At 43.8% G+C, this 72,089-nt stretch overlaps 2 non-coding genes and 1 pseudogene across 2 annotated transcripts; 1 reads left to right on the top strand and 2 right to left on the bottom strand.

Moving 5' to 3' along the window:
* Nucleotides 1–40,080: 40,080 nt before the first annotated feature.
* LOC132383657 (ubiquitin-like) lies at nucleotides 40,081–40,414 on the bottom strand (annotated as a pseudogene).
* Nucleotides 40,415–49,064: 8,650 nt separating this feature from the next.
* On the top strand, nucleotides 49,065–49,136 carry trnag-ucc (transfer RNA glycine (anticodon UCC)). Its single transcript has one exon. It is a non-coding gene; the product is annotated as a tRNA-Gly (tRNA).
* Nucleotides 49,137–51,590: 2,454 nt separating this feature from the next.
* Nucleotides 51,591–51,664, bottom strand: trnan-guu (transfer RNA asparagine (anticodon GUU)). Its single transcript has one exon. It is a non-coding gene; the product is annotated as a tRNA-Asn (tRNA).
* Nucleotides 51,665–72,089: the final 20,425 nt, after the last annotated feature.

Raw genomic sequence — 72,089 nt, 5'->3', positions numbered from 1 at the left:
CGCCCTGTTTAGTTGAGGCAAACATGTTACCCCTGCTTACTGTTTCTCACAATCCTCCCTGATCAGCGAGTATATTTTCGGCTGTATCATCCACTCCAGCTCTCCTTATAATCCGTCCATTCATTCACTTTCTTTTTCTCCTCTTTCTCTAGGCGCTCATTTTCTCTGCTACATTGAACAGTCGTTCTGTAACAAAATTTTAACTGGTTTATAAATGACGACAAAGTACCAATTCCTTTACTTGTAGCTCAGCGTGTATCTGAGAGATAAGATGGACAGAGAGTGCAAGGGAGAGAGCGAGACGGATACGGTCCAATTCTGTCAGTATCAACGTGATATTCGGCTGTACCAACACGGAGCCGAACCTGGACCAAGAACCTGGATTAATAATGGATGAGTTTCGAAAGGAGTCTTCAAGAAGGCAGAGGCACAAACTGGCACCTGATGACTAAAGGAGCAATGTCTCAGTTAACTTTGAGGTCACGGAAGCGGGAAGTTGGAAGGTCTAAACAAATTCGATCGGGAAGATTCTTGTTTATATAATTAGAAAGATGAAGAGATAAAATGCAGTTTCACAGTAGGTTCTAGGATACTACAGCACAGTACAAGCCCTTCAGCCCCCGATGTTGTGCCGACCAATATTTTCCTTAAAAAGTGCTAAATCCTCACTACCCTGTAAACTTCTGCTTTCTTCCTTTATATCATTTTTATTTTTAATCCAGAAAAACAAGGTTCCACTGATCTTTCTGTATGAGTCTCTCGTGGAGAGCTTGGCAAAGTCCTTGCTAACATTCATGTGACCACATCTACCGCCTACCCTCATCAATTTCCTTTGATACCTCTTCTTCCTTTTTTTCATTTTTTTTTATTAATTTTCACATTGTTGAATACAGTACATGAGGAGATATGCTAAGAACCAATTAAAAAGATAGATTAGTAACGAATTAATTATATTTAAATCACAATTGCAATCGCAGTACCATATATTCATAATCAAACAAGTACATAAATTAAATTGTAATTAGATTTGTAACAATTTTTTTATGTAAAAAAAAATCTAACCCACTACCAAGATCGAAACTGTTTGGTAAAGAAAGAAAGTCGGGAAGAAATCCTTATCACATAGTGATTTATGATATAAACCGACATCTGTACTTTATCACCAAATGAATGATCTTGAAAGTAGTTCAAAAATGGTCCGCACAATGTTTGAAAGTTTTGTGTAGAATCAGAAATCGAACAACGAATCTTCCCTAAATTTAAGCATGACATAATATCACGTATCCTTTGAGTATGAGTACCCGGAGCAACATCCTTCAATTGAAGCAACACCGCCCTCCTCGGTGTCAGAGAAATAAAAGCCACTATATGCAAATCAGAAGTCCCTAATGATATGCTTTTTACACCAGCAATACCAAGTAAGGCAGTCAAAGGATTATGCTTAAAATTTACTTTAACAAATACAGAAAAAGTTTGGAATGCTTCCTTCCAGTATGTTTCAATACTTGGTCATTTCCAAAAAGTATGGATTATTAAAGCCTCTCCATTGTTACATCTATCACAATAGGAGATAAATATAGTTAAAAATAGGATAGCTTGTCTTTGGACGTGCGGACTCCGTTGACCATTTTAAATTGTAGGAAGGAGTGGCGAGCACATAGTGATGAAGATTTAAGGATTTTACAATTTCGTTCCAGGCCTCCTCAGAAATTAAAATTGGTAAATCTTGTTCCCAGGCATTTTCAATTCTGTCTAAATTTACCAACAACATACCATATATATTGGATACTGAGCCATAATGAAAAAGGTTTCAAATTAGAAATCTAATCACATCTAATAATGTTCTTAACAGAACTTGTGAAATGTATGTAATTGAGATCGCGGGAGGTCTCTAATTTGTAGATATCGAAAACAATCGGGTATTTGGCAAGTGATATTTCGCTGACAGTTGCTCAAGTGAAAAGAGACTTCCTCCATCAAACAGAACCTGGAAGCATTTAATACCAAATACACCCCATTCTTTAAAAAAAAACTGCTTTTGTCATAGAATATTAAAAATAAGCAATTAGGAAAAAGGGACTAGAAAGAGAAAATCTCAATAAAGCAAAGTATTTTTAAACTTGCAACCAGTTCCTCAAAGTACATTTAACTACGAAACTGAAAGTGAGTTTATTTAAGGATAAAAGATGCGAGGATCCAACAAGAGAAATAATAGAATTTTATTTTGTTTTAAACAGAGTTAGCTTCTAAATAGATCCATACTGGGCAGTGCTCTCGTTTAATGTAATACGATCAAAGCAGAAGATTTCGTATATTGACTGCCCAGTAATAAAACCTAAATTATGATAAAGCTAAACCTCCATACTTTTTAACTTTTTGAGAGTGATCTTTATTTAATCGAGAATGGTTTTTCCATTTATACGAAGATAAAATTGAATCAAGGGGATCAATAAAAAAGGACTGAGGAATAAAAACGGGTAAGGCCTGAAAAAGATACATACATTTAGGCAGAACATTCATTTTAATAGATTTAATTCGTCCAATCAACGATAGAGAGAGGAACAAACAGTGTGAAAGTGCCTTTTCACATAATTCGAATAGGGTAAGAAAATTTTCTTCAAGTAGGTGTTCATAATTCATAGAAATTGTTAAATCCAAATCGGTAAATTATTTTCACACAACTTTAAAAACAAGTTTAATATTAACTAATACCAGAGTATTCTAGGGGAAAAGTTCATCGATATGTAAAATCTATTTAAATTCTGAAAACAGGCTGAAACAGGCGATTTAAACAGAGTAGGAGGTAACGAGGTCTCAACATTTAAAATAAAAAAAAGCAATACATCATCAGCTAGAGCGAAGCATTATGGGTAGAACCGCCGTTAAAATACCAGTGATATTACTGCACTCTCGAAAAGCAAAGCTAAGGGTTCTAAAGGCAGATCAAAGAGCAAGGGGCTCAAAAGACATCTTTGTCTGATTCCTCGTTGGAGTTTAATATATTTAGTATTCTGGAAAATGTAGTGAGAACCCGAGAGAGGGAGAAAACTAAAGTAATTTAAACCATTGAATGAAATCGGACCCAAAGTTAAAATTTTCTAAGGATGTAAATAAATTATTCCATTCAACTCGATCAAAAGCCTTCTCAGCGTCTAGAGTTAACATGCATTCCGATACCTCCTTAGAAGGAGAATACATAACATTCAGTACACGACGCATATTAAAATGTGAAATGCTATTTTAAGAAATCCAGTTTGATCATCAGATATGATAGATGATAAAATATTTTTTGTCAACGAGGCAAAACATTGGATTGAATTTTAGTATCAACATTAAGTAAAGAAATTTGTCCCTATGAAGCGCATTTAGTTGGGTCCTTCTTGTAGCATTCCACTAGTCACCGAGACAATCAGTTAAAAAACACAATTAAGCTCGTGAGGCACTACCTTCCCTTCACAAAGTCATGTTGACTATCCTTGAGTAGAGTGTGCGTGTCCAAATGCTCGTAGATCATATCCTTAAGAATCCTTTCCAATGGTTTGCAGACCACCAACATACGATTCATGAATCAATTGTTTCCAGGATTCTGCCATTACTTTTTTTTTAAACAACGGAACTATATTTGCCATTATCCAATCCTCTAGCACCTCCTCTGCAACCAAAGAGGATTCAAAGGTCATAGCTACTGCTCCAGCGATCACTTCTCTCACTTCTAGCAGCAAGCTGGGGTATATCTCCTCCGACCCAGGGGCTTATCACTCTTGATATTTTAAGTAGATCCACCACATCTTTATCCTTAATCTCCACATTGCCCAGCATACAGGCCTCTTCAATTTCGATCTCACCCTGTTCAATGTCCCAATCACTTGTGAATACTGAAGCAACATATTAATTTCTGTCCACCTGCCTCAAGGCACATTGTTGCCTTCATGATCCATTATCGGTCCCACCTTCATTCTTGTCATCTTGCTGTTCTTCACATACGCATCGAACGCCTTGGGTTTCCTTCTTGCTCTTAACGAATCGCCTTATGTCTTTGGTCAGCCACGGTTGCCTTTTCCTACAGTTTTTCTTTGTCTCAGTGGTAAGAACCTATCCTGAACCCAGCTCAACTGGACCTTAAACATCCTCCACGTTACAACTGTGCTTTCACCCTTGAATATCTATTTCCAGTTTACTCTCGATGGTTCCCGCCTCATCCCTAGCTAGTTAGGGATGCAATTCCCAGTTAAGCAATTCCCATTTTATCTGTCATTATCCTTTTCCATAGCTTTGCTGAAATTAAGGGAGTTGTGGTCACTCTCACCAAAATGCTCGCCCATCAAGAGGTCTGCCACCTGCCCAGGTTCATTACCAAGAAATAGATCCAATACGGACTCTTCTCTCGTCTGCCGGACCACATACTGTGTCAGGCATCCTTCATGGTCACACCTGACAAATTCAGGCCCATCTATCTCCCTTGCACTCAGGAAGTGGCAGTCAATATAAGGGAAGCTGAAATCACCCATAACTACAACCATGTATTTCCTACACCCTTCTAAAGTCTGCCAACTTATCTGCTCTTCGGCGTCCGCAGTGTTACTTGGGGGCCTATAGACTACTTCCAGCACAGTGATTGATCTTTCCTATTTCTGACTTCCACTCACACAGACTCAGTGGACACTCCCTCTGCAGAGTCTTTCCTTTCTATAGCCGTGATACTATCCCTGACCAGTAATACTACCTCACCCTTCCCCATTCTTTTTTTAAAAGCACCTAAACCCCGATAACTGCACCAGCCAATCCTGCCCTTTCACCAACCGAGTTTCAGCAACGGCCACGACATCAAGGTTCCACTTACTCAGCCATGCTCTGAGGTCATCGCCTTTATTCCTAATACTCCTAGCGTTTAAATAGACACCTGCCAACCCCTCTAACTGGCTGCATTTATGTTTGTCCCCTGTCTGTTCTTCCTCACCATCTGAGAGCACATAGCATCATGTCCTTTTCTACCCTAATCTCTGCACTCTCATTCTGAATCCTACCCCCTGCCAAACTTGCCTAAACCACTCCAAACAGTTCTAGCAAACCTGCCCGCTAGGATATTGGTCCCTTTCCACTTTCCCCAGTAGAGATCTCAGTGATCCAGAAATCTGAACACCTGCCCCCTGCACCGACTACTCAGCCACGCATTCATTTGCCATAAATTCCTACTCCTACGCTCTCTGTCTCGTGGCAAAGGCAGCAATCCCTAGATTATCACACTTGAGCTGCTGCTATTCAACTTCATTCCTAACTCCCTATAATCCTTCTTACTCCTAATTCCCTACTCCTAATTATGTCATTGGCCCTCACGTGGACCAGGACATCTGGCTGTCCACCCTCTCTCCTGAGAATACCGAGAACTCGATCCGAGATATCGTGGACCCTGGCACCAAGGAGGCAACAGACCGCCCAAGAATCTCGATTTATCTCACAGAACCTCTTATGTGTCCTACTAGCTATCGAATCCACTATCCATAATGCTCTCCACATTTCCTTCCTTCCTTTCTGAGCTGAGTGTCCAGTCTCGGGTCCAGAGATGCGACCACCACAACTTGTCTCTGGTATGTCGACCCCAATAATTGTATCCAAAACTGTAAACTTATTGTTGATGTGAACGGCCACAGAGATACTCTGTTCTTTCTGCCCATTCCATTTACCTCTCCTGAGATTCTCACAGTTACCTGCCTCCTGACCTTTAAGGGTTTTGTCTCCCTGAAACTCCAATCTGTTACTGCCTCTGCCTCCTGAATGATCCGAAATTCACTTAGCTCTGTCTCCATTCCCCTAATTCGTTTGGCAGGACCTGCAGCTGGATGCATCTCTTGCAGCTATAGTCATCAGAAACAATTGTGCTGTCCCTGTCTTCCCACATCCTGCAATTGGAGCACTGGACTGCCCGATGAACTGCCTCCATGATAAGTTAATTTAATAAACTTACCCGGCCTTACCTCACTGAGTGTCAGCTCGTCTTCTGCCTCTTCTCGTCGAAGCCTGTCGAAACAAAGTCTTAAAGCTACACTCTTTCACTGGCCCACTCACTCACTGGCCGCTCTGTTTGAGCTCACCCTCATTTTATTTGTTTGAGCTATTCAATTTTCGATCGCTCAATCAGCTGCTTTCTACTATGTCTCGTCTATCCAAATCTTGATTGACTTGATTGTACAATACAACTGCCGAAACTGCCAAAACCTCTCGAGCCAACTCCTTCACTATCCCAGAGTTAGCTGCTCGATATGAGGATGAATTGACGAAACCTTCCTTCTCTGAGTCAGGAGCTTGATCTTCACTGGTTGGTCAGAAGAGTAAATTTAAATTCACCTAGAGCGTGTATTATCAAAAAATGAAGTTTACATATCAGCTGTATTAAATAAGTGGCATGAGAGGAGACTTGATTGAGGTATACAAGAAATTAAAGGAAAAGAATAGACGGCGTGCACACCGAGTGCCTTTTCATCAGTGCACCAATGGCTAACAAGAGAGGACATTCCTTTCAGTTAGCTGGAGAAAATTATACGGGGCAGGGCGCTAGAGGCATTGTTATTTTACACACAGATTGTGTTGAGTTCATGGATCGCCCTTCCAGGATGGTACTGTAAGGACAGAGCTAACTGTGATTCCTCCTTGGCTTATGCTGAAATGAAATGGAACTCTGTTTGATAAAACAGTGTTAACTTGGAGTGAGATTGTTTTGAGGAACTACAAGACAACCAGTAGACATCAATGCTTTCATAGAATCAAGTGCAGCCATAATTGTTGAGGTGGGAAAAATATGTTTGACTGGGCTGAAGCATCGGTGGTCGGGACTGTGCCGCTGTAAGGGGTTTATAACAGTATAAACACGCTCCTTGCTGCAACGGAAACACGAGTTTTTTTCTTCGGCTATACAACAGCTGGAGCTGCAATAGGGAACATATTGTTGAGACAGAAAGAAAAAGAACGCAAGAGAGAGAAAGATAGACAAAGTGACTGATACAAGCAGAGGCAGGGAAAGAGAGAGAGCGAGAGAGAAAGCAAGACAGGAAGAGCAAGAAAAGAGAAAAAAGAGACGACAAGAGAGACAGAGAGAGAGAGAGAGAGAGAGACAGCGGGAGACTGAGCCACGGAAAGAAAGAGAAAGAGGGATGACAGTCGGATAGATAATAGGGAGAGAGAGAAACACGCTGCCTGGCATGGTACGATATATGACTCTTCCAAAATTTTAGGTATCGGCTTTTTTACGGGATGATCAATATTATTGTTATTAGTGCACTGCTACAATTGTTGACATTTGCTTGTCTGTCGGTATTAAAATCGAGGAGTTATCATGTAGTGCTTTGTTTTAACACGTGAGCAGCAGCTCCTTTGATTCGAAGTGCATATGTAAATACTCTGCGCAGAGTTCAATAAGAAAAGTGAATGATTGTTAAAACAATTTTCATTACAAAGAGGCTATTAGATAACCACATGAATATATACAGGAATGGAAGGATATGAATAAAATGCATAAAACACTTTAGCGAGAGAGGGGATGGTTTTTCACAGACGATGGCTTCTGTGGACATCAGTGAGATTGCTGTATGGTATATTACCTCGGGCATTTTCGGACTGGTCACTGGGCTCTCTTCCAGGGGAGATGGTGCTCGTGTAAGGAGGTGTCGTGGACGGTGAGGAAGGTTTTCAAAGCTTGCAGAGAGATTTGAGCTAGGTAGAAAAATGTGCTGAAAAATTACAGATGGAAATTCATACAGAAAAATGTGAGGTATTGCACTTTGCAAGGACAAACCAAGGTAGAATGTCTAAGGTAAATAGCCGGGCACTGAGGAGTGCAGTAGAACAGAGGAATCTGGGAGTACAGATACAAAGATCCCTAAAAGTAGTGTCACAGTTAGATAGGGTAGTGAATAGAACTTTTGGTACATTGGCCTTGTTAAATCAAAGTATTGAGTATAAGAGTCGGAATGTTATGTTAAGGTTGCATAATACATTGGTTAGGCCGACTTTGGAGCATTGTGTGCAGTTTTGGTCACCGACTTACAGGAAGAATATTAATAAGGTTGAAACAGCGCAGCGATGGTTTACAAGGCTGTTGCCGGGACTTGAGAAACTGAGTTACAGAGAAAGGTTGAATAAGTTAGGACTTTATTCCCTGGAGCGTAGAACAATGAGGGGAGATTTGATAACGGTATATAAAATTCTGATGGGTATAGATAGAGTGAATGCAAGCAAACCTTTTCCACTAAGGTTTGGAGAGAAATATAAAACAAAGGACTGGGGTTAAGTATGAAGGGGGGAAAATTGAAAGGGAACAAAAGTGGCGAAATTTCTTTACACAGAGTGTGGTGGGAGTGTGGCATGAGCTGCCAAATGACGTAATAAATGCGGGCTCACTTTAAGCATTGAACAAACTTGGACAGGTACTTAGATGAGAGGTGTATGGAGTGATATGGTCCAGTGCAGGTCGTTGGGACTAGGTATAATAATGGATCGGCACAACCAAGAAGGGCTAAAAGGCCTGTTTCAGTGCTGTAATGTTCTATGGTTCTATGGTTCTATGGACAGAGTGGGGTTCATTCTGTACCTGTCAATTCTGGTACAGTGTGAGAGCGTGGTTTCATTCTGTACCTTCCAGTATCTGGTACAGTGTGAGAGTGGGGGTTCGTTCTGTACCTGTCAGTCTCTGATAAAGTGTGACAGGATGGGGTTCATTCTGTACCTGTCAATTCTGGTACAGTGAGAGAGTGTGGGGCTCATTCTGCATCTGCTAGTCTCTGGCAGTGTGAGAGTATGGGGTTCATTTTGTACGTGTCAGTCTCTGGTACAGCGTGAGAATTTGGTGTTCATTCTGTACCTGTAAGTCTCTGGTACAGTGTGAGAGTGTGGGGATCATTCTGTTCCTGACAAATCATTCTTCAAAGAAATGCTTCCTGATGTTAGTCTGAAATCTCCCTTAACCAGTCTCTATATCTGGCCCTGTTTCCTGGTTGACAGATTAATTCCGAAGTAGCAGCTGGCATCAAGCTTACGTCTACAGTTAATGATTTTGAACATATCTATCATATTTCATCTCATTCTATGTCAACGTAGGACATATAGATTCAGATCTTCAATCTATCTGCAGAGCTCACATCCTGCAGTCCTGCAATGAGTCCCTTTGCCTTTCTGTGAACTCTTTCCAGCGTCATCACATCCCACACGAAATGTGTAGATCAGAATTGTACAAAGTACACAAGGTGTGGCCTCTCAAGTGCTTTTGCAGCTTATGGAGAACATCTCCAGGCATGCAATCCTCAAAGCGCATTATAGAAACAAACATTTTATTAAATATCCTGTCTGCTTGAATACAATGACCCTAACCAGCAATTACCATGTCACTACCTCCGTCCCTCCAGTTACCCATTTTGAACTGTCCTACAGTCCTTCACCGACTTACTGGTGACACTCACATTCATGCACACAGACGAGCACGCGCACACACACACAAACACACAGAAACAATTGCACAAGTGTATTTCTATGTTATAGTGACTGCCCAGTTGTACATACTATTTATTATAAATTACTATGACTTGCATTTTGCTCGTTTAGACAGAGACATCACGCAAAGATTTTTACTTACTATGTATACGAAGGATGTAAGCAATGAAGTCAATGTAATTCGAAATACACAAACACAGATTCGAGCAAAGGCGCAATAGAGAGACTATCAGTTTGGAAATGGTAAAATAAGCACATTGCTGATGTACAAACACAAGAAAATCAGAAGGTGTTGGCAATCCACGGCAGCACAAGAACTCTGCTGAGTTCCTCCAATATCTTGTGTGTCATGTCGCTGATATAACAGTCTGATTGATGCTGATGGATGAGCATGATAAATCTGTTAAAGCTCAAAATAAATTGAAAATAAATGTTTCAATCTGCAAAGGAAAGAGCAAACTGTTGGATAATGCAAACAATACTGGAAATTGGCAGTGTGGCTAGGAATAAACGAGGGAAAGACAAGCGTGAGATAAACTGTTAGAAGAACGACAGAAAGACAGAGACGGAGAGACAGAGTCTGAAACAGAGAGAGAGAGAGAGAGAGAGAGAGAGAGAGAGAGAGAGAGAGAGAGAGAGAGAGAGAGAGAGAGAGAGAGAGAGAGAGAGAGAGAGAGAGAGAGAGAGAGAGAGAGAGAGAAAAAGAGAGACAGAGGGAAGGAGAGCGTTTCCCTCTTAACAGTATTCTTAATTTTTTTCTGTTGTTGTTAAGTGATCCATCGGATTATGTCCCCTTACACCCAGTGTAGGCTTTCTTTATTTTTTTACAGAGCTTATGTGTCTCTACTTCACCAAGGTTCACTAAACTTGCCAGGTTACTCATCCTCGTAAAAGGAACATGCTTGTTCCGGACATTTGCAATCGCACTCAGAAAAACTGCCTCTGGCCATTGGTTCCTTTTCCTTTGTGCACACTCTCTTACACCAACTCTGCTGGATCCAGTCAAATTTCCGAAAATTGACCTTTTCTCTATAATAGTTCACTGAACTGTAGACCTCACCATACATTCCCATCACTAGCTTCAAACTATTAGAATGAATGAAGAGGGTATTAACAATTACAAGGGATTATTGATCGTCTTGGTGAGTAGGCTGAGGAAGAGTAAATGGTGTTCAGTCCAGATGAGTGAGGAGCTGGAATTTCTGAACTAATATCAGAGGTACGTCTTTGTTTACCACAATAACATACCCGCTCATTGACTCTGTCTGCATTTCCTGCTGCCCCAGGAAAGCAGGTAACATCATCAAAGACCCGGACCACACCTGCCATTCCTTCTTCTCACACATGCCATTTGGCAGCAGACAAAATGGAGTAAGCAGACAAAGCAAAAGGATTAAGGATAATTTCTGTCCCACTGTTATAAGATTCAGGAAAGAATCTCTTGTACGTTAAAGATAAAGTCTTGGTCTCTTAGTCCATCTCAACATGGTCCTTGCATTTTATTTGTTTGTGTAGAACATAATAGAGCAGAGAACAGGCCCTTCTGCCCATAATGCTGTACTCAACTAATTAAAAAAAATCCACCAGGGCATAAGGGTAAAATGTCTTGAGTTTATCCTTGAGCTTGTTCATCATGGACATTTGATGTCTATTTTTGTCTTTTTAATCACTTGTAAGAACAAAGTTCAGCTACCTGTGTATTCAGCGAGATTCCAGTTCGATTTTATGCTTCTGAACCCTTGTAATTGCTCTTTAGATGGCTGGAGAATCATAGATCTTTTTGTGTATCCGGCTCCTTCCTGAGACCGTATTTTCATTTTCTTTTCACTACCCCGTACAACTGTTTTACAGAGACACCAGCTGTACCCTTGCTCAGCAGCTGATATGTGCGAGGAGGGCGCGCTGAACGGTTCTTGGTCCCGGGGAAGCACATACTTCACTTTCACCCAAGTCCTCCAGTGTTTACTTGCAGAATGGAAAGTTAGTTATTCTAATTCTGGAACATAGCGAGGGTCAGTAAAATGAGAAAATCACTCAAACTGGTGTGTGAGAGAGTTGTTGTTTTTTTTTTTGGAATCCAGAGATTCAGTTCTATTGTGTATATCCTTCTACGTTCCAAAGGGAAATTCCGAGCTCTGCTAACCTTGCCTCATAAGAATCCTTTTCCAATCCAGGCAACATCCTTGTTAATCTCCTCTGCACCCTCTCCATAGCTTCCACATATTTCCTATAATGAGGTGAACAGAACTGAACAATACAGTAAGTCTGGTCTCACCAGAGATGTGTAGAGTTACAACTTGACCTCACTATGCTCGATCTCAGTCCTCCTATTAATGAAGACCAGCGTCCTATAGGCCTGCTTAACCATCCTATCAATTTGTGCGGCGACTTTGAGGGATGTATGGATTTGAACCCCAAGGTCCCTTTGTTCATCCACACTCTTAAGTAACCGACCATTAACTGGTCTACTGGTTTGTCCTTCCAAAATGCATCAACTCATACTTGTCCAGATTGGAATCCATCTGACTCTTTGTTTCCCAAATCTGCATCCCGCCTATATCCTTTTGTAACCTTCAACATCCTGCAGCTCTGTCCACAACTCCTCAAACCTTCGTGTCATCCACAAACTTACTCACTTATTCTTCCGCCTCTACGTCCAGGTCATTTATAAAATTCAGGAAGAGCAAAGAGCAGGGGTCCCAGGACAGATCCTTGCGGCACTTCACTAGTCACCAACATTCATGCAGAATACTTTACATCCACTATTGCTTTCATGCTGTAAGCCAAATTCTTATTCAAACAGCCAAGATTCCATTGATCCCATGGCTCGTGACGTTCTGGATGAGTCGCACGTGGGGACCTTGTCAAATGCCTTGCTAAAATCCATGTAGACCACATCTACCGCCGTACCCTCAACAAAGTATTTTGTTACATCTTCAAAAAACTCAATTAGGCTCTTGAGGCACGACCTTCCCTTCACAAAGCCATGCTGACTATCCTTGTGTAGTCTGTACTTCTCCAACTGCTCGTAGATCCTATCTTTAAGATTTTTTTCCAATAGTTTGCAGACCATCGACGTAAGACTCACCGCTCTATAGTTACCAGGATTTTCCCTATTATCTTTCTTGAACACGGAAACTACATTTGCCATTCGCCAATCCTCCGGCACCTCCCCTGAAGCCAAGGAAGTTTCAGAGATTATAGGTACTGCTCCAGTGATCTCTTCTCTCATTTCTCATAGCAGTCGGGGGTATATCACGTCCGGCCCTGTGTACTTCTCCGTCTTGAAGTTTTTAAGAGGATCCAACACGTTTTCTTCCCTGTCCAGCACCTTTTCTGTCCAGCACACAGGCCTGTTCTATTTCAACCTCACCCTAATCAAGGTCCTTTTCACTTGTGAGTACTGAAGCAGATTATTCATTTAGGACAACCCCAACCTACTCCGCCCCTGTACACATGTTTCATTCTTTATCCTTTAGCGGCCCCATCTTAAGTCTTGCGATCCTTCTGTTCTTCTCATACGCATAGACAGTCTTGGTGTTCTCCTTAATCCTACATGCCAAGGCCTTCTCATGCGCCCTTCGTGCTCTACTAAGTCCTTTCTTAAGCTCCTTCCTGGCTATCCTATATTTCTCATGAGCTCATCCTGCTTCCTGCTTCTTGTATCTAGCTTATGCTTCCTTCTTCCTCTTGACGAGTTGCCTGACGTGTTTCTTCAGACACGGTTCCCTTTTCCTACCGGTTTTTCTTCGTCTCAGTGGGACAATCCTATACTGAATCCGGCACAAGTGGTCCCTAAGCTTACGGCACATTACTTTGTGCTTTCCCCGTTGAACACCTGATTCCTCTTTACTCTCACTAGTTCCTACCTCATTCCTTCATAGTTAGCCCTTCCCCAGTTAAGTACATTCCCATTTTGTCTGTTATTATCCTTTTCCATCGATACGCTGAGGCTAAGAGTATTGTGCTTACTCTCACCAAACACTCACCCACCAAGTGGTCTGCAACCTGACCATGTTCATTATAGAAACTAGGTCCAGTATGGTCTCTTTTCTCAGCGGCCGATCCACATCCAGTGTCAGGAATCCTCCTTGAACACACCAGACAAATTCAGACCCATCTATCCCCCTGGTAGTCAAGAGATGCAGTCAATATGTGGGAAGTTGAGACCACCTATAACTGCAACTCTGTATTTCCTGCACCGTTCTAAAATCTGACTGCGTATCTGCTCCTCGATGTCTCGAGGGCCACTTGGGGTCTTAAAGTCTACTCGCAGCACACTGATTGATCTCGTCCTATTTCTGACCCACAACGAATTAGTGGACACTCCCCTACAGTGTCCTCCCATTTTATAGCCGTGACACTATCCCTAGCCAGCATAGCTACTTCCCAGTACGCACCCCTACTTTTTATCTCCCATCCTATTCCTTTTAAAACAGCTAAACTCCAGTACATGCATCAGCCAATCCTGCCCTGCTTCCAGCCAAGTTTCAGTAACGGCCACAACATCGTAGTGCCACATACTGATCCATTCTCTAAGTTCATCCCCTTTATCCCTAATACTCCTAGCGTTGAAATAGACACATTTCAACCCCTCTAACTGGCTATGTTTTTCCCTTGCCTGTCCTTCCTCCCCAACTCAGATCACATTGCATCATGCCCTTGTCCTTCTACCCATATCTCTGCACTCTCATTCTGAATCCTACCCCCCGGCAAACTTTCTTAAACCATTACCAACAGCTCTAGCAAACCTTCCCGCCAGGATATTGGTCCCTTTCCAGTTCAGGTGCAGCTCTTCATTTTTGTACAGGTCAGATCTTTCCCAGAAGAGATCCCAATGATCCAGAAATCTGAGCCCTGCCCCCTGCACCAAATCTTCAGCCATAACTTCCTGTTCCTACCCTCTCTGTCTCGTGACGCAGGCAGCAATCCCGAGATTACCACTCTTGAGGTCCTGCTTTATAACTTCTTTCCTAACTCCCTGTATTCCTTCTTCAGGACCTCATCCATTGGATCTCACGTGGGCTACGACATCTGTCTGCTGCGAAAATGGATAATTCGATCCCAGATACCGCGGACCCGGTGTCCAGGGAGGGACAGACCATCCTGGATTATCGATCTCTCTCAGAGAACCTCTTATATACTCACACCACCACACCCCTCCCCCCCACTATCGAATCCCCTAACACTACTGCGGTCCACTTTTCTCTAATTCGTTTCTGGGCTGAGGGTCCTGTCTCGGTGCTAGATACGCGATCACTACAACTTTTCCCTGGTAGGTCAAACCCTCCAGGTGTATCCAGAACAGAATGCTTATTGTAGATGTGAACGGATACAGGGCAGCTCTGCTCTTTCTGTCTATTCCTATTCCTTCTCCTGACAGTCATCCCGTTTCCTGTCTCCTGAATCTTAGGGGCGACTGCCTCCCTTAAACACTGATCTATTACAGTTCTCTGCATCCTGAATGATCCTAAGGTCACCCAGTTCCAGCTCCAGTTCCCTAACTCGGTTTGACAAGAGCTGCTGCTGGATGCCAAGCTCGTCCTCCGCCTCTACTCACCAAAGCCTCTTGAGCCAAAGCCTCAAAGCTCCACTCCTTCACTGGCCCACATAGTCACTGGCTGCTCTGCTTATATCTTATCGCCATCGGCCTCCCCCCCCCCCCGCCGTCTTTCACTGACTGTATCTCTCGCTGTCTCGCTTTCACTAACATTTTCTCGCTTTCTTGCTTCTGCTGTCTTGCTTTCTACCTTTCGCTCTCTCCCTCTCCTCATTCACTCACTCTGTGTATCTCTGGCTCAGTTGCTGTCCTTTGCTTTCCCTCTCACCATTCTGCTCATTTTTCTAGCTCCAGCTGTGGTCTGCCCTTGAACGAAACTCCCTTTCCACATTGCAGCAAAGAACATTGCTCATTTTTATAACATTCAAAACCACTTACACTGGTATATTTCCATCTTGGCAGGACCAGCTCACCCTCCTGTACTTTAATGACCTTCAGCCCAGTCAAACATGTTTGTCACCACCTCAACTATTATGGCTGCACTTGACTCTTTGAAAATATTGCTGTAGACTAGTTGTCTTGTACTTCTTCAAAACAATCCCACTCCAAGGTAACTCTGTTTTGTGTTACAGACTTACATTTCATTTCAGCATAAGCCAAGGAGGAAGCACTGTTTACTCATTCCTTACAGTACCACCATGTTAGGGAGATCGAAACACTCAACATTCTCTGTGTGTGAAATAAAGCTGCCTCTGGTACCCATCGCCCTATAATTTCCTCCAGCTACCTGCAAAGTATGTTCTCTCATGTTAGCTATTGCTAGCCTTGTAAAAACGTACAAAGTGACGCTGAAGACGAATACATCAGAAGCCTTCATGCCATAATCCTGCCATTTGTATTCTGTAAACCAGTTTTATTATGCATTGTGTATCACTGAATAATTTTCCAGTTGGAAATTCATCTGCCACATCTCAGCCCAGCTCAGCAACGTGTTGATGTTCACTTGTAACATTAAGACCATAAGACATACGAGTAGAAACAGGCCATTCAGTCCATTAAGTCTGATCCGCCTTTCCATTTGACTGATCCCGCAACCCAATCAATCTCATACACCTGCATTTTGACCATACGGTTTGATGCCTTGACCGATCATTAACCTCCACCTTAAATATACAAAGATCTTGGTCTCCACCCAGACTGACACAATGCTTTCGATAGTCTCACTACTCTGCCTAATATAAATCCTCCTTACCACTGTTCTAAAAGGACACCCGCACCACATTTGTGAAGCTGTTCCCTCTAGTTCTGGTTACCCCTACCACGGTAAACATCCTCTCCATATCCGCCCCTATTTATTCCTTTCAACATTTGGTAGGTTTCAATTAAATCAGAAGTATTCTACTCAATTCCGGTGAATACAGGCACAAAGCTGCCAAACGTTCCGCATGTGTGAAAGCCTTTATTCCCGGAATCATTCTTGTGAAAGTCTTCTGGACTGTCCCGAATGACAACACATCTTTTCTGTGGTATGGGGCCCAAAATTGTTGATAATCTTCCAAGTGCGGCCTGACGTTTCAAGAAAGATGTAGAATTATCTATTTGCTTTTATATCATATCCCCTTGAAATAAGTTCCAACATTGCATTTCCCTTCTTTACTGCAGATTCAGCTTATAAAATAATCTTCTAGGTGTCTTGAATAGGGACTGCTATGTCCCTCTGCACCTGTAAAGTTTGAACGTTCTCCCCATTTAGATAATACACTGCACTATTGTCCTTTCAGCAAAATGCATTATCATTCATTTCCCAGATCTGTATTCCTTCTGCCACTTTTTGCCTGTTCTTCCTTCTCTGAGCCCTGCTGCAAACGCATTGCTTCCACAGCACTACCTGCCATTGTACCTATCTTCATATTAACCGCAAATTTTGCCATAAACACTTCATTCCATTCTCTAAACCATTAATAAACATTGTGAAAATTAGTGGTCCCAATATAGACCCTGATGAACACCACCAGTCACTGGCAGCCATCCAGCAAAACCCCTTTAATTCTCACACGCTGCCTCCTAGAAGTCAGCCAATCCGCTATCCATGCCAGAATCTTTCCTGTAACACTACAGGATTTTATCTTGTTAAGCAGCCTAATTTGTGGCACCTTATCAGACGCCTTCGGAAAATCCAAGCAAATGGCATCCACTGCCTCTCTTTTCTCCACACTACTTGTTACTTGCTCAAAGAAATCTAATAGTTTTATCAAGGAAGATTTCCCTTCAGAGAAATCATGCTGATTTTGGCTTATCTTATCATTAGTCTCCAAGTACCTCGAAACCTAATCCGTAACAATTGACTCCAAATCTTTTCCAACCACTAAGCTTAGGCTAACTGGCATCTAATGTCCTGTCTTTGCAATTCTCCCTTCTTAAAGAGTGAAACATAGAAAGCCTACTAAAGACCATCACTGTTCTAACTGTATGTTTTTCATAAAAAACCCTTCAGCCCACAATGCTGTCCCTTATATTTACTTACTTTAGAAATTTCCTGGGGATAGCCATGTACCTCTATATTTCTAAGCTCCATGTACATATCCAGGAGCCTCTTACAAGACCCTATTGTAACCACCTCCACCACAGTCGGCAGCAGCCGATTCCATGCACTCACCACTCTGCGGAAAAAAAAACGACCACTGATATCTTCTCTGTACCTACTTCCAAACAGCTTTAACGGTAAACACTCACAGCAAACTACTCGTGAATTAGTGTGAGTCGTCTTCTTAGCCCCTCGAATTCTGAGCAGATGAGGTTCTGTAAAAGGTTATTTCAAGATTGAGGATTTATTTATTATTAATAAAGGTATAAATTATACAACATATGAGATTTTCTTCCTCGCGGGTCGCCACAAAAAAGAAACCCGAAAGAATGGAATTAAAATTGGAAAAGTAATTAATTAAAAAAAAAGACCAACTCTCGATGCAAATAAGAGAGAAAAAAAGATAAAAATGCAAATCATGGAAACAGCTGAAGTAAACAACATGCTGGAGTATGTCCAAAGCCTCCATTATCAGTTCATCATATGAGCGGGCACGGTGCACAGCAGCCGGGGGCAGTCTTCACAGGCTCTGATGACCATCACAGCCTGATGGTTCTGGCTCTGATGACCAGGTGACCATCGCGGAGATCAAGAGAAACCGGCTTTCCTCGCGACCAATAAAAAGTCTTTTCAGTCTATCCGGGCCGGCGCTTAAATTGACTCAATGATAGAACTGCACCATGGAGAGAGGAGTAAAAATCGCGGAGAGCGAAGGAAGTCAGTTTATGCTCCGATCTGGCCGAAGTTTATGTATTCGAAACAGTGTATGATACCTCACATTAGGACCCGGACACCGGGCCTCGACCAGAGTTGGCTATCTGGACCCAGATTCCGTCACCGAGCGCGAAGCCGTTTTCAAGCACCACAGAAACAAGAGAGCATCTGACGCTGCTGGAATTCCAAGCCCCGAAGGTTCATTCTACGTTTCGGACCGAGACAGCTCGCCAGCTGGAGAAAAAAACCAAAGATGAGGAGTGGATTTAAATGGTGGGGGAGGAGACAGGGTGCGATACGGCGTTGGGGAATGGGGAGTTTGATTTGTAGGGATAGAAGGCCTTGGATGAAAGAAAAAGGTGAAGAGGGTGCGATGGACAGGCAAAGTGATAAGGTGAGTGAGGGAAAAGTGGAAAGAGTCTGGTGAAGGAGAGCGCGGGTGGGGAGGGTGGCATTAATGAATGTTAGAGAAATCAATGTGCATGCCATCAGGTTGGAAACTGCCCAGACGTAATATGAAGTATTTTTCCTCCATCCTGAGTGTGGCCACATCCTGACAGCAGGAGGCCATGGATTGACATATCGAATTGGAATGGGAAGTGGAAATACAATGTGTGGCCATTGGGAAAGTAGATGCTCAGCGAAATGGGCTCCCAATGGCCATAATGTCTGACCTACATTCAGGAGGTCACACTGGGAGCAGCAGACACAGTATATGACCCAAAATCCCTGGTAAAGTGACGGGAGGATGGTGTATGAGCGGAAATGCGTGAAACGGAAGAGATGCGGTTAAGGGCTGCGTTGACGGTTGAGGAAGGGAAGCACCTTAAAAAAAAACGAGGGAATCTCCTTTGTTCTGGAATGAAAACAGATTCTGAGAGTAGATGCAGCTGAGACGCAGAAGCCGAGAGAAGGAGATGTTCTGCAATGAAAAACGTCATCCTCAGCTCCCAGGCAATATCCCGGTAAACCTTCTCCGCTCGCATCCCGGTATAATCATGTCCTCTCCATAATGTGGCCATGAGGAGCCGGTGCTATCCCAGTGAATCCAGTTGCTGAAAGAGACGAAAATCAGATTCAAGGAATAAATAAAACCGACAACCACCACCTCCCCCCTCCGCCACACCGAGGCTTGATGCCCAGTCCCAGCACATACAAGTCAACAAGCACATCCAGAATATCAGTAAAATACAACGACTCGGAATGTGGATGTTTATAGGCCAGACCTACGAGCCCACAGAGATCATCTCTCAACAGGCTCCCAACGACCACCCTGGCGCATGACAAAGCCGCGGGTACATGCCCAGTCCTCAAACATGCAGACGAATATCTAACTGTTATTTATTTTTTCCTGCTATTTATCTATATATTTATGTATGTATGTATGTATGTATTTATTTATTTGTTTGTTTGTTTGTTTGTTTGTTTATTATTAATTTGCTTATTTTCACATTGGTTGTTTGCCATTCTGCTTGTGTGTAGTTTTTCGTTCATTGATGTCGTCGTATTTCTCAGATCCACTGTGTAGGCCAGCAAGTAAATATACCCCAGAGTGGTATATTGTGACATATACGGACTTTGATAATGATGTTACGTTGGAGTTTGAATGTGCTCTCAGAGTTCCTATTCCTCACTATTTATTCTTTACTCTCTTTTTTTGCTCAGATTATTGACGCTGGGAGCACACAACCCACCGTCCTTACACAATTTCCACTGCCTGTGAGTCGAGTCCACGACAATGGTGTTACCTGGTACCCGCCATATGAAGCGGTCCGGTCAGCTTGTTGGATTGCTCATAAAGGAGGAGGAGTGAAACAAGTCCAGGCGCCGGTCCAGTTACACTGCAATTTTGTCATCTCCAGCAGTGCTTGGGTCCTGGAGCCCTGTCACTGAGAGCCCGGAGGGAGTTCGCTCAGTGCACGTAGAACAGGGGTTCAGGAATTAGACCCGACCTCGCCTTGTCCAGAACAACTGGGAAACAGCTTGCTCCTGAGGCCCACAAGGGGATTTTGGGAATTGATGTAACGTTGCGAATGAATGCTGCGCCGTTAATTCAGTTTCCCTCCGCTTAAATGATCGCATGAAGGTCAAGGTGAAAAGACACTGAGCAAAATATGGACACATTTTCCCTTCACTGATGCTGTTGTGTCCGCTGAGCGAATACAAATTCTGATGCTGATACAGAATCTGCTTTGAGGTCAGGATCAACTTGTCAGGAGCGCGGACAGGAATGGACAAGTGCAGGATGCAGGCACAGAAGATCTAGGGGTAGGACAGGAGGGGGATGCCATGGCATGCAAGGGGTAATGCGGGGGTTCAGGCAGACAGAGAGCCTTAGTCGGGCAGGCAGAGCAGGATTCCAGATTTCTGGCGAGGCAGAGCAGGATTCCAGAGTTCAGACAGGCAGAGCAGGATCCCAGAGTTCCGGCGAGGCAGAGCAGGATTCCAGAGTTCAGACAGACAGAGCAGGATCCCAGAGTCAGGCGAGGCAGGTGGAGCAGGCAGGCACAGCAGGATTCCGGAGTTCAGACAGGCAGAGCAGGATTCCAGAGTTCAGACAGGCAGAACAGGATTCCAGAGTCAGGCGAGGCAGAGCAGGATTTCAGAGTTCAGACTGGCAGAGCAGGATCCCAGAGTTCAGACAGGCAGAGCAGGATTCCGGAGTTCAGACAGGCAGAGCAGGATTCCAGAGTTCAGACAGGCAGAACAGGATTCCAGAGTCAGGCGACGCAGAGCAGGATTTCAGAGTTCAGACAGGCAGAGCAGGATCCCAGAGTTCAGACAGGCAGAGCAGGATCCCAGAGTTCCGGCGAGGCAGGTGGAGCAGGCAGGAACAGCAGGATTCCGGAGTTCAGTTCAGTTTTACTTTTGCAAGTATTTAGGATGTAAATGTGATGCCAAGAAGGAAACAAATGCTGTATATATTTTGCATTGTTTTATCAACTGTTTTCACCATACGTTAAAGTGGAGTGAACAGTAAACGGTTAATCTTACTGGGATAGCGCCTAATTGACTTGGTTAATATACGTGTTTAGTTCAGAGTATTTTTACACCTGTGCGAGAACACTACAGTGAAAAGGCGGCATTACCAAGTGTTTCAAGTGCTACGATGGCATCATGATCCAGCATCAAGTCGTTGCCACCCAGGACCAAGAGCAGCAGGGCATCAACAAATAAGTCTACCCACGCAAGAGCTAAAGCAGAAACCGCTAAGGTCCGAGCGTCATATGCTGAACAGGAAGCAAAATTTAAAATGGAAAAGGCTGCCAGAGAAGCCGAAAACCAAAAAGAAGCGGCTGCAGTAGAAGCCAAAAAAAACAGTTGGAAAAGCTAAGGATAAGGATAGAGTCAGAGTGAGTCCTGCTGACGCTACACCCAGAAGCAGAAGCTGCCAGGGTGGAAGCAGAGATATAAGAACATGCTGAAGAAATGCATGTTCTGGATGACGTAAAATCTACTTCAGAAAAGACCAGATTGGAACGCACAAGCAACTACGTCCGATCTCAAATGGATTTGAAGATTCGTTCATTCACTCCATACTTATATGTTAATATCCCATTTCATGAGGAGTCAAAGAGAGGCCCGATTGCATCACAGCCATCCGAGGAGGACAGTTTACCCTTGCAACTCCGCAACGAATTCGGGAATGAAAGGCTCTGATGACAAATACTTCTCGACACCAAATTTACCAGATTTGGCGAGAGAAGAAACAAAGACTGAATTCAGAACAGCAAATTCCATAACAAATGTACACCCTCAGTCATATACCCGCCGACATATTCCCCCAGCCAGCATGCCACTTGTAGTGAAACAATGGCACAGTATTTAGCACGACGAGATCTCGTCACTTCAGGACTATTCCAGTTCGACGATAAGCCTGAAATTTACCGTGCCTGGTACTCCTCATTCGCCAATGCTATCGGCGGAGTCCAGCTCGGAGCAACCCAAGAGTTGGATCTTTTGATAAAATGGCTGGGAAAGGAATCATGCGAGCAAATGAGACTCATACGTTCCGTGTACATCAACTACCCAAATCTAGCCTTACGCAAGGCATGGGGGAGACTGCGGGAGTGCTATGCTGCCCCCGAAATTATTGAAACGGCACTATTTCGACGTCTGGAAAATTTTCCTAAGGCGTCGGCCAAGGACCACACTAAGCTATGAGAGCTCAGAGATCTACTGATGGAGATTGAAGGCGCTAAAGAAGATGGCTATTTAAATGGCCTGTCATACCCGGATACTTCATACGGGAATAGACCCATCGTGGACAAACTTCCATTTGTGCTGCAGGAAAGGCGGGTGTCTGTTCCCTCAGAGTATAAGGAAGAGAACGATGGTTGATTTCCTCCCTTTGAGTATTTCACTAGGTTTGTGTGCAAGGAGGCGAAGAATCGAAACGACCATAGCTTCATGAGTCAAGGCAGCAGTACAATTCACACCCAGCCAGTCAAATCCACTTCGAATAGTTTTAACATCAATAAACCCGTCTCCGTGCGTAAAACTGAAGTCTCCACAACTAACAATGTACCTAGCAAGAAATCTCCATTGCACAACAAACCCCACAACATCAAAAAATGCAGAACGTTTAGGGATAAAACACTTTGACAAGAGGATGGCCCTTCTCAAGGAGAAAAAAAAATGTTTTAACAGCTGTTCCTCTGCCTCTCACCTTGCTAGAGAGTGTACGATTGCCGTGAAGTGCTCGGAATGTAATAGCACTAATCACGATTCGGCCATGAATCCCGGCCCGTTACCGCAAACCGACAAAGCTCCTTCACCTTCAGAACAGGACGGACGGGAGGAAGAGGCTCACTCCAAGACAACTGTTTTCAGCTGGAGCTGCACAGAAGTGTGCGGTCAAGGTCAGTCAAGCCTTTCTTGTGCAAAGATCTGCCTCCCTAAGGGACCCAAAGACAAGACCATCAAAGCCTATTTAATTCTGTACGACCAGAGGAATCGCTCACTAGTCAGACCAAAATTCTTTGACTTGTTCAACATTGAGAGTAATCAGTTCACATACTACCTTAGAACTTGCTCAGGCAGCATGGAAACTTATGGAAGGAAGACAGAAGGCTTCCAGCTCTTGTCCCTGGGTGGTAAAGTTGTCATCTGTCCCCCTCCACTCGTAAAGTGCAATTAAATTCTGAATAACCACACAGAGATCCCGACGCCAAGTGCAGTGCTACACCAGCCGCATCTCCACCACATCACCAAGCACATCCCAGAACTGGAGCCAAAAGCAGAAATACTCCTGCTACTAGGAAGAGACGTTCTCCAGGTGCACAAGGTCAGGCAGCTGGTCAATGGACCACACAACGCCCACTTTGCCCAATGCCTGGATCTTGCCTGGGTGGTGATAGCAAAGGTGCGCCATGGCAATCTACATATACCGAGAGTTAACACACTCAAGACCAATGTGCTAGAGAGTGGCCGCCATTCAATTTTTCAATCCTGCACAAGTTTCATGTCTATCAAGGAAGCACGACAAGGCTTTATCAAATGTAAAGTAACCGACAAGACGCTGGGACAGTCAGTCTTCGCCCAAACTGAGCATGATAATAAACTTGCTCCATCAGCCCAAGACGCCATCTTCTTAAAAATAATGGACACCAAGGTCTTCGGAGACGAAGCAAATAACTGGGTTGCCCCACTACTTTTCGGAGAACCACGCCAGCGCTTGCCGAACAACAAAGAGCAGACAGTCAAGCGTTCACGTCCTTTCAAAAAACCCTGAAAAGGAAACCTGAGATGCAGCAACAATACGTCGCATTCATGGAGAAGATATTCGCTAATGGACATGCTGAAGAAGCACCGCCACTGAGAGAAAGTGAGGAGTGCTGGTACCTCCCAACGTTTGGGGATTACCACCCACAAAAGCCCAATCAGATCAGGGAGATCTTTGACTCCAATGCTCAGTGCGCTGGTATCTCCCTTACTGACGTGCTCCTCACAGGCCCAGACCTCAACTATACCCTTCTCGGGGTCCTGCTGTGCTTCCGGAAAGAGAAAGTTACAATCATAGCGGACATCCATCAGATGTTCCATTGCTTCTTAGTACAGGAGGACCATCACAATTTCCTCCTTTTCTTATGGGGCAAGGACAATACCATCAACAAGGAAGTCATTGAGTACCGGATAAAAGTCCATGTTTTTGGCAATAGTCCATCACCAGCTGTGGCCATCTATGGGCTGCGAAGAGCCATGAGAGAGGGCGCACAGTAGCAGGGCGATGATACCGTTAAGATTGCAGAAAGACACTTCTATGTCGAAGATGGCTTGATGTCGCTATAGAAAGAAGACGAAGCAATCGATCTGCTCCGATGTACACAAGCCTCACTCGCTGAGTCAAACTTCCGTTTGCACAAGTTCTCGTCAAACCGTCAGGCGGTAATGGAGGCCTTTCCACACGATGACTGTGCTCCAGCAATTAAAGACCAAGATCTAGATGGAGAGACCATTCCCACACAGAGGAATTTGGGCATCCTTTGGGAGACTACGCCTGACACATTCACGTTCTCCGTGCTGACCGTGATCAAGCCATTCAACCGCCGTGGAGTTCTCCCCACTGTCAACAGTGTTTTCGATCCCTTGGGTCTACTGGCGCCAGTTACGATCCAGGGAAGAGTCCTTCTCAGAGAACGTACATCTGAGCTCTCCGACTGGGATTGTCCCCTACCAGAAGACAAGTTAAGCAAATGGGAGGTATGGTGAGATTCACTTCAAGACCTAAAACAGCTTTATTTATAATGAATCAAAACGTTTCTACGTGTGCGTTCATAATAGAGTTCAACGTATCCGCCTGTCATCAAAGCCTGAACAATGGCATTACGTACGTACCGAGGATAACCCTGCAGACCATGAATCAAGATGGTTACCTGCATCCCGTCTGGCGCAGACTTCCTGATTTACCGGACCCTCCTTTCTGTATCAGCCATGAAAAAAAAACTCAAATGAGCAAGACATTTGAGCTGATCGAACCCGAAAGAGACTCGGAAATTCGGCCGCAAATACAAACAGGAGTTACTTACCTCGAAGATTCAATACGTATTAAAGAACGCTTTCAGCGGTTCTGAACTTTGAATTCTTTAGTGACATGACTTGCGGTCCTCATTCACATGGCCAGAATCACTGCCACATTCCCGAGTAGGGATGGACATGTCAGGAAGGTTGAGTTGAAAACTTCTGACCAGGGTGATGTCAAAACTTACCAAAAGCCAGTTGCAGAAGTCGCTCTACTTCTACTTAAGGACTGATTTAGAGTCTGAAGTTTTGTATTATGTTCATAGTGACCTTACGAAGTTCAGGCGTGGAGTGTGTTGACTTCAAGGCATTGTTTAGCTTTATTATATTTTCGCTTTTGTAATTCGATTGTAATTTTTTTTAGTTAAAGTTAATGCTGTTGAAAGTAAAGTCATTGTCTGTGATATATCGCGGCATGTGATGACGTCACACCCGGTGGCGCTGCGTCCTGCGGGAAAAATGCCGGTTTGGAGAAACAGGAAGCAGGGATTTGTGTGTGTCGGATCAGCCCGAAAATGTTTTTTTCTTTCTACGCACTAGAAACAGCAGAAAAGCAATTCCGTCAGTTCATGAGATAATCCATATGTTGAATTAGAAATGTTAGCGCTGATTCTATTAAAAGTAATGACGATCGATAAACTTTATGTTCTTTGGTATTTAAAGTGTTCTGGATAGTTTGATTTGAAGTGTATTTAAAGCAGTTGATGGTGTAGGTAGATTCTGACTGTACGTTGCACTTTAAAGGAATATTGATGTTGTAGTTTTACTTCTGCAAGTATTTATGATGTAAATGTGATGCCAAGAAGGAAACAAATACGGTACATATTTTGTATTGTGTTATCAACAGTTTTCACCATGCGTTGATGTCGACGAGTGAACAGTAAACGGTTAACCTTACTGGTACCGCGCCTCCTTGACTCGATTTATATTGCGTGTTTAGTTCAGAGTTTTTTTTTACACCTCTACGAGAACACTACAAACATACACTTTCCAACATGAATCCCATTGTCCATATCGTTGACATTCATTGTAAGAAGCAGCTGTTCCAACACCAATCCCTGTGGAACTCCAACAGTAACCGGCAGCCAGCCAGAATTGTACGCATTTATTCCACTCTCTGTTTTCTGCCGATCAAACAGTGTTCCACCCATGCTAGTAACCTGCCTGTATTCCAGGGCTCCTATCTCCCTAAGCTGCCTCCTATGCAGCACCTGGTCAACTGCGTTCTGAGAATTCAAGGGCACCACATCCATTGCATCCCCTTTGTTACCCTGCTTGTAATTTCCGCAAAGAATTGCTGTAAGTACGTCAGGCAGTATTTTCCTTTCATGAAGCCATGCTGGCTTTGGCCTATCTTGTCATTTTTCTCCAGCTACACCGGAATATCATACATTACTATCTACTCCAACAAATTTCCAACCACTGATGTCAGGCAAATCGGTCTCTAGTGTCCTTTCTGCTGCCTCGTGCCCTTCGTAAATAGTAGAGTAACATTTGCAAATTTCCAATCATCCATTACAATGCCAGAATTTATCGATTCTTGGAAGATCATTGTTAATACCTCCCCAAACTCTCAAGCTACTTCCTTCTGAACTCAAGGTCATCAGGTCATTCATTCCATCAGGTCGAGGGATTGATCCATCTTCAAACCATTATGCATACTGAACAGCTGCTTAGTCGTAATTTTTACTGCACGCAGTTCACTTCCCTGACACTCTAAAGTGGCCGGTATGCTGCAGCTGACTTCCACTGTGAAGACTGATGCAAAATGCGCATTCAGTTCCTCTGCCATCTCTGTGTCTCCCATATCTCCAGCGTCATTTTATATTGGTCCGGTATCTACCCTCAACTCGGTTTTATCCTTTATATACTTTTAAAAAAAGCGTTCAGCGTATTCTTTGGTATTAGTCACCAGACTACTGTCATAATTGTTACGGATTCAAGCAAAAATAAATATATGAGTGAGGCATGGGTTTTTATAACAAATAGCACGTTTATTAAACACTGAAAACAACCTTCCCCCCCAAAAAAAACAAAGTGAACAAATCACTAACGTAACCGGAAATTAGCTGCTGTGCGGCAGCTTAAACAGTTCTTAAAGAAAGGAAGCTTAAACAATTTTTAAAGCGATGTTGCAAAAACAGTTCTTCAAAGTAAAATTGCAAAAGTTCAAATTGCTTACAGTCCATTTAAGGGAGAGACTTTTTAAGATGATTTAAGTTCTCTTTCACGTCGTCTTCTTGCAGTTCCCAGTCGAACTACTTCTCCCACGAAGTATTTTACGAAGGAGAAATGAAACGGCTTAAAGGCACAGACCTTTCCTTTACAACACTGTATTCAATCCTTTCTGCTATTGACAGAGATTAACACGAGTACAGTCAACGAATTCCTTCCGAATGAGGATCAAACAAGGTCGACCCTGTTTCACCTTCGAAGTCGATTTTCCTTGATCTTTTAACTCCTGAACTCCAATCTTCACTCTCCACCGATTTTCAACTAGCAGTATTATACAGAAACTGCTGGCAATGACCTTTTAAACTTTAGGCATTAGATAAAACTTCACCTTCCAACTAAACTGCGTCATAACATTAACTCACGCAGTGGCATGAAGTCAACATGGCAAATCCAGCCATGAATTCCCATCCTCACAGGGAGGGATCCTCCTTTTATACCCTATTAAAAAAGTCACAAAACCTCTACTGGCGGGAAAATGACGTCACTCCACCATCAGTAGATCATTACTTCAAGTCCAGTATAGCTTCAACACCTGTCATGTGACAAGGGTACCACTGTCACGTGCAAGGGTGTGTAACATAATTCATCTTTAGTTTGCTTTCCTATTCGGCTGTAACACTTCAGAATTGGCTCCGACTCCAGATTTTCTGGCTTAGATAGTATGTAAAGGAATGAGATTATACCATTGAGTATCGGCAGATATTGATTAAGCTCTCCTGACTGGACACATTTTATGAACTTTGCCACAGCCTCTTGTTTGAAAAAGTTATCCTTCCTCAGACCGGCAGGAGAGTCGGGTTGTTTGGATCTACATTTCGCAGGAGGCGATAGAGGCAAAATCTATTCAGGAGAGAGGTTTCAAACAATTAAGGTACATTTCTTATTTCTTATGATGCAACTTGAGATTTGTCTGCTTATAGGCTGTCACAAAGCAAGGAACTGCCAGAACTTATTTAAAAAAAACAAAAGCGACTGAACAGAGAAAGAGAGAGAAAGATAAAAAACACATCGCACAAAGTATAGAATCGAGCCAACAGCATCAGTTTTCAGACTGAGTGGCAGATACGTTCCCGGAGCACCCGGAGCAGGCCCAAAGCCTCTGTCGACAGTTTCCACACCAGCAGAGAAAAAAAGCACAGCAGACGTTATGTTATGTATTAAATGACATTAACGGGGACGAGAAGTTCACTAGACTTCGGGATGGAATAAATTATCACAACTAGGTGAGTGTGAAGTTATCGTAAGGTGCAAAGAACGCCATAGGAGGAAATAATATCATTCAGGTCATCTCGCCTCCAGATCAGCCGCTGTCCTTTGTTCGACTTGTTAATGTTTATTTGGAAGAACAGCCCGGTGGTATAAGAGAATGCACAAGAGAGACGGTGGAAGATAAACAATATGTGACAGCAGGGTCACTGAATATGGGTGATTAAAATAATGTAAAACACATTCATTTCTAACGTGTCGCGGCAGAGGCCTCTGAATGGGTCGGACCACGGAAATAATAACAAGATGTGGCAGGAGATTGCAGTACGGAAAGAAAAGCAGAGAGACACGGGCAGCAAGAAAGTTGTGAAATAAATCAAAAAAGAACGGTTAGTAAGGGAAACGAAGTGATGTCAGCAAGGAGTCAACAGATAAAAAAATGAAAGAAAAGAATGAGCAAAATCTACAGCGAAGCAGCGAAACACCACGTTCAGCCAAGCGCAGAGTGGCACAGCGGGAGCGGGCTGGGCCCATGGTCACACGTTCGGTCGCTGGATTAACGATAGTTCGCAATGAGAGTTCTGGGAGTGTCAGAGGTTAAATTAAATTAACGTAACCTATTAGGACAGAAGAAAGCTGTCCTGACGTGTGTAAACTTAGGGAGTATCGGATGAAGAACTTCATGCGGATGGTGTTTGGAAACTGGAACCCATGCGTTGTGGCTGGTGGAGGCAGGTGCACTCACAATATTAGAGAATTGTCCGGACGAGCACTGGAATCCTCAAGACACTGGAGGCAATAGCTGGTAAGCGAACTCTTTTCCAGTGTGGTCCGTAGTTGATAGTCAGCACGGATATTGTGGGCAGAAAGGCCTGTGTCAGGGTTGCTTGATACTCTGATTCTATATCAGGGGTCGGCAAACGTTTTGACTTGTGGGCCACAAAGGGTTGTAAAATTTGACAGGGGGGCCGGAACAGGAGCAGATGGACGGCGTGTTTTGGTAATACACCTAATAAGAGAAAATAAAATATCATGGGATATGTAGAAAACATGTGCTTTAATTTCAATTGAAAATGAACAAATGCATTACAACAAAATATCTGTATTTGAAGTCCCATGTTATTTAGCTATTTATTGAAATGACTTTTAAAACACTGAAAATTAAATGAATAAAATACACTTTTTTAAAAATTAACAGTTATTATTTTAAAGCACTGAAAATTATGTAATCATTCAAGATATTATCATCATCACTCTCCTCCTGACTGTCTTTATTTCAAAAACGGTAGGAGATGCAGGTCTACTTGTCCTGCTCCTTCTTATTGATTTGCCCTCTGTGCCAAAACTCAACAACGATCTCCACAAGGACAGAAGAGTGAGAGCGCGCCAGTATGCGGAGCGCGTTATTTGATCTGGAGCGCATTTTTTTTATTTTCAGAACGTACGTGCACCTGCGCACTACTCATGTCCATCACTTAACAGAAATGACTTGTGACATGTAAGGCTTATTGAAAAAATATTTTCAAATGCATTTTTTACATAACACAACGAAAAACTTATTTTTAATTTCAGTGGGAACAGTGTTGTTGGTCTCCCTGTTTAGCCAGCGCATCATAGTCAGGATTTAGTTTTGTTGTGGCGATTTTCAGGATGGATCTGAGGTGTTGGTCAGTTAACTTGGATCTGTGGCTGGCTTTGTTGATGTTCATGAATCTGAAAGCCTGTTCACACAAATAGGTCGAGCCGAACAAAGAGTAAAGAGCAAATGTGGAGTAATACGCTGCACCTCAACAAAGGTCAATGTATATAGAATGCGTCATCTATTCGGAGAACGCCAGCGTTGCGGGGAAAAACGTTAACAAGGTTTATTAATATAATTTCATCAAGTTCTGCGGGCCGGATTAAAAGGCTTAAAGGGCCGCATAAGGCCCCCGGGCCGTAGTTTATACTTGTTAATCACAATAAAACGTTTAATTTATTGTCGTATTGAGGGGACCGGGGAATGAGGAGAGAGATCCCACAGGGTATAATTACACAGAGTGGGTGGTGGGTAGACTGACACACTCAGTGTGAACACATCATCCGACATGTTTTGATGTGTCCTGGTTTGTTGTGGGAATCTGGATTAGAGTGAGAGCAGGGAGCTGTACTGATCGGTTCACCGGGGAAAATGTGAGGGACAGCAAATCCATCCGTGATCCACCGGCCAGCCTAGGGTGAATAGTAATTTTACACCCACTCTATTTAAATAATTTCGGGAGTTCGTACGCGAGTTGGCAGGGTTAGAGCACCCGGACGCTAGCAGACTACACGAATGGTATTCTCTGACTGGTTTACATCTGATCGTTTCGATGGCAGAAGATCAAAAGTCTACTAACTACGATCGTCGGAAATCGAACCTGCGTCAGTTACCTGGAAGACTACAATGTTCGGCATTATATCACTATCGTTCGATCATTCTGCAAGGGACTCGAATCCTGAACCGTCTCCAGTGGTGTTTGACAATGGCTGGGACGGCTTTCAAACTCTGGTGACTCTGAAGCCTCACACTGCTGCAGTTCCTGATATTTGCATTTGAGGTCGCCATTCTCCGACATATATATATGTATATATATACATATATACTGTGATTAAAAATGATCTTTCCAACAACACGGAATTGGGCTCGAATGAGAACGCTTGGTTTCACTAAGCCTTGAGCACAAAAAGTGACTATATCGCTGGAGAAAAAGCGATAATATCGAGATAGTGAGAAATCTGAGACAGTGTTGTGGGAAGGACACGAGTGAAAGGCTCCTATATGTCAATAAACATCAGGACAAATCTATTTACCTTCTTCTACTCTTTCATATGCATGCCTGGGTATTTCCCTTGCGGTTCCTCGTTAGTATGGTGGTTCGTATCCCCGCCAGTCACGCGGGACACCGGGGTTCAATTCTCCGACGGGGAGATGCAAAACTTTTGCTGCATTCTTCAAGAATATTGACTTAAAACGACAAATAAAAGCAGACAAAGAACATGTTTACGCAATCAATTCATTGGTTATTATCAAGGTCGAATAGCTCGGGCTGCTGTGAGCCAGGGACGGTAGAGCTTTCCGAGAGGAAAGGAGCGTTCACTTTCTTTCCTCATATGTCCCCAGAGAATCTATATCTCATCACCATTCGTTGTTAAACTCAGTGAAAGATCCCGTCACTCCGAGTACATTAAAACGGGGCTTTGTTATCAGCTATTAACTCCCGCAAAGAGCCAGCGAGGAGTAAGTTAGCGGACCAATATCAGTCCTGCTCAAGGGTGCCGGTCAGAAAAGTCGACTGTTTACTCATTTACATCGATGTTTCCTGGTCTGCTAAGTTCCTTCAGCATTTTGTGGGTGTTGCTCGGATTTCCAGCATCTGCTCATTTCTTTTGCTTGTAACCAAGATTAACTGTCACCCTGGAACTCTTCGTGTGCCTCCTCATCTTGTTTTGGTGCACAAAATGGCTCCAGTCCCCTGCTGTGCACAGGGACACTAAGCTTTCAAAGACAATTCTGGTCTTGGTTGTCTGACAATCTCTGGAAACATTCCTTGCAAAATTCTACATGCACTTGACTTGCAGTAACTTCCACACTCCCAGCATCCCATTTGTCTTGCAAAGGAAAATATGGATTGTTGCTGCTGCTGAATTGCATAGAAAATTCGGCTCTCCATAGAGATCCTGTCATCATCTATCTGAAGAGGAGGACTGCTGAACGGTAGAAGGCAGCTGTTCTTTGGGACATCACTCCACAGAGTGCTCCCAGTAAAAAATTTAAACAAGTTGCAGCACCAGCAGAAGTATAAATCCCCTTGTCTACTGTACACTGGAGTGAAACAAACATCCCTGCAGGGAATGAGGCTAATCAAGTAATGGCCGCGCCGCAGTGTTCGGCTGCTTGTCGGCGTCTATTGCCGATCCTGTTTCAGTCAACATTCCTGAAAATCCCCCGACACCACACACCATACCGATTAAATTTATAATGCTCGCTCTGCCGCCAATCACGTGATTTATCGACACGTTACGCAACGCACAGACGTCTCATCGTCACCGCCGTCGCCTCCCTGGAAACAGTCCAGGGCGGGGACGGGGCGAAATGTCCGAGATTTTGGAGTCGGTCTCTATTTGTTGGGGTTTCGCCTCCACTGTGGAAATCGGGCTCTTCTCTTCCTGCCCACGGAACAGTGAGTGTCTGTCAGCGCCTCACTGCACCGGATCTCTACCTCAGGGACAATATTTAAACCATATTTGCAGAGTTATATGGATAGGAAAGGTTGACAGGGACACGGGCCCAATGCAGGCGGATGGGACGAGTTCAGGTCGACAACCTGGTCGGCGTGGATGAGTTTTACCGAAGGGACGGTTTCAGTTCTGTATAAATCACTGACTCTATTTTGGGAGTAAATTCCGGATTCCAGCTGTTCCCTGTGTGAAATAAGTACCCTTCAGATCCCCTTTAAATCTGTCTTTAAACAATTTTGTACAATTCCAATGAGAGGCAGTTCTTTGTCTGATAAGGTAAGTAGAACACACAACCCTGTCTACCTGTGATGCCACATACAGGGAACTGTGTAACATCATCAAAGACACACGCACAGGTACTTCAGTGAGCAAGGCCCGGAGGGATATGAAATTAATGCAGAGAAGTGGGATTAGTATAGCGGTGCGTGATGAGGAGCATAAATGTGATGGGCAAGAGCGTTTGTTTCTGTCCTGTACAACCCTGACCCTAGCACCGCTCCACTGCAGTGGGTTTGTCACCTTCAATCTCAGCTGTGAGCCTGTTCCAGTGAACCTCTTATCCTCTGAGAAGATATCTGTAGTGTCCCACTGTGACGAAGCTGTTGGCCATCTCTCCTAATATTAAACCAATTTCCCATATAAAGCACTGTTACTAGTGCACAGGGAATGGGAGCATTTTGGTCACCTTTTGAGTGGTTTGGTTTCCTGTGTGACCATTAATACTTTTGTTCAGTAATACAAGTATTGTCCCTCGTCCTGGGTTCTGAGTGTTTTAGGTAAGTCCATTCTGAAGTTCTGTGTTCCAGGTTCCCACTGAACTTTCACAATCGGTGGTTTCTGCACCTCTACACTGACCATCGAGAATCAGTCTCCACTAACTCAGTTCTGGGTTTGTCTTCTACCCTGCCTTGGTGATTCAAATGCTCAGTCAGATGGTCCTTAAATCAGTGGGTATATTGAATGATGAGGTTCTTCATTGTGGAGGCGGGGTAAGAGTGTTCGGGTCGGTTAACAGACCTGTCATGATCTCCTTTCCTGGCAGAATGGGGCAGCAGATGTACTGGGCCAAATGGCCTAATTCTGCACCTGCGTCTTATGGTCCAACGGTCTCGGAGCAGCTGCAGGACATTTCAAAGGGAAGGTTGAGCAGCCGGACAGTGTGGTGGACGGTGCCTTTTGGTAATAGCTACGTAGGGAGGAGGAGTGATGTGGTCCTGCGCAGTGAATTTAGAGAAATAAGACAGAAACTAAAAAGTAGTAAGCTCTGTATTACTCCCAGTGACACTTGTTAGTGCAGGGAGATATAGAGAGATACCACTGATGAATGTGTGGCTGAGGAGCTGGTGCAGGTGACAAAGATTCAGTTTAATGGATCAGTGGGGATAACTTCTATGGATGGGTAGGCAGAAACTGTTCACTCCCCGGGGTCTTCATTGGAAGGAACAGTTTTCTTCCTCCTAAAACTGCAGGGAATAGTTATAACGTGACAGATTGGAGGTTTAAAGAGGATCTGAAGGGTGAGGTGATGGAGGTGTTTAAAATTATGTGAGACATACAGAGGTGAGAGAGACAGAAACAGATTCCCTTGATGTAGGTGTAACACTAAAGGGAATAGTTTTAATGTGAGAGGTGGGTGAATTAAATGGAGTTTGAAGGGTAAGTATTTCACACAGAGAATAGTTAATACTCCAAATGAGCTGTCAGAGGAGGTGCTGGAGGCAGAAACACACAATGTCTCTAGTCATGTACACTTCTCAGGAACCTGCCATTCACTCTGTACATCCTGCCCTGGTTGAACCGCCCAGAGTAGAGTCATTTATACAGAACTGAAACCGTCCTTTTGGTAAAACCCATCCACACCGACAAGGCTGTCGACCTGAACTCGTCCCATCCGCCTGCAAAAGGCCCGTGTCCCTCTCAACCTTTCCTATCCACGTAACTGTGCAAATATGTTTTAAAATTTGTACCTGAGGCAGAGAGCCGGTGCGGTGAGGCGCTGACAGACACTCACTATTCCGTGGGCAGAAAAAGGAGAGGCCTATTCCCAAGTGGAGCCGAAAACCAAAGTAGAGACCGACTCCACTTTACTACAACCCCGTGCCCACCATCCCGGACCGTTGCCCATTGGGAATACGCAACACAATATCACGTGACGTGGAGTCAAAAGCCCGGGAGGCGGCTCGGAGAGAGCTGTCAATCAGTGGAGACGCTGAAAAATTCCCGGCAATTTAACAGAGTGGGTATAGAAGGGAATTTCCGGGAACTGTGACCACCACCCTCCGGGAATTGAGTGTGTTATAGACAGTAATATTCACATTTTAATTTGACTCTTCGGTCTTATAAATATTTAATAGTTGTATTTTCTACATTTTTGTGGATATTCCTTTATAATTTGGGGTAAAAATCGTTGTAACTAGATCACTGAACCTTTCATGAAAAATGAACGTTCCGGAAAAAAAATTGTCAAAGCCAAAATTTAAATCCAAACTAAGCTAACGGTAACATAGAAAACCTACAGCACAATACAGGCCCTTCAGCCCACAAAATTGTGCCGAATATGACCATGCCTTAGAAATGACTATGCTTACCGATACCCCTCTATTTTTCGAAGCTCCATGTACCTTTTGAAAAGCCTCTTGAAAGACCCTATCGTATCCGCATCCACCACAGTTGCCATCAGCCCATTCCACGCACTTACCACTCTGAGTAAAAAACTTACAACGGACATCTCCTCTGTACCTACTCCCCAGCACCTTAAAACTGCGTCCTCTTGTGGCAGCCATTTCAGCCCTGGGAAAATACCTCTGACTATCCACACGATCAATGCCTCACAACATCTTATACACCTGTATCAGGTCAGCTCTCATGCTCCGTCGCTCCAAGGAGAAAAGGCCGAGTTCACCCAACCTATTCTCATAAGGCATGCTCCTCAATCCAGGCAACATCCTTGTAAATCTCATCTGCACCTTTTCTATGGCGTGTACATCCTTCCTGTAGTGAGGCGACCAGAACTGAGCACAGTGCTCCAAGTGGGGTCTCACCAAGGACATATAAAGCTGCGACATTACCTCTCAGCTCCTAAGTTCAATTCCACAGTTGATGAAGGCTAATACACTGTACACCTTCTTAACCACAGAGTCAACCTGAACAGCAGCTTTGAGTTTCCTATGGACTCAGACCCCAAGATCATTCTGATCCTCCACATTGGCTGGAGTCTTACCTTTAATACTATATTCTGCCGTCATATTTCACCTACCAAAATGAACCACTTCACACTTATCTGAGTTAAACTCAATCAGCCACTTCTCAGTCAGTTTTACGTCCTATCAATGTCCCGCTGTAACCTCTAACAGCCCTCCACACAATCCACAACACCTCCCACATTCGTGTCATCGGCAGACTTACGAAACCATTCTTCCACCTCCTCATCCAGGTCATCTATAAAAAATCACAAAGTGTATATGTCCCAGCACAAATGCCCGAGGCACAGCACTGGTCAACGACTTCCATGCAGAACATAACCAGTCTTCAAACACTCTTCTGTGGGCAAACAAGTTCTGCAAAGACTCCTTACTTTCTCAATAAGCCTTGCATGGGGCACATTATCAAATGCCTTGGTGAAATCCTTGTACGCTACATCTACTGTTCTTCCTTCATCAATATATTCAGTCACATTCTCAAAAAAGTCAACCAGGCTCCTGAGGCACGTCTTGCCCTTGACAAAGCCATGCTGACGATTCGTAATCATATTATACCTTTCCAAATGTTCATAAATCCTGTCTCTCTGGATCTTCTCAATCAACTAACCTACCACTGAGATAAGACACACTGGTCTATAATTTCCATGTTATCTCTACTCCCTTTCTCAAATAAAGGAACAACATCTGCAACCCTCCAATTCATCCTGTTACCATTGATGATGCAAAGATCATCGGCAGAGGCTCAGCAATCTCCTGCCTCACCTCCCACAGTAGCCTGGGGTACTTCTCATTCGGTCCCGATGACTTATCCAACTTGATGCTTTCCAAAAGCTCCAGCACATTCTCTTTTTTAATATCTACATGTTCAAGCTTTTTAGTCTGCTGCAAGTCATCACTAAAATCACCAAGATCCTTTTCCATGCTGAATGCTGAAGTAAAATATTCATTAGGTACCTCTAGTATTTCCTCCAGTTTCATACACACTTCCCCACTATCACACTTGGTAGGTCCTAAACATTCACATCTTACCCTCTTGCACTTAACATACTTGTCGAAGGCCTTGGGGTTTTCCTTAATCCTGCCTGCCAACGCCTTCTCATGGCACCTTCTGGCTCTCCTAATGTCCTTCTAAAGCTCCTGCTTATTAACCTTATAATCTTCTAGATCTCTAACATTGCCCAGGTTTCTGAACGTTTTGTAAGATTTTATTTGCTCATTGACTAGATTTATTACAGCCTTCGTACACCATGGTTTCGGTACCCTACCATAACTACGATGTCTCACTGGAATGTACCTATGCAGAACTCCACACAAATATCCCCTGAACATTTGCCACATTTATTCCGAAGTTTTCCCTGAGAACATCTGCTTCCAATTTAAGCTTCCGATTTCCTGCCTGATAACCACGTATTTCCTTTTTTTCAATTATTCGCTTTTCGAACTTGTCTGTTCCTAACTGGCTCCAATGACATTGTAATGGAGATAGAATTATGATCACTATCTCAAAAATGTTCTCCCACTGAGAGATGTGTCACCTGACAAGGGTCATGTCACAGTTGTTAGCAAAGTGCGCATATTTCACCATATAGTTCAAAGTTGAAAGTATCTTTTTTTCGCACAGTGCCTACACATCACCACATTCAACCCTGAAATTCATTTTCTGCAGGCATTATTTGCAAATCTCTAGAACAGTAACTGTAAGCTGCCAATATGAAGAACTATAAACTGTAAACAGGCAGTGCAAATGCAGAAAAATAAATAGCAATAAATAATGAGCATGAAATAACAATATAACAGAGGCCCTAAAGGAAAGAGTCCTGACATGCGTTCAGCTATCCCCTTTTCTTCAGGCCCCTGATCTTTCAGGGGTGGTAACTTGTTTTGGACCTGGTGGTGCGAGTCGTGAGGTATCTGTATCTTCTACCTTGATGACAGCAATGAGAAAAGGGCATTGCCTGAGTGGTGAGGATCATTGATGATGGATGTTGCTTTTCTTCAGCTATGTTTCAATTGGATGTGCTCCGTGGTTATGAATGTTTTACCCGTGATGTACCTGGGCCGAATCCACTGCCTTTTGTACGAGTTTCCACTTGAAGGCATTGATGATCCTATACCAGTCCGTAATGCAGCCAGTCAGCACACTTTCCACCTCACACTTATAGAAGTTTGGCAAAGTTTTCGATGACATGCTGAATCTCTGTGAGCCCTGAGGTAGTAAAGGTGCAGTCCTGATTTCTTCACAATAATATTTATATGATGGGTCCAGGATACATCCTGTGACAGGGACACACCGGAATTTAAAGTTATTGACTGTCTTCACTTCTGATTGTCCAATGATTACTTGCTCATGGACGTCCGGTTTCCCTCTCCTGAAGTCTCTGATCTGTCCCTTGGTCTTAGTGACACTGAGTGAGAGGTGGTTGCTATTATGCCACTCAGAGAAGCTTGAACTCTGGAGCCTTGCTCTTTAGGGTCTGTCTGTATGCAGGTAGGATGAGTACAGTCAAATGATCTGACTTAACAAAATGTGGTCTCAGGAGCAAACAATTGGCATTGCTTATCGTAGTGCAGTACAGGTCTAGTGTGTTGGGACCTCTGGCACAATAGGGTAACACTTTCAGATTCATTTTCTTTCAGGCATTTACAGGGAAATAAATACAATGGAATTGATGAAAGCTATAAACAGCAAGGAACTGACAGACAGACAATGAGCAAAAGACAGATCATACAAATACTAAAAAAAATAAATTTTACTGTGAAATTCAATTGTAGAATACTTGAAAGTGAGTCTGCAGATTACGGGATCAGTTCAGTAAAGATACCTGTGTCATTTCAAGACCATGACTGCTGTCGTGTAATATCTCTTCCTGAAACTGGTGGTGTGGAAACTAAGGCTCCTGCACATCCTTCCCGATGGCAGCAGTGAGAAGAGAGCATGAGGTGGATGAAGGATGTGGTTGATGATGGATGAGGTTTTCTTGCAGAAGCGCATCTTGTAAATGCACTGAATGATGGGAGGGCTTTGCCTGTGATAAACTGCGATGTATCCATTACATCTTCTAGACCTCTCCATTCCTGATCATTGTGTTGCCATATCAGGCCATGATGCAACCAGTCCGGATACTCTCCACTGTGCATCTATAGAAGTGTGTCAAAGTTTTATTTGACATGCCAATTATAATCAAACTACTGAGCAGAGTTGCAGCCATGCCTTCTTTATAATGGCAATTACAGATAGTCCTGGGACAGATCCACCCCCAGTCCCTGATGACGACTCGCTCATGGACTTCCCGTTTCCTCCTCCTGTGGTCAGTGATCAATTCTTTGTTTTTGCTGATTTTGAGTGAGGAGTTGCTGATTTCACACCATTCACCAGATTTTCTATTTCCTTCCTGATGGCAAATTTTTCACCAACTTTGATTTATGCAGCAACAATGGTGTCATCTAAAACTTTAATTTGGTATTGGAGATGTACATTGCCAAAACTCACAGGTATAAAGTGAGTAGAGTATCGTCCAAGTGCACAGCCTTGATGTGCATCAGTGCCGATGGTGATTGTGGAGGAGAAGTTGTTGACTTTGAATGCAAAGACCTTTACATGGACAGAAAATAGAAATTCCAACTGTGGGAGAAGTTTAAATTAGAATAAGCAGAGTATAATTAAAATTAAATACTATTTCCCAAAGTATGAAAATAGTGGCCCCACGTCCATACTAACCAAAATCATCTGAGTTGGTCCCATCTGTCTGAATTTGTCCCACATCCCTCTGACCCTTCACTATCCATATACCTGCCTGTGTGTCATTTTTCTTTGGCAATGCAACCAAACTTTATTGGAAACTTAGGACAAATGCAAGTCTAACGTGGGCAACAGTACATGATGTTTAGTTCAGCTTTTTCTTGGGACGCAGATTGTTTGTGTGGCCACACTTAGGTTTATAACAGGTTGTCGGATAAGGACTCAGGCGGGCATAGCACTTGTGACAGATCACCACCTCTCAGACGCAGCGTCAGATGCAGAGTGGACTCTTTCTGGATGTTGTAATCAGAGAAGTTACGTTCCTCCTCTAGCTGCATTCCTACACAGGTCTAATGCTACTGGTCAGGAGGAATCTCCTCCTTGTCCTGGACTTTGGCTTTCTCATTTTTAATGGTGTCACCTGGTTCAATCTAAAGGGCGATGGTTTTCCCTGTCAGAGTTTTCACAAATATCTGCATTTTGCCAGTCCCAGAGCCACTCCAACACTGAAAGCGTGTCATTTTACATTCTCTCATTGTACAAGCCTCAAACAATTCCACTGTCTGCGTGTTTCATATCCCACCCACCTTCAGGGTGAAAATGCCAGTCCTTCATGTTTTAAATCTCTGCCCTCTCAACTTAAACCACGGCCCTCCAGACCTGTTTGCACTTTACCAAAAATATTTCCATTCACCCTATCAATAATTCTGATGAATTTATGTACCTCAAATTTTAAAAAAAAAACAACAGAATGCTTTCAAAGGCATTGTTCAGAATTCACACGGAGTATTGTGAGCAATTTTGGGTACTTTATCGAAGGAAGAAAGGGATTACATTAGAGCGTGTCAAGATTCACGGGAACGATCACAGGAATGAATAAGTTAACATGCGAGGAGCATTTGATTGCTCTGTGCCTGTACTTGCTGGAGTTTAGAAGAATGAGAAATAATTCCATCATAATCTATTGAAATGCCGAGTGAACGTGGACAGGATGTTTCCTGTAGTGGGTTAGTCCAATACCAGATGGCATAGACTCAGAGGAGTAGGACATCCCTTTAGAACAGAGATGGGAAGAACTTTCTTCGGCTAGAGGGTTATGAATTTGTGGAATTCATTGTCAAATGTGAAGGTGGCCACACCGTGAGCACCGGATACACTTAATGACGTTAACTGGTTTGTAGGTGAAGCTTTGCTTCTTCTGGTATGATTCTGGGATCCCGAATGATGTTGTCGGGGCAGGTGTAGCATTTGGCCCGATTACAAGCTAAAGTGCCAGCAGTGAGATCAGTGGGGATGAATGAATGGACAAGAGAATCACGGAGAGAGTGATCCCTGCTGAAATCGGACAGTGGGATGGGGGAAGGATATGTTTATTGACAGATTCCCTGTGAGGATGGTGGACTTAACGTAGAATGATATGCTGGATCCGGACTCTCATGGTTGGTAAATAAGGAAGAGGGGACTGTAACCCTGACAGCAAGAAGATGGGGCAAGGGGGAATGTCTGAGGAATGGAAGACATTTATGAGGGTGAGGGTAGAAGCAATGAGAGATGACGGAGACCCTGTTCTTCGAAGAGGGAGGACACAACAGATGTTCCAGAATTGAAAACCTCATCCTGGGAAGAGATATGGCAGATACAAATAGAAGAATAGCATCTTTACATGACCCAGCGTGGGACGAGGTATAGACACGGTAGCTGTGAGTCATAGATTGTTTGTATCCCGAGATAGAGATAGAGATATTGTGAAATTGAAGAGAGGTTTTGGAAAGAATCAAGTGGATTTAAGGGCAGAGTTGAAGCTGAAGGCAAAGTTGATGAAATTGACAAGCACAGCCTCGGTGCATGGAACAGCAACGATATAGACTATAGTGTGACACAGAAAGAGTTGGAGTACTATACAATTGCGGGCTTGGAACTTGGACTGGTGTATGTAGGCAATAAAATGACAGGGATATATAGAGCTCATGGCTGTTTCTTATTTGTTCTTTTATTATGTCCACGTATCACCTTCCGGTTTCTCACTTTCCATTGCATCTTTCCCGTTAATTGGCTTCAACTATCATCTTCCAGCTTGCACTCCATCCTCTCTCCCACCAATTCATCATGGCTTTATCCCACTTCATTTCGAGTTCTGGTGAAGGGTTTTGGTCTGGAACGTCAACTGTGCATACCTCTCCACGGATGCGACCTGACTAGGTAAGTTTCTCCAGCATGTTGTGTATGTTGCTCTGTGTTTTCCAGCATCTGATTATCCTGTGTATTTGATGACTGTGTACAGCATTTTCACCCTGATATAGGAAAGATGTTATAAAACTAGAAACTGTGAAGAAATGACCTACTCGGATTTTGGCTAGGCACAGGGGGTGGAGATCGTAGGAAAGGTTCTTTCGACAAAGATTTTATTCCCTGGATGTAGGATATTGAAGGGTCATCTGACTGAGTTATGTAGTAAGGACAGGCAGGGAATGACAGAATAAAAGATCATTGTATTTTCCCAGGGACGGGTTTGAAATCAACAGCACAGAACATTATTAGGGGAAGCAAGAGAGTTAAACTTGAATAAGGGGCTGTTTCTTCACACAATGATTTGTGCATATTTGGATTTTGGAATGAGCTGCTGAATCAAAGAAGTGGGCATATGGGCAGCATTTGATAGTAATTTCACTCTCCCTCTGGGCAACACAGTCAGCATGGACGTTTGGCCAAATGCCTTGTTTCCACAGGAGTACAAGAAATAGGCACAGAATTAGGCCATTTTGTACATTGAGTCTGCTCCTCAATGCTTTTACGGCTGTTTGATTATCCCCCTCAACCCCATTCTCCAGTCTTCTCCCTGGAATTTTTGACACTCTTACAAATTGAGAAACTATCAACCTCCTGAAGAAGATGGTGCCAGTGAACAAGACAGCCAATGGCGACGTCCTTCAGACGTCACAAAACTACCTCGATTACTTCTTCTAATTTCAAAAGTGATTCTGCTACCACTGCAACTGGTGATTTATATTTTACGGTGCTTTCAGGCCAATTGAGACTTGGTGTCTCTGAGAGAGTCCAGGGAGGTTTTGTGAGGAGTTTTGGGCAGACCATCAGGCATCTGAAATTGGCTGTGCCGCTGTATAAAGCGCATGGAATGCTGGCCTTCTTTAGTTGGACTATTCTTTACCAGAGTAAGGAAGTCACACTGCAGCTACATGAAGTTTGAAGCAGGCAATACTTGGAGTACCGTGTGCAGTTCTGGCCATGCCATTACAGTAAGGATGGACACTTTAGAAACGATGCAGATATTTCACGAGAATATCCCTTGGATTCGAGTTCAGCAGCTCAAAGGAAAGCTTGGACAAACGTGATCTCATTAGGACCTCAGAGACTGAGGGGAGATCTGACAGGGTTATTTTAATTTGTAGAGACATGGATAAGGTACAGACTCAGAAAATTATTCCAACGGTAGAAATTTCGAATACCAAAAGATTTTTAATATTCTTTTAAGGTTAGAGGTGGAAATTTAAAGACCATATGGAGAGGAGTTACTTTTTTAAAAAAAATTACAGGGAATGTTATGTGTTTGGAATAGTTTTCCATAGGTCGTGAGAGAAGCAGATAGTATGATGGAATTTAAGAGGTGTTTAGGTAGAAATACACATGAACAGAATTGAGGGATATGGACGATAAACAAGAGGGCATTTAGAACACATTGGAATCATGGTTCTGACAATATCATGGGCCAAATAGCTTTTTCCAGTTTTGGACTCTACTGCTCTATGTTCCTAGAAAAGGAATTATAAATACCAGAATGGAACATGAAATGTCATGACTAAGATTAAGAAAATTTCAAAGTATTTTAAAAATACGTTTAATACAAGATGGTTGCTACAGAGAATGTAGGATCTCTCAAGGTAGAGGGCAAATTAGACAGGACGGAAGCAGAGCACTTTCTGTGCAGACATATAACGGTTTATTTTGCAGGAAAAAAAAACATGACGAGCAAGAGAAAATGTTACCAGGGATGTCACCAGGAATGATTCCAGGCGTTGTCCGTGCTGTGACAGATACACAGACCATATAACCTGAACGAAAATCACCTGCTGCTCAGCCTTTCCACAGACATTGTAAATGCCTCTGAAAGAGGCTTTGGGTCACTGGATTCAGTTACGTCACTTCACTTACTGGCACCTGACAGATTTTGATATAATGTGAGTGTGTGGGGTTCATTGTTTACCAGTCAGTCTCTGCTACAGTGTGAGAGTGTGGTGTTTTTTTCTGTATCCGTCAGTCTCTGGTGCAGTGTGAGAGTTTGGGGTTCATTCTGCACTTGTCAGTTTCTGGTACAGTGTGAGATTTGGGGTTCAGACTGCATCTTCCAATCTCTCTTGCAGTGTGACAGTGCAAAACGTCTTTGAGATTAATTCTAGCAGTTGAATTTGTTGATTAAATCTGTTTTTCATTTTAATTGATACCACAGTCAATATCACAGGTTACATTGAACTAATCTTCAGGTACTATGCATCAGAGCCTCCCGAGCAACAAGTCCGGACCAGTCAATCGAACACTATTCTGTGATAAATATGTAACTTTCCACTAGTCTGTGCGTGGGAGTGTCTGAATGATGTGTATTGTATAACGACATTTGGGCTAACGGAATCGAGAATGATTTTGACTTTAGATATGTAACCAGTGTTTCCACAGCTGCCAGTGATGTGACCTCTGTCTGATCAGATTAAAATAACTATGGCCTGATCAAATAGCTGATGACACAGTTGCGGGTGGTGAGGAAGGTTTTCAAACGGACAGAACTGGATACCAATCAGTTGGGAACACGGATGGAGAAATCGGGGATGGAGTTTAATCTAGACGAGTGTAAGATGTTTTACAGGAACGTACGCAGTAAATGGCAGCACCTTTAGGAGCACTGATACACTGAGGGATATTGACGTATACATCTATAACATCCTGCAAGTGACATTGAAAGGAAATAAACTGTTATAGATGTGTGATACACTTGCCTTCATCAGTCAAGACACTGAATTCAAACCATGGGATGAGAAATTACAGCTGTACAAACCCTGGGTTTGGCCACATTTCGAGCCGTGTGTGCAGTTCTGTTTGCTGCATCACAACAAGGACGTGGGGACTTTGGAAAGGGTGCAGAAGTGATTTCCCAGCATGTTGTCTGGATTAGTATAGGGAAAATTGGATAACATGGATTGTATTTTTTGAAAGTTCTATTTAGAAATACAGAGCAAAATAGACCCTTCGTGCCACACAGCCCAGCAAAACCTGGCAATGCCGACTTAACCCTAACAGAATCACAGGGTAGTTTACAATCGTGAATTAACCTTCCCTGTACATTTTTGGACTGTGGGAAGAAACAGGAGGACCCGAAGAAAACTGACACAATCCACAGGGAGAACATACAGAGAATCTTTAAAGAAGATGCAGGGGCTGAGTGCTGAACTCCGATGCCCCGAGCTGTAACAGCGTCGTGCAATCCCCTACGCTGTCATTGCGGCCCAGAGTGCAGTCTCACCTGACATCAATGTCGGCAGTGGTATAGTGAGCAGAAAGGGCTGTTCCTAATGTTGTTTGCAGCTACAAGTGGAGAGAACATGGTAGCAGAATACCGGCCCTTCAGCCCAAAATGCTGTGCCAAACATGTACCTATTTTGGAAAATACCTAAGGTTGCGTATAGCCCTCTAGATATTTTAGCTCCATGTACCTATCCAGGAGTCTCTTGAAATAACATATGGTATCCGCATTCACCACCGTCACCGCCAGCCCACTCCATGCACTCATCACTCGATGCATAAGAAACTTACCCCTGACATTTCCTCTGTATCTGCTTCCAAGTACCTTAAATCTGTGCCCTCTCATGTTAGCCATTCCAGCCCTTGGAAAAAGCCTCTGACGATCCACACGATCAATGTCTCTCATCTTATACACTGTTTATAGAGCGGGGGAACCCATTTATACAGACGGTCTCCTTACTCAAAAAAAATCTCAATGTATCAGAATCAGTTCAGAGAATGTTTACTTGGCCAATGCTGGCAGTGAACTGGTTGTCTGATGAGGAGCGTCTGGGCTTGTGATTTCTGTTTTTTCCTGGCTCCATGTACTTATAAACCATAAGACCATAAGATATCGGAGCAGAATTAGGTCATTCAGCCTATCGAGACTACTCTGCCATTAAGTCATAGGCAGATCCTATTCTTCCAGTCATCCCCACTCCATTACCTTCTCCCCATACCCTTCGATGTCCTGGCTAATCAAGAATCTATGTATCTCTGTTTTAAATTAGTTATTCAGTCATCCAGTTGACCCGAAACCTGGCAGTCAAAGCTGAAACTGGGCATGGCGCCTGATGATGATGATGATGATTCTGTCATACCGTCTGACAGAATCACTAATGCAGCCTAAATAGACATTTAATGGTAGCCATTCACCAGAAAAGCACAACAGAACAGGGAAACACTTCCCCTTTTCTCCAAGTCTGCAAACTCTTAGCCAAAGCTACTTTATCCACTCTCAGGTTGTCCGAGTATCCTACACACACACACACACACAAACACACACACACACACACACACACACACACACACACACACACACACACACACACACACACACACACACACACACACACACACACACACACACACACGCACACACACACTCCCCGAACCTTTGTTTCTTGCACAACGTACTAACTGTTTTATTTCCGTCCAGAGTTGTTTTCATTTTCAGTATGTTCTCCAGTTGTTTTAAATCAGCACATGTTGCCGACTCCCAACCATTGCTCAGACACTCTCACTGACGGCCCGAAACTCTCCGGTTGTCTCCCTCTTCCCCCGTGACCGGTTGCCTTCCAGAACACAGTTCCAATTGCCAGGCCGAGGCGTCCACAGGATTTCTCCGTTCCATCACCTCAATTTATCGCTTCGGGTCCTGATATTCCTTATTGCAGGCTGCTTTAAAGACTCTGTTGCCGATGGGCGAGAGAATAGGACTGCATGTCTTCAGCTGCATACTGTCAATCAGGTATAAAGGTAGAGCTTCACTATGCAAGCGTTCAAATGTCACCACTGAGCGAAGCTCAGCCAGACCTTCCCCTCCATTCAATTTATTAGATTTTGAGCGGAGGTTTTGGGGACTGCAGGAGGGAAGGGATGTTTATAAACCCGGAATTAAATATATGTCCACTTGGATTGTTCGCTGCAAAGTGTTTCAGGTGCCCATTTGCCTGTCTTCTCCAAACAGTCACGCAGCCGCAGTGAAGGAGACGTGCGGGAGTTGATAACTCATAGCAGTGGTCCCGGTTTAATGTGCTCGGAGTGACGGATTTGGTCACTCAGTCTAACTCCGATCGACGCTTTGATACAGACTCGCTGATGGAATATCTGGGGAAACAAGTTGAACCCAACGTCCCATGTTCTCGGAAAACTCTCCCGTTCCAGGCTAACTTCAGACTTGTTCCACAGTCTCAATGATCTCTTCAACACTATTTTTTTCCCTTTTGGCTCCGAATTTGTCTTATGCATCCAGTTAGTATTTGAAGCAGGAAACGCTCTCCCCATCGGGGAATTGAACCCCTGTCTCCAACGTGGCGGGCGGGGATACTGACCACTAATCGAACGAGGAATATAACAATATATTGCGGGGTACAGCAAGGTTCGGTGCTAGGACAGCAGCTATTTACAATATATATTAATGATTTAGATGAAGAGATTATAAGTAACATTATCAAATTTGCAGATGACACAAATCTGGAAGGCAGTGTGAAATATGAGGAGGATGTTAGCGGAATACAGGATGACTTGGACAGTTTGGTTGAGAGGGTAGATGCAGTTTAATGTGGTAGAAATGTGAGGTTATCCACTTAAGTGGCAAGAGCTGGAAGGCAGATTACTATCTGGTGACAAGTTAGTAAAAGGGGAAGTACAGCGACATCTAGGTGTTATTGTACATAAATCAATGAAAGTAAGCATGCAGGTACAGCAGGCGGTGAAGAAAGGGGAGTTGAATATAGAAGCAAAAAGGTCCTTCTGCAGTTGTACAGGGCCTTGGTGAGATCATACCTGTAGTATCAGTTTTGGTCACCAAATTTAAGGAAGGACATTCTTGCTATTGATGGAGTGCAGTGTAGGGTCACGAGGTTAATTCCCGGGATGGCGGGACTGTCATATGTATAAAGATTGGAGCGGCTCGGCTTGTATACACTGGAGTTTGGAAGAATGAGAGAGGATCTGATTGAAACATATAAGATGATTAACGGATTAGACACGCTAGAGTCAGAAAAATTGTACCCGATGCTGGCGGATTGGAGAACCAAATGCCACAGTTTAAGAATAAAGGGTACGCCATTTAGAACGGAGTTCAGGAAAAAGAAAACAACTTTTTTCAGTCAGAGCGTTGTGGATCTATGGAATGTTCTGCCTCAGAAGGCACTGGACGCCAATTCTCTGAGTGCATTCAAGAAAGAGTTAGATAGAGCTCTTAAAGATAGCAGAATCAAGGGCTATGGGGAGAAGGCCGGAATGGGTACTGATAGTGGATGATCAGCCATGATCACTTTGAATGGCGGTGCTGGCTCGAAGGGCCGAATGGCCTACTCCTGCACCTATTGTCTATTGTCTATATGGAATATGTCACAGGGATTTCAGGCTTCCGGATATCTCACAGAGTCACCCTGACGTCTGCTTGTTGAGTGTGGATCTGGCGGTTTTTATTCATCCCATTCTCACTGTGTGACAGGAGGGGTGTCAGGATTCTTTAGTGACTCAGTCACTTACTGTGTTCAAGGTCTGCCCAAGGGGAGGGCTCCCATTAGGTTGTGATTTGAAAGGACAATTATAATCATAGTTTGTTTATCCATTTGGCGATGCGCGAGGGAGGACTCCATTAGTACAAACGTTTGTAGTTCTTCGACTCGTTTCTAACTCAATCTGATTCCTGGAGTATGTTCGCCGCGGGTTCTACAACTCCGGTTTGTTGGGGATGGCGACATTAATTTTCCGGAATAGGACCTGCAGCAGAGTGAGGAATGATCCGGCAGAGAACAGCTTGGAGACTGAACGAGTCACAGGGAAGGAATGGAGACGCCTCCCTACTCAAATCTTTTGCAACGTCATTGAGCGATGGTGGTATAGTGGTCAGCATAGCTGCCTTCCGAGCAGTTGACCCAGGTTCGATTCCCGGCCATCGCAGGCTGTAGAGTTTTAGACTACATAACAAATAAACCTCAACATAGACACGATCTACGCAGAAATCCAAGGGCCAAGTAACCCTAATCGATTCACGCTGTAAGTGTAAGGTTGATTCATTAATTATCATTCACTGTGCCGTGGATCAGAGATGGAATTAACCTCGCAAGAGTTTCCTGTTAAATCCCGTTCTGACTCTATTCCAGATTCTACAAGAATGGACACTTCACAGGAGGGATCGGCACGGTTTCTGAAGCTTTGCCTGATTAATGTGTTTGAGTTTGTTTGCCTTCAGTGGAATGTCGGAGCCTGGGTGGAAACATGACCGAATTATGAGGAAGAAAATTCTGAGAGACATAGATTAGGCCGAGTGTCAGAATTGGTTTGCAGTTACAGTATTCTAGAGGGAATGAATTTCAGGTCGGAGTGGGGGAGAGTTTAAAGAATATGTGAGTGTCACGTTTTTAGACGGAGTTGGGTGGGTGCTTGGAAAGGGCTGCCAGGTTCAGAGTCGGAAGGGTGTACGATTTTCTCAGATCAGCACATGAATATGTTAGTGTGGAGCGACATGGATAGAGGCACAAAGAGAAAACAACAGATGATGTAATTTCAAGCAGCCGAGAAAATATTGGAGAAACCCAGCAGGCCAGGCAGCATCTGTATATAAACAAACACAGTCGACGTTTTGGGCCGAGATCCTTCATCCCGACTGGAGAAAAAAACGATGAGGGATCAGAGTTAGACGGTGAGGATAGGGGAGGAGAAAACACTAGGTGATAGGCCAAACCAGAGGGGGTGGGGAGAACCGCAGGTGAATTAAAGTCTTGAACTGCTGATTGGTGAAAGGGATACTGGGCTGGAGAACAGGGAATCTAATAGGAGAAGACTGAAGGCCATGGAAGAAAGAAAAGGGGTAGACACACCAAAGGGAGGCCACTCAGACGAAATATACTGAATTGCTCTTCCACCCTGAGAGTGGCCTCATCGCGACAGTACAGGAGGCCATTGGCTACCATGTAGGAACTGGAATAGAAAGTGGAATTAAAGTAGGAGGCTACTGGGCGATGTCGCTTTTACTGGTGTAGATGCTTGGTGAAATGGACTCCTATTCTGCGTCAAGCCACACCGGGAGCACTGGATACAGCAGATGACTGTAAAATACTCACAGGTGAAGTGTCGCCTTTTTGGAGGGATTGCTTGGGGCCCTGAATGGTAATGAGGGTGGATGTGTAGGAGTAGGTGTCGCACTTGTTGCACTCGCAAGGGTAAGTGCTACGAGCGAGGGCGGTGGAAGGGACGAACGCACATGGGATTCACATAGGGAGCGATCCCTGCAGAAAGTAGAGGGGGAGGGAAAGATGTGTTTGGTGATGGGATCCTGCCCGAGATGACGGAGGTTACAGAGCTGGAGGCGGAGGCTGGGGGTAGGTAGGTGAAGACAATACGAATCCTAACCCTGCTGGAGGGCGTGAGGATGCGGTGTGGGTAGACGTGAGCAAAATGGAAGTGATTCTGTTGAGGAAAGCTTTGATAGTGGAGAATGAGAAACCTCTTTGATTGAAAATAAAAAAAAAACACGATATCCCCTTTGTCTTTGAATGAAACGCCTTACCTTGAGAGCAGATGCGGCGAAGACAGAGGAATTGAGAGTAGAATGTGTCATTTCTACAAGTTACGGGCTGGGAAGATGTATTGTTCAGATAGCTGTGAGAATCTGCGTGGTCATAATAGACATCACTGTCTTCAGAGATAGAGACAGAGAGATCCAGAAAAGCGAGGGAGGTGTCAGATATGGACCAAGTAAAAATTTGTGCAGGGTGGAAGTTGGAGGCAAAGTTAATTAAGTAGATGAGCTCAGCAGGAAATTGCAGCAATGCCGTCGTTTACGTTGCGCAGGAAAAGTTAGGGAGAGATACTAAAGTAGGCTTTCAAGATAAACTGTTCCAAATGGCCGACAAGCAACCAGGCAGAGCTCGGACCCATGCCAATGTCTGTGGCTTCCATTTTTATTTGTAGAAAATGGGGGGAGTCGAAGGAGAAATTATTGAGTGGCGACAAGTTCGGCCAGACAGAAGTGAATGGTGGTAGAAGGGATCTGGTTGGGTTTAGTATCCAGGTGGTTCCGAGTAGGACAAGATAGACACATATCATCACAATCTACCCCGTTATGATGTTACTCTTAATTGTTTAGCTGCACTGTGTTCTCTCTGTTGCTGTTAAATTTTATTCTGCATTCTGTTATTTTTTTTATGTCGTTCTCTCTCAATGCACTGTGTAATGATTTGATCTCGAAGAACAGTGTGAAAGAGGAGCATTTCACTGTATGTCGGTACGTGACAAAAACAATAATAATTCCACTGAACGTGATGGGGCTTTAGCAGGGAACGCCCGTCTCCGGACAGCGGAGCGTTTCCCAGCTTGAAATACAACGCTCAGCAAAAACTACTGGATCAGCAACGTCCCCGGGTGGGCTCGAACCACCAACCTTTCGGTTAACAGCCGAACGCGCTCACCGAGTGCGCCACAGAGACAAACTGAAGAAGTCCGCCATAATTGGTCCATTCAGGCGTGGGAAGATGTTGAATGTTAATCGATACTGTGACCCGGCTATTTTACAATCTGTTTGCATGGTTTGCATCAGAGGGTAGCGGACAATATTATACAGAAAAAGCTGGAACCGCATAGATGTCAGAATTACAAACGGAAATACCAATAGATTCCCAATGCATTGATGAAACATTCGGCCACGAGTACACTCTCCTCAAAGGACATTTTACATGGGACCTAATCACTGTGTCTCGGGATCCCGGGGTCAGAGAAACAGGACTGTTCCTGAACTAAAAGCTGCAACAGCCGGAAATACTGGGCAGGTTAAGCAGCATCTGTGGAGGGAGAAACAGAGTTCACGTTTTAGGTCGATGACCTTTCATAGATCCGACCTCGCAGTTAGACGGAAGAAGCCTCACGGTGTCTCTGCAGTGTGGCCTGAGCTGGGTGAAGGAACCGATTCCACTCGCCCTCTCTTTTCTGATTCTTTCAACTGGAAACCTTAAATCGAGCGCAACAACATCATTTGTTTAACATTTAAAATGTGGCAGAGGAGGATGAAGCAAATATTTCCGGAAAAATTGTACTCTGTCACCGCCTGTTACGCCGAATGACTCTCAGATAGAGTCGCTGAGGGGAGATTTCATGAAACTGACACTAAGTTTATTCCTATTGGGTGACTCTCTCTTCCCGGGGTCACTGCAGATCGACTGTACCACATCCCCAAAGAACCGATCACTTCAACGCCAAACTCTGATTTAATCTCTTTAAACCTTTTCAATTTACTTCGAAAATTCGAGTTGCAATTACATTTATGGAGACAGCAGAACCATTTTCCTGTCGAGGAAATTATCTTCCGTCTTCCTGTGACCGACGGGGATACTAACTAGGAAAGAAACAAGAAACCAATGGGAAAGAGCGATTTGACATTGGGTTGTCCGAGCACAGGATAATTCAAAGGGTCACCTCGAAGTTTATTCGTTGACTTTTGTTGCACCGGCACTTTTCACACATACACTTCTTCCCCTGCGACGGGAGAGGCCTCGCAATTACTTTCGATTCAGCAGTTCATTGTACAAAGCTCCCATGCCGGCCTAATTGTGTGTTGGGAGGATGAAAATGTATCAACAGGATTGAACTGATGCAGGAAAATATCTTCCAGATTTTCCACTTTGACCACACTGGAAAGTCTGGTTCAAGTTCTGCTCCCTTAATCTAGGCAGGCATTGAGGTCCGCACTATCAGTACTGAGGACTGAAAAGATATGGACAGGGGGGTGGGGGTGCAGGGGCGCTTGCAGGACCTCTTCGAATCTGTGAAGTGACTGCATTCAGACATTCATTTTCGCGTCTCAATGGGCACGCCACAGTTGTTACTGACTTCAATAAACATGTGTGGATGACTGCATGCCTGCGAAACCATTCTGTATATACCAGAATCAAAAGCCGTTGATAAACCAAAAATGCCCATATAACCATATAACAATTCCGAAACGTTCCATCTCCGAATGTTTCACGCATGTAAGTCTTAAACTCATTATTCATTTGTCTTTCCATTGCCGTTACCCGCTCTTTAAGAATTCCACTCTTAAAGAGCAGAGTGAAATTCATGCTTTTCCTGAACTAGAAAACTATTCCAAACTGTAGTGATTCTGGAAAGATCACTTATTGCACCTCCTCAATCTCTTCAGCTACCTTTTCTAGAACTCTGGAGTACAGACTATCTGGTTGAGGTGACATATCAAACTTATGATTGGGACTTATCCTTATGATTGATTACAAACTCTGACTCTTGACTTTCTTCCTTTGTGGGATGTTACTGGAGTCTTACACAGTAAAGACTAACACAAAATACGAATTCAGTCCCTTTGCCATTTCTTCGTCCTCATTACACTTTTTCCAGTCCATTTATCAGAGGGCCAATGTCAACTAATGTCATTTTATTAATTTATATCCATATATATATATAACTAAAAAAGAGACCTTTTGAAGATATGTTATTACAGTCTAGCATACCTTCACATTTCATCTAGCTGCTTTTTAGTTGCCTTCGACTGCTTTTTAAGAGTTTCCAAAACTTCTAGCTTCCCATTATTTCTATGTTGTAGATCCGCTCTTTTGCTATTATATTTTCTTTGACATCTCTAATTGCCTTTTCCTCCTTTGAGAAAGTTTCTTGTTCTTTGCGATGGACGGAACATTTACGTTCTGAATCACTGCAATGCAAATTCTGACACATTTTGTCCATTGTTTTCTATGGGTACCGTTGCCTTTAGTTTCCTTGGGAAAACTAATTGATTACACATCGCCCAATCCAGACTTCACTTTCCCTTAGTGGGCTTGACAACAAGCTGCTCAAAAAGCCATCTTCTACAACTCCAGCAAGAAAGAAAGAGATTACCTTTGTCCTGAATATTGAAAAATCCCATGACTATCATCGGATTGCACTTAACTATCGCCCGTCCTGATGCGTAAATTTAATTATGTCTGCAGTTTGCATGCTTACACATTTAACCACTATCAGGATATTCTTTTCATGCTTACAGTTCCTTAACTTTACATTCAAAGTTCCTACATCTTCTGATGCCATGGTATTCCTTCTATGGATTTTACTTTTATTTCCGTCAGGACCCACGTCGCAGCATAGTTTCCACTGTAGCCCATCTCATTGGAACAGCTTCTTCCCTTCTCAATGCTAGTACCAGTGACCCACAAATTCAAACACCGGTCCTCCAGACACATAATGCCCTGATCTTGTTAACCCTGTCCCAATTTGCGCATGGATCAAGTCACAATCCCCATATTATTAACTCCTCAATTAATTTTTTTTAGTCCAGTCCCTAACTCCTGAAATTCACTCAGCAGAACCTCTTATCTTACTTTTCCTAAATCGCCGGTAGGAATGTGGATCACCTCATGGATCTTTCATCAACCTCCCCACTCCCAACATAGCAAACTCATCTGGAGGTCAGAGAATATGACTCAAATCAGTACACATGGCAGACAACACCGTCTCCAGGGCGCTCCAACCCTACTGCATAGATTCGGTCTATTCCCTTACGATATTATTCCCAATTACATCAACATTTCCGCTGTTCCACCCATCCCACCGCCCGCAGAATAACTTCTGAGCCAAGGTGACACAGTTTGATTGCTCAACCTTTCTAAGGCTCCCTCTCATATCTCATCCTCACAGTGAGCAGCCATTTCAGTACTGCTGGCAGAACTCAAGTACTGATTGTCTTCTAGCACTAAACTGGGATTCCTTACTCGCACCACTCACAGTCAAACCCTTTTGTCCATGACCACAGCCGAATTCAAGCTTTTCAGACTTTACGTCCGACTGCCTCCTGAAACATAGTGCGCGGATAATTCTTCTCCACGCTTCTTTACCACATTGATTGAGCCTCGGGTTACGGGTCATCAACTTGTACCTGAGCTCCTTAAGCAGCCAACACTTGCTGCAAATACGGTCACCAGGAAGCACAACGGGGTCCACCAATTCCCAAGTCATAAAGCAACAAGTCATCAACTGGTCCTGAATACCTCATTTATTTAATTAGTTATTATGAGGTCTGTTTATAGTTAACGACAATAAAACTCTCTTTACCCGCTCTTACCTATTACTCACCCGTAACTGCTTCCGGAAGGATCTCCAACAAAACATTCAGACCTCAGACTCCTCCATTGGCCTTCTCAGAGAATGGGGACACCGCTTAAACCTAATTGCTTTCTGTTGGTCTTTGCCAATTGGCTAATTACCCAACGGATCTCAAATTCAACAAGCAGCTCCGAAAGGGCTCGCAAGTGATTTTTTTTTTTTAATTCAGCACTGCGAACGAACCGTAACAGTCCTGCGATCTCTAACTTCTCTGAAGGCCTCCAGAGGCCATGTCTGTTTTTTTTTTTAACTATTAGATCAAGACGATGACTATTTTTTGCAGCACACGTTTGAAACCCACATGATCTTTAGCTTTTTTGATCTCCATTTAAACAACCTTCCTCCTCTTTGGTGATCTTTTGTTCTGTCTGTCCCTAATTTATTGGTAAAAATGCTGTTTTCCACGAGCTGCTTCTCCATCATTTCCCCACCACTGATTATTTTTGATTCTCATCGCGACATGCGCAAGGGGTTATCATTCCTGTACTATTACATTATTCTTCCCATTTAGGAGATGCCAATCCTCCTCTCTACCTAAATAGTTACAAACTATGTTGAACTTTGAAATTTGGCATGATTTTCAATTTAATTTAGATTTCCTTTCTGTGGTTTGATTGTTACAGCGGATTCTTTGATGCTGATCACCAGACAGATCCCACCGCTCACTGTTGGAACGGATGCCACTCCAACGATTAATCCCTTTGCTCTGCGTCAGCACAAATCTGGGAAGTCTTGGTGGTACCTCGAGTGGTGGCGGTCAGATTCAGGCAGCTCACAATAACTGCGATGGCATGAATCGCTGCCCCAGATATCCTGAGAAACATTTGCTATCTCGAGAGTTAAGAAAAACTCAATTTTGCCTTTAAATATCTCTGCCGATCTGGGAAAAAATGTGTCAAAATATTTAAACGGATAAACTCTTTTAAAATATCTAATGTTGCAACTATTAATATACTTTCTTTCGGAATTCATCAAGTGTAATACGTTAACATAAAGCAGTTACACGACGTCACGTAGAATTAAGCAGAACGCAGTTTTACTCCTTTCCCTGAACGTGGGAACTTTTTAAAATAATTCGGACTGTAATGGATTCCCTTGCTTTGGCGAGTGGATTGTAATTCACCCCGCATGGCGGAGACGTCGGAGGGCACCCTGCTCTTATTCCAGATCGAACTGAGCTTCCAGTTTTGGACACCGTGTGTTGTCTTGACGGTACGAAATAGAATCTTCACAGCCGGACACTGCGGTCGAGTAGCGATCTGTTTGGAAAACTGCTTTTCAACTCGGCCCTACATACGCGTTTTGGCATCCTGGCGGCAACTCCGGCAGTGGCCTGACCCGGACAAATATTCTGCGAAGCAGCTCAACTGTTACTGATCAATTGAAATCATCGCTATACTGCCTCCTTTCTTTATTTTAATTTAAATGTAATTGTGACCCTGGTACTTGGAAATATTGTCTTACCCAATGCATCACTCGCCACACTGTGGCCATGGCAATTGCAGGTTTAGTTGTTGTTTCCATAATAATACAGCATGAGATTTTTTTTCTCAAGGTGTTCACTTCCATTGTTGCTGATCATAGAAACGTAGAAATATAGGAAACCTTACTGAACAATACAGCCCTTCGGCCCATAGAGTTGTGCCGAACATGCCCCTACCTTAGAAATTACGAGTTTACCTATAGCCCTCTATTTTATTAAGACCCTATCGTATCAGCCTCCAACCGGCAGCCCATTCCAAGAACGTACCCCTGACATCTCCTCTGTACCTACTCCTCAGCACCTTAAACCTGCGTCCTTTTGTGGCAACCATTTTAGCCCTTGGTAAAAGCCTCTGACTATCCACACGATCAAGGCCTCTCATTATCCTATACACTTCTATTAGGTCACCTCTCATCCTCCGTCGCTCAGGTCCTCCGAGTTCCTCCGTGTTCACTCAACCTATTCTCATATGGCATGAACACCAATCCAGGCAACATCCTTGCAAATCTCTTCCACTCCCTTTCTATGGCTTCCATAACCTTCCTGTAGTGAGACGACCAGAACTGACAACAGTACTCCAAAGACCCACACAAAATGCTGTTGGAACACAGCAGGCCAGGCAGCATCTATAGGGAGAAGCACTGTCGACGTTTCGGGCCGAGAGCCTCAGTCAGGACTAACTCCAAGTGAGCTCTGACCAGGGCCCTATATAACTGCATCATTACCTCTCCGCCACTAAATTCAGTTCCACGATTGATGAAGGTCAATACACCGTACCCCTTCTTAACTACAGAGTTAACCTGCGCATTTGCTTTGAGTGTCCTATGGACTCGGACCACAAGATCCCTCTGATCCTCCACAATGCAAAGAGTCTTACCATTAATACTATATTCTGCCATTTATTTATCCTACCAAAATGAACCACTTCACACTTATTTTTTGTTGAACTTCATCTGCCGCATCTCAGCCCGGTTTTGCATCCTATCGATATCCCGCTGTAACTTGTGACAACCCTCGACAATATCCACAGCACCTCCAAAATTCGTGTCATCAACAAACCTGCTAACCATCCCTCTACTTCTTCTTTCAGGTTATTTATAAAAATCAAGAAGATTTAGGGTCGTAGAAAACATCCCTGATGCCCTCCACTGGTCACAATGCCGAATATGAACTTCCCCCTCTTCCCCTCCTCACACAAACACTGTTTGCCTTATGTGGGCATTTTGGATAAAATCCTATTAAGTTTGATAGTATTTAATAGCCCATTGACATAAAGAAAATGAATTTTACTTTGTATTTAGCCATGTGCATTTACCTGTCAATGTATCATTGAAATTAGCCGAATAAAACTTAATCGATCTACTCCCTGAACAAATAAGAACCAAGAAACGCAAATAATAACAAAAATGGCAACGAACGTGTGATTCCAAGGCTGAGGTCTCTAGTAAATGACCCTGCGTTGAGCTAGAGCAGTGAATGATGCACCAGGACCCATGTTCCCTCTGCACTGCCAGGTCCTGTTCTCTGTGAATATTTAGAAAATGTTCTGTATTACATATTTTATATATACAAGTTCACACCCCCTCCCCCACAACTGCCAGATCTGTGTCCGATCATGACACCTCTATCTAACCCTTGGCAGAATCCTCACTGCTCTTCACAAAACAGTCCAAACCTTTGGAAGTTTGCAATGACTCCTTGCTTTGTTACAGTTTAAATCATTTTGCTGGGAAGGTTGATGAACTACCAGGTCTGGGGATTTCTGTTTCCTGCTTTTCTTCAGTGTACCGAATCTGCAGGGTATTGTATCTATTATTTCTTTTGTATTTACTTATTTGTCCTCCTATTTGGAGCAAAGGAGTAACTCATAGAAACATAGAAACCGTACCGCACAATACAGGCCCTTTGGCCCACAAAGCTGTGCCGAACATGTCCCTACCTTATAACGACCCAGGCTGTTTACTTAGCCCACTATTTTTCTAAGCTCCATGCAGCAATCCAGGAGTCTCTTAAAATACCCTATAGTTTCCGCCTCCACCATCACAGCCGGCAGCCCAATCCACGCAGTCACCACTTCCTGCGTAAAACAAAAACTTACCCCTTAGATCTCCTCTTTACCTACTTCGAAGCAGCTTAAAACTATGCCCTCTCGTGCTAGCCATTTCAGCCCTGGGGGAAACCCCTGACGATCCACACGATCAATGCCTCCCATTATCGTCCCCAATCCAGGCAACATCCTTGTAAATCTCCTCTGCACCCTTTCTAGGTCTCCCACATCCGTCCTGTAGTGAGGCGACCAGAATTGAACACAGTACTCCAAGTGGGGTCGGACCAGGATCCTATATAGCTGCAACATTACCTATCGGCTGCTAAATTCAATTCCACGATTGATGAAGGCCAATGCATCCTACGCCTTCTTCACCACAGAGTCAACCTGCGCAGCTGCTTTGTGTGACCACACAACACTCCAAAGAGAGAAAAAATACTCACTCACACAGCACAGAAGTATTTCTGGGAATTTGCTGCTTTAAGTTAGAATAAACCATGGCCTACAGTTAAATGGCTTTCTGCAGGCATTTCTGAGGGGAGGTAATATCAGTGCTTGGTGAGTAGCAACTGTGGACATTATCTATATGGACCTTGCTAAGGCATTTGAAAAGGGCCATTATGCTCAGCAGATTCTGAAGATAAAGATTTATGTGATCCAAGCTGAACGGACATTTTGATTTAGAATGCAGAGTACAGTTGGAAGTCTGTTATACTAGCTGGTGATCCATTTCTAGTGGTGTTTCACAAGGATTGATGCGGGATATTATGTTGTTTGTGATGTATAGCAATGTCTGGATGAAAATGCAGATGGGTGCTTTGCAAGTTTACAGGTGTCTCCAAGACTGGTGAAGCTGCAGAGAGTTCGAAAACTGATCAGGGAACACAGTGGGATATAGATTATTGACAGAGATCCTCTTGCAGATTCTCTGGCAGAATAAAAGATAAAGAGAACAGATTCTGTCTCTGCCGCATCTTCTCTCAGGATGAGAATTTTCATTCCAGAACGAAAGAAATGTCCTTTTTTTCTAAGAAAGGTTCTTCCCTTCCTCCTTCATTAACGCTGCCCTCAATACCATCTCTGTCATTTCACACAAGTCTGCTCTTACCCCCTCCTCCGGCCACCATACCAGGGATAGGTCTCTTCTTCTCCTCACCTACCTCCCCTCCAGCCTTCGCATCCAGCACGTAATTCTCCAGAACTTGGGCCATCTATTACGGGATGCCACCACCAAGCCCATCTTTCCCTTCGCCCCACCTTCCGCGGGGATTGCTCAGTCCCCTATGTGACTCCCTTGACCATTTTTCCCTCCCCACTGATCTCCATCTTTGCACTTAGCTTTGTAAGAGGAACACGTACTACACCTGCCCCAACACCTCCTCCATCACCGCCATTCAGGGCACGAAACAGCCTTTCCAGCTGAAGCAACACTTCACCTGAGTATGTCTGGTGGGATTATATACTGTGTCTGGAGCTCCCGGTGGGGCCTCCTACACATCGGTGTGAACCAACGTAGACTGACAGACTGTTTTGCTACACCTGGCATGTGGGATTCCCCAGTGGCCACCCATTTTAATTCCACTCCCCATTCCAATATGTCAATCCATGGCCTCCTGTACTGTCACGCTGAGACCACACACAGGTTGGAGGAACAACACCTTATTTTCTGCCTGAGTTGCCTCCACCTTATTCAATGAACATCAATTTTTCAAAATTCTGGAAGTGCCCTCATCCTCCTTCATCAATCACCTCTCATTTTCATTATCTTCTTCTTGTGCTCCTTCCAATTTTTTCCTTCTTCTATGGCCTTCTGTCCTCTCCTATCAGACCGCCCCTTCTGCAGCCCTGTATCTCTTTCACCAAACAACTTCCCAGCTCTGTACCATCCATCCTCCTCCCAGTTTCACAAATCACCTTGTGCTTCTCTCTCCACTCCCCCCCCCGCACCTTTTAAATCTACTCATCTTTTTTTTCCAGTCCTGCCAAAGGGTCGCGTACCGACAAAAACAATTGTACTTTTTTCCATAGATGCTGCCTGACCTTTTGAGTTCCTCCAGCATTTTCAGTGTGTTGGTTGGATTTCTAGCATCTGCAGATTTTCTCTTGTTAAGTTTGAAGAACTTTGGCTTTCAAGCAATATTGAGATCCTGTTTAAGAAAATAAAGAGGTCCACAGCAGGTTTACAGAAGTAGGACAAATGAGGTATTTATAGAGTATATGAAATGAAAGAGAACTCTGAAGAAGAATGCATTGAGCAAAACGATATGGGGGAGATCATAAAAGGATATTTTCGCATCTGTATTTACACGGGAAACAGACTCAGAGTCTGTAGAAGTGAGGCAAAGCAGCAGTGAGTTCATGGACCCCACCCAGCTTACAGAGGAAGAGGTGTTGGCTGTCTTGAGGCAAACTAAGGGGGACAGATCCCCGGGGCCTGATAAGATGTTCCCGCTGACCGTGCAACTGGCAAGTGCTGAAATTGCAGTGGCCCTTGCAGAGATTTTTACATCACCCTTAGCTACAGGTGAGGTACCAGATGAGTGGTGGATAGCAAATTGTGGAAAGTACCTAGTGCTTTCCCGACATATGACAGGGCTTTGGCTGAGGGAGCAAGTTTACAAGTAGATGATGGGTATAACTTTAAAATAAGGAAGGACAAGACAATGATTGGGTACAAATGCAGACAGAGCAAAAGGTTAATTTATAGAACAGAGACAAATTTCAAGTGAAGAATACAGGACTGAAGGTATTGCATTTAAAAATGCAGAGTATTTGGAATAAGGTAGGACATTCTCGTGGCAAAATTAGAGATTGGTCAGCATGACGTTATGGGCATCACTGAGTCATCGTTGAAAGAAGTCCATAGTTGGGAGCTGAGCATAAACGAATATACTTCGCATGGAGAGAGCAGGTTGGAAGTCATAGGCGGTGTTGTGGCTCCGTTGGCAACAGATGGAATTACATCTTTAGAGAGAGGTGACAAGGTCAGAGGATGTTGAATATTTGTGGAAGGAGTTAAGAAACTGAAAGGGGAAAAAGGTCATTATGATAATCATGTATAGGCCCCCAAATAGTAGCCAAGGTGTGGAGTTGAGATTGTAAAGTGAACTGGAACAAAGGCATGTGATAAGGCACGTCACAATTTAAATAGGAGACAGGGTTGCAACAGGATTGGGAAAATCAGGCTGGCGTCGTTTCACAAGAGAGGGAATTTAATGAATGACTACGTGATGGATTTTTATTGCGTCTTGTAATTGAGTCTGCTAGGGGAAAGTCTATCATAGACAGTGTGCTGTCAAATAACCCGGATATTATTAGGGAGTTTAATGTAAAGGAGACCTTAGTAGTCCGTGTTCATAATGTAATTGAATTCATACTGTAATTTGAGAGGAAGAGCACAAGTCAGATATATCAGTATCGCAATGGAATAAAGGGTGTGAAAGTGGAGCTTGCGCAGGTGGATTTGAGGAGGATACCGTCGGAAGTTCAATGATTGGAAAGCTTTCAAGATCCAACAAAAGGCATGTAAAAAAAAGCATCTAAAGAGCAGAAAAGATAAAATAAGGGCAAACAAGCCAATACTATAAAGCAAGATATTAAAGGATTTTTTTCAGTAATGCAAAGAGTAAAATGGAGGTGAGAGTTGATATTGGACCACAGGAAACATGCTGATATGGGAGTAATGGGGGACAAATAAATGGCAGATGAACTTAATGAGAACTTTGTACCAGTCTTCACTGTGGGAAGACACTAGCAGTGTGCCAGAGGTCCATAAGTGTCAGGGAGCAGGAATTAGTGACATTGCTATTGCAAAGGAAAAAGTGCCAGGCAAAATCAAAGGTCTTAAGGTGGATAAGTCTCCTGGACCAGAAGGACTAAGAGTTCCAAGAAAAGATGCTGAAGAGATAAAGGTTGCATTAGTCATGATCTTTCAAGAATCACCTGATTCTGGCATAGTTCCAGAGAACTGAAAAATTCCAAATGTCATTCCATTCTTCATGAAGGAACGAAGGGAATAGAAAGCGTAAAGATGAGTTTTCGAGATCCTTGGACTAATGATAATGTAATTCAAAGTCAACATGGTTTCTGTCAAGGGAAATGCATGCCTGGGAAATCTGTTAGAATTCAAGTAAACATCAAAGCTGGTTGGACAAAAGAGAGGTGGTGGATTTTATTTGCTTGGATTTTCAGAAGGCACTTGATAGGTGCCACACATGAGACTGCACAACAAAACAAAATCATATGTCATTACAGGGAAGATACTGGCAGAGATAAAGGGATGGCTGACAGGCAGGAGGCAGTCAGTGGGAATAAAGGAGGCCATTGCTGGTTGGCGGCCAGTGCAGAGGTGTTCTTCCGTGTTCAGTATTGGGACCAGTACATTCCACACTGTTTGTCAATGATTTAGACAGTGGAATTGATGGCGTTATGGCTAAGCTTGTAAGTGATACAAAGACAGATGGAGGGGTAGGTTGTGCTTCAGAAGCATGAAAATGTCATTGTCTACGGGAAGGTGATCCCGACAGAAATCCCCTGGTCCTCCAGGTTGGGGGTTGTGCAATGGGCTAACAACCCGTTCACGTAAAACAAACAATTGTTACAGAAACCGTCAACAGATTGTCAACCACTAACACAGATCTCGGGAAAAGCAGGGCCCCATTGAGAATGCTGATGATGCGCTGCAACGAAACCCGTCAGGAAGCTGCAGGGCTGACAACCCTCCTTCACCGAGGAGAACCATATTGGAGTTTCCACTGTTGCTCTCACAGAAGAAATCTATCCTAATCGGAACATGGAATGTGAGATCGCTTTGGGAGACAGGTAGGTGCGCACAGGCAGTGAAGAAAACGAACCGATACCACCTCACACTCCTGGGCATGTGCGAATCAACGTGGAATACTTTTGGTGATACCAAACTGCAGACGGGTGAAACTCTGCTCTATTCCGGCAATGAAAAAGAGGAAGGCCCAGTGAAGCTTGTGTGGCCCTGATGTTGTCCAAAGAAGAAGCCAGAAGTTTGATAGAATGGGAACCTGTGTCCGACCGTATCATCACAGCGAGGTTCGATTCCAGATTCCAGAAGGTATCCATTATCCTGTGCTACGCCCCAACTAACAACACAGAGGAAGAAGAAAAAGATCTCTTCAACACCCAGCTTCAAGCAGTTCGAAAGGTACTTAAGCAAGATATGTTGATCGTCATGGGAGATCTGAATGCCAACGTAGGCAGCGATAACACTGGGAGAGAGAGATGGTCCAGAATGGTTAAGGGAATATGAATGAAAATGGAAAACTCCTTACTGACTTCTGTGCATTCAACGAACTGGCCATTGGAGGTACCCTCTTTCCCAACCGACATTACCACAAGACAACCTAGGTCTCTGCCTGACCATCAAACAGAGAACCAGGTTGATCAGGTCATAGTCCGCCAGCGCTGGAGAAGTTCATTGCAAGATGTGAGAGTCAAAAGAGGAGCAGATATTGGATTTGATCGCCATTTGGTTGTTGCAAAGCTGAATATGAAGCTGTCAGCCAAGAAAAAGCAACAGAACACGCGAATAAAGTTTGATGTTAGACAACTACAGACGGAAGAGAACAAGAAATATTTCCACATCCCATTGCAAAACCGCTTTGGGGCTCTTCAAATGGATGATCAAGATGAGAGAACAGCGGGACACACCAGGATTACCGTCAAACAGGCCACTGTAGGAGCCTGCGAAGAAGTAATGGGAAGACCACTAGTCAACAGTAAAACTTGGATCAGGGACGAGACATGGCAGAAGGTGGAGGAGAGGAAAAAGTTCAAACAGGAGTTGAATCAGGCAAGAAACCGGCAGCAGAAACAAATCACCGCCGACAGGTACAGCGTGATGGCCAAGGAAGTGAAGAAACAGCTCAGAAAGGACAAGAGGTCAGACTTAAATGAAATAGCAGAGCAAGAAGAAAAAGCGGCCAGTAAAGGTGACTTCAAGACTCTCTGCACGACAACAAAAAAATTTCAGAGGGAAGAAAAACAATTTGAACTGACCTGTTAGAGATAAGACAGGCCATCTGCTCACTTCGGTTGAAGATCAGCTGGCGAGATGAAACGAAAAATTGCAGGAAGTATTGAATAGACCACCACCACAGAACACACCTGACCTGGAGCCTGGAGACATACTCAAAATCAATATAGGTGAAATCACCAAGCAAGAAATTCGAAAAGCACTGAAAAAGCCTGAAGAATGCCAAGGCTGCTGGAGAAGACAACATTCCTGCAAATGCATTGAAAGAGGGTGGAGAGGTTATGCTGGACAATTTACATATTCTGCTGAAATTGATATGGAGAACAGGAGAGATCCCATCAGACTGGACAAAAGGGCCTCCTTGTGAAGCTGCCAAAATCTGGAGACCTTTCACTGTGTGGCAAGTGGAGGGGGATCATCTTGTTGTCCATTTCTAGCAAAGTTCTCACCAGGGTCATCGTGGCGCGGATGAAAGACGCCATTGACCAGAGACTTAGAGATGAGCAGGCAGGGTTCAGGAAAGAGAGATCATGCATTGAAAAGATAGCTACACTTAGAGTCATTGTGGAGCATACAATAGAATGGCAAACTCCACTATATGTGTGTTTTATTAATTTTGAGAAGGCATTTGACAGCCTGGACAGAAAGTCAATGTGGAGCATCTTACGACACTATGGTGTACCGGATGAGATGGTGAGTATCATCAAGCAGCTTTATGATGGCTTCTCATGCAGGGACATCCACGATGGGAGACTGTCCGAAGAGTTTCTGGTCACTACTGGAATCAGACTGGGATGCCTGCAGTCGCCTCTACTTTTTCTTGTGGTACTCAACTGGGCTACAAGAACAGCCTATGCTTGCTCAGAGAGAGGCATCCTGTGGACGTTAACAGGGAAATTGGAGGACCTGGCATTTGCAGATGATCTCGCTCTTCTCTCACACCGGTTTCAAGATATGCAAAATAAAGTCGATTCCCTGGAAGAGACCTCGCAGCGAGTAGGCCTTAAGTTCACTCAGGAGAAGACCAAAGCTCTACGTATAAATAACAAACAAGAGGAGCCATTACCGATTGAAGGTCAAATAGTTGAATGTGTAGACATATTCACCTAACTCGGAAGCAAAATCAGTAAATTAGGAGGTACAGATGAGGACATCAGAGCAAGGATCGGAAAAGCCGAACATGCCTTCACAACACTGCGACCTGTTTGGAGATCTACGGTCATCGCTGTCAAAACTAAGCTCCGTATATTCAGCTCCAATGTGAAAGCCATCTTGCTAAATGGATCCGAAACATGGAGAATCACAAACACCGGCTGCAACAAGATCCAGACCTTTCTCAACAAATGCCTCTGGCAGATCCTCCGCCTCAAGTGGTACGACAAAGAGTCAAACCTAGACCTATGGAAGAGAGAAAATTAAGAGCCCATTGTTTTCCAGATAAGGAGGAGAGAGTGAAGATGGGTCGGCCACACTTTGAGGAAGAGCCAGTCGAATGTCACTTGACAATCACTCGAATGGAATCCACATGGAAAGCGAAGAAGATGTCGACCAAAGCAAACCTGGAGGCGTAGGCTTTTGGATGAACTGAAAGCCGCCCGCCAAACTTGGGAGAGTGCAAAGACATCTGCTAGAGATCGCAGTAAGTGGAGGACTTCTGCTGAGGCTCTATGCTCCATAAGGAGCGAAAAGGATTAAAACAAATGTGGAGAATGAAAACTTGGTTGCATTAGACAAACAAAAGGCAGAATAAATGTGAAACGTGTTTACAAAGATACATAGTCTACACGAACAACACTCACAAAAAATGCTTGAGGAAATGAACAGGCCAGGCAGCATCAATGGAAAAAAAAAAGTACAGTCGACGTTTCAGGCTAAACCCCGTGGCGGTTTGTGGCAGAATCGACGATATAGGAGATGAGTATTTTAGGAGACAAGAGCATATTCTGATGGACAATGGAAGATCTATCAGAAACGTTGCGTTTGAGAGTGCCTTTGGATGATGTCTTCAATTTGGATTAATTGAAATGTGTTGTCTATAGGGCAAGTACTGCAGCCCAGGATAGGATATAGGAAGCTATCATATACTCCCTCTGCCCGAGACAGCCCGAAAGAGGTTGTTTAAATTTTATAAGAAGGTCCGGAATCAAGGGATGTTTCCGAGAGACTGGAAAAGTTCTGTGCTGATGTCTACTCTTGTTTTAGAGACTACAAATTTACTTCGACATTACAAATTTGTGTTTCCTGAAGGGAGATCTATGCTGCCCTGGTACCACTGGGAAACACTATTCTGGAAGCTTTATACAGTTAAAAATCAGCAATATTTGCGCATTCAAAACATTATGCTATGCCAAGGAGGGAGGGGCTTTTTATTAAATTCAGTAGTCTAGGCATTGGTGGTATTTTTTACAACTGGGTATTGTTTTTTTACCAGTTATTCGGAGGGGGTTGGGTCGGGAAGAATGTCATCAGAATTAGCAGACGCCTCACGCCCAGGAATTGCTCTCCACTTTGACACTTGTTGGGTAGTATGGGAATGCGCCGTGTGATTTTTGTAATGTGCCAGAGACGGTGGAACATGTGATCCTTTTGTGCCACAGATATTCTTGGGAACGTGGGTAGCTGTTTAGGCAAATAATAGGTGAGTTGTGGTACAGAATTTGTAAGATATACTGACACCTGAGGCAGGGGCGGTTATGCCGTGTAGAACACTGGTGAAAGTTTTTGATAAAATAGATTTGGGACGTAGCATCTGATCCCCATGAAACGAGGAGATTGAGAGGGGATCTGATTGAAACGTTTAAGTGCAGTGTAGTGTAGATTCAGTAGTTTGATTCCTGGGATGGCAGGGCTGTCTTACGCAGAGAGATTGGAGAGATTGGGCTTGTAGTCACTGGAATTGAGGAGATTGAGAGGGGATCTGATTGAAACGTTTAAGATAATTAAAGGATTTGATAGGATTGAGGCAGGAAATATGTTCCAGCTGTTGGGAGAGTCCAGTACCAGAGGGCATGGATTGAGAATAAGAGGTCAGTTATTTAAAACAGAGTTGAGGAAGAGCTTCTTCTCCCAGAGAGTTGTGGCGGTGTGGAATGCACTGCCTCGGAAGACGGTGGAGGCCAATTCTCTGGATGCTTTCAAGAAAGAGCTAGATAGATATCTGATGGATAGGGGAATCAAGGGATATGGGGACAAGGCAGGGACTGGGTATTGATAGTGAATGATCAGCCATGATCTCAGAATGGCGGTGCAGACTCGAGGGGCCGAATGATCTACTTCTGCACCTATTGTCTATTGTCTATTACAGTAAGTGGTACTAATGCAGTTGATGGGAGACTGTAGGAGGAGAGTGAAACAAGACCGGGACATCGGCCCCTGCTATCCTGCCGACTTTACCATTGCAGTCAGTCCTGGCGCCCCGTCATTGAGAGCCCACTGGGGTTTCGTCAGCACAAATATATCAGTGTGACAGGAATCAGGCCCGGCTCCGCCTTCTCCGGGACATCTGAGAAATGGAAAACAATTTTGTCCTCGCTGATGAGGTACACATGAGTATCTTTTGGTTTCTGTTCGCGATAGGATGAAATTCACTCCCGCTCTAATAAAGTTTTTCTACTCCAAAAAACCCATAAGGAATTCAGGGTGAAATGTCACCGAACAAAACCTGCACTCTCTAGCTCCTTTCACAGATGCTGAGCATTTCCAGCAGTTTCTGCTTTTACTTCAGGATCTCTTCCGTTTCTCTGACTCTGTATCCCTGCTACTCCTGACACATGTGAACAGAGTTATTGTGGCCGAGCGGTTATGGCGACGTGCGACAAATCGAATGTGCTGTCTCTCCGTAGGGTGGAATCCTGATAATTACCTCCCGCGTCCTTTTTTGTTTGATATTATTCGTGAAGCTCTGATCCGTCACGCGGACACACATTGCAAAAGAACCGCAGCAAAGACAAATATCTGGTCACCATATCTAAACCCAGGAAGACCCGATTTATTCCAATTTCTTTCAGGATATTTCTCCTGCGCAATCGATCAGAACCTTGCTCTGTTAAACGGAGCAGCAGTGGTCGAGGCCATTCATAGTCTCTGGAAATCCTGCAAATGTTGGTGTCTGTTGTGTGTGCTCCTATTATATTCATTAAAAGCGATAATCACATATATAGAATAGAATACTACCACCAATTGCCTGTCTTTGCATGCAGTTTGCCATGACATGAATGGACAGAACCTGAAATATGCAACATATACAAACTCTCATTTGGCACCTGTATATCTAACGTTTGTCCTGCAAATAAGACGTGTTGCGGCGGTTATATTGGATCCAGGTCCTTGGTGCCCTCTGGTGGCCAGTGCCTATAACATAAAACAAAGCTTTTCAGTGCCCTCTGGTGGCAGGTGGCTGTAACACAAGTGCCAGACTCTCAACGGCATCTGTGGCAGCTGCCTGATTTATTGACCTCACTGTGTCTCTCCGCGTCATTTTTGGAACCAGGAGTCCGGATGTTTGGTTTACGTTATCGTGCGAGTTAAATAAATCAACAACTTGAAATCCTCAATACTCGGTTGACGGCACTCCCGACTACAGGGAACAATGTTAATTTGAGCATTTCAATAGACAAGAGACAATAGGTGCAGAAGTAGACCATTCGGCACCTCGAGTCTGCACCGACATTCTGAGATCATGGATGATCATTCACTATCAATACCCAGTTGCTGCCTTGTCCCCATATCCCTTGATTCCCCTATCCATCAGATATCTATCTAGCTCCTTCTTGAAAGCATCCAGCGAATTGGCCTCTACCGACTTCCGAGGCAATGCATTCCTCACCTCCACAACTCTCTGGGAGAAGAAGTTTTTCCTCAGCTCTGTTTTAAATAACTGACCTCTTATTCTCAATCCATGCCCTCTGGTATTGGACTCTCCCAACATCTGGAACATATTTCCTGCCTCAATCCTATCACATCCTTTAATTATCTTAAACGTTTCAATCAGATACCCTCTCAATCTCCTCAATTCCAGCGTGTACAAGCCCAATCTCTCCAATCTTTCTGCTTAAGACAGCCTTGCCTTCGCAGGAATCAACCTAGTGAATCTATGCTGCACTTCCTCAATTGCCAGAATGTCCTTTCTTAAACCTGGAGACCAAAACTGTACACAATATTCCAGGTGTGGTCTCACCAGGGCCCTGTACAAATGCAAAAGGACATCCTTGCTTTGTACTCAATTCCCCTAGTAATAAAGGCCAACATTCCACTTGCCCTCTTCACTGCCTGTTGCACTTGCTCATTTACCTTCATTGACTGATGAACTAGGACTCCTAGGTCTCTTTGCATTTCTCCCTTACCTAACTCTACACCGTTCAGACAATACTCTGCCCTCTTGTTCCTGCTTCCAAAGTGGATAACTTCACATTTATTCACATTGAATGACATCTGCCAAGTATCTGCCCACTCACCCAGCCTATCCAAGTCTCCCTGTATTCTCCTAACGTCCTCTTCGCATGTTACACTGCCACCCAGTTTAGTATCGTCAGGAAATTTGCTGATATAGTTTTCAATGCCCTCGCGTAAATCGTTGACATAAATCGTGAAAATTCCGTTTCAGCTTGCAAGAATGGGACAAGTGATTTCTGATTTAAATATACTCCCTTTAATTTGGTGTGGATACGAATTTCCCAAAAGTCCTTGTTTATATTCAGGACAAATTTGCAGTCTTGTATTTGGGTAAATAATTACTTCACCCGCCATTACGTCGGTCTTTTAAATTAATACTCTGATTTTAAAAAGCCCGTTGCTGCTGTTTGCCTTAAAGTCATTCAATTTTGCAGGTCAATGGTGTGGAACCGTCAGACAGTCCTTTTCCTTTTCTCCCTGTCGCTGCTACCCAGAATGAGAATGAATCGAGGAGAGGTCAGACATATCTTCATATACAGAAGGGATCAAAAGCAGTACGTAGGAATAGGGAAGATAAACTTAGGTTAGGTGAGCGAGCAGGATCGAAATGACAGGGGGAATTCGCTCGAAAATCCTACTAGCCTACTCCGACTTCAATTCTCTGTATTTCAACGTCCAATCTTTCTGATCAGGGTCTCAGACAGAAGATATCACTGTTTATTTGCCACTGGGGACGCAGCTGAGTGGAGGAGCGCATGTGTGAATTCCAGGGTTTTAACCTAGCATTTCCACACTGTTCTTTGTGAAGTTTGAAAATTGGGCGGGATATCCCAGATGAAGAACATTCCCGCACGATGTTTGGCCTTTCATTGCCTCGTTGAGACGCCGGGATAAGCCTGTGACACGTGGGACAGTTTAGAATGGTTCGTTGCTGTATATCAGTCGTCGGTAGGAAAATTCTGAAAACACATCCGCTTTTAGGGAAGGGACGAAAGCTCGGCCGTGATGCTCTGAACATTAGAAAAATAACTGTAATTCTCATTGAAACCTACTGAATGCTGAAGGACCAAGATAAGGTGGACGTGGAGAGGATGTTTCCTATGGTGGGGGCGTCTAAAACTAGAGGGCACATGCTTGAAATTGAGGGACTACATTTTAAACTGAGGTAAGGAGGATTTTGTTTTTGCCAGAGTAACAAATCTGTGGAATGCTCAGCGCAGTCTGCGGTGGAGGCAAGTGTATGGGGTTGGGTGGGATCCGGGATCAGCCGTGATGGAACGGCGGAACAAATTCGTTGAGCTGAATGAACGATTTCTGTTCCTATATCGTATGGTCTTATTGTCTTACTAAATCCCGATGAAGAGATTGTTTGAGGGACGTGCTTGCGATGCGGAAACCAAGTCAGTATCTAAATCCGTGAGTTCAGTTCACAGGGAGACGTGGAGAACTTCTGGCTAAACTTGGAATTCAACATTTGTTCAATGATCTGGACAAGATGGGAACGTCAATGGGACGTCACCTCGGGATTGAATGTAGTGACTCCACAATGTGGCTCAAAATGTCGTTTTTCGTAAGCAGCCCCAAAAGAGGGATGAATTGTCCATGTCTACAATTAAATAAGATAAACCACATTTATTGGAGAAATATCGGGGTGGAAGATGGGATAAAGTATAAACGACACAGAGAGAATAACCAGGTGATCCAGAAGGTAAGGAAGGCAGAAACGAAAGCGGAGACAGAACGAGGTAAAACAAGGAATTTTCAACCGAAAGAGCAGTAAGTGGATAGGAATAATGGGGAAAGATAGAACTGATGCAACATGGA

This window comes from Hypanus sabinus, chromosome 31, assembly GCF_030144855.1.
Source record: "Hypanus sabinus isolate sHypSab1 chromosome 31, sHypSab1.hap1, whole genome shotgun sequence".
Taxonomy (NCBI): Eukaryota; Metazoa; Chordata; class Chondrichthyes; order Myliobatiformes; family Dasyatidae; genus Hypanus; species Hypanus sabinus.
Note: the sequence above shows the minus strand (reverse complement) of the source record. Positions and strands in the feature narration are given on the sequence as shown.